Source organism: Lygodium microphyllum, chromosome 7 (assembly GCF_053477565.2).
Source record: "Lygodium microphyllum isolate KBCC chromosome 7, Lygodium_microphyllum_v1.1.10, whole genome shotgun sequence".
Taxonomy (NCBI): domain Eukaryota; kingdom Viridiplantae; phylum Streptophyta; class Polypodiopsida; order Schizaeales; family Lygodiaceae; genus Lygodium; species Lygodium microphyllum.
Window position 1 is genome coordinate 42,708,246 of NC_141141.1, and position 72,089 is coordinate 42,780,334.

Below are 72,089 nucleotides of genomic sequence, written 5' to 3' on the forward strand. Positions count from 1 at the left end.
AGAGCCTTTGCAACAGTTTTGTAGTTCACATTAAGCAAAGTTAATGGTATGCATTGAGCAATGGCCAGGTGATTAGTCAATTTGGGAGTGGTTGATGGCCACATCGGAAGATAGTCTTCCTTTCTAAATAGATTGGCAAAGCCATAGATATGTTTATTGCAAACATCCCATGCATGGTAGAAGAATTCTATAAGAACACCATGAAGGGTGAGGTAGTTTACCAATCTTTAGTTTTTGGATTGCAAACCTCCACATAGAAAGGTCTTGATATCATGTTGGCCACCCCAAGGGAGACCTTCCCAACACACAATGCCAAGAGCTGATCAATTAGCCCATTATAGCCATCATTTTCAATTAGTTGTTACCCTACTATGGCCAATAGATGTGAAGGCCTCCAAGATAGAGAAGTTGTCCCCACAAATTTAGCTTTTAGTTGTATTTTAATACTCTTAACTTGATGGATGAAGTGATAGCATTAATGCAATTCACTATTCTTACGAATGGGTCCTTATGCTTCTTGTTGGTATCCTACCACATAGCCCTAATCTAATTTATGTATTCTTTTTTTGTAATAAGAAAAGAAGTATTGAGTTTCAAGGGGGAATGACAAGTAGCAATGTACCACCCTTCCCATGCCTACATGTAACCTCGTAGAACTAGCACACGGCCATATCATTAGGTCAATTACTATTGTTTAGCTGAATCTTTTGCAAAGCTAATGCATTTGATTTCATGTGTTTTAGAAGTGCCATGCATGATGCCTTCCTAACAATAAAATATAACTCCCATTTATGTTCCTTGAGATGAGGGAGGACCTTGTAGTGGCATTGGTAGTAGAGATTAGTACCATCAATGTAATCTTCATCTCCATCCAACGCAACAAAAACATTCCTGTCAAAACAAGCAAGAGGTGTACCATTTTAATGAGGGATAGCTTCTTCTTCCCCTTTACTTCTCCATCGTTGTTTCTATTGGGCAATGGGATATTTTCTTTGCCCCCAACCGCCCTGAAACCTTCCCTTTGTCCCTACACTTCATTTCCCCCCTTTGTCAACATTTTTGAACTCACCTTCTAATTCTTTATCTTCTCTCTGACATGTGGACTATTCTTCTTCTTGGCTTGTTGCGGTTACACCATCACTTTAGATGATTTCTTGGCTTCATTAGAGGTAGGTGCCTCCTCTTTTTGATTTTGCATGTTGTTGTGGGCAATCTTTGGTGGTGTAATGACCTAATTCACAATAGTGATAGCATGCATTTGGGAAGAAGGTGAACTTAACTTCAATAGTGATCTTGAGTCCTTGTGGGTCGAACATTTCCAAGAAATCAAGGATGCCCTTGTGCTAGTCCCACAAAATACAAGCCTTGATCCAACCAAGGTAAGAAAAAAACCCTTGCCAATACAATGGAATTGTTGAAGCATTGCCCTTGTTGAGTAGGTTGAGAGGAACTAGCAACCAAATTCATTCTCTAATGGGATCTTTCCTATGAAGAAGAAGAAGAAGACCCCAATGGTACTAAAGTCTACATATCTCTGCTCAAGCTTGTGCAAAGAGAAGGTGGCATGTACTCTGAATAGCTTATGTTGGTCTTGAATCTAAGGTCGCGGGATGTGGACGGACGCAGGGTGGAAAAAGAGGCGTCCGCTGCCCTACGTGTCAAAAGAGCATTGGGCCTGCTTTTTGTGGGTGGTGGACACTTCTGGGCGGGGGATCTTCCCCGTCTCCGAAATTCGGGCGCGCCCGATCTACAAGACGACAACACTCTCTCCAAAAAGTGGCTTGTGAGACTGACAGGTATTGAACCCCCACCAACCCCCTCTCACCTCACATTCATTACCAATGGGCCAACCTCCTTTTCATGATGTACTTGGGCACAGTTTAGTGTGTAAACATAGTAGTGGACAGTTTGCACCTCCTGTTCGTCCATAGCCCGATGTATAACCGGCCTAACTCTTCCTCCTCTTTGAAAATGCCTTAAGCTTGCCTCGCACCTCCTTCTCAATGTCTTCCATATTAATTGGATCATTCTTGGCAGCAGCAACATAGTCCAACTCCATAGCCTCTCCATTCCTACTCACCTTCGTGGCACTACCTTGCAATTGGCCATCTTCGTTCAATTGCTTGGAGGAGAAGGTTTGTGTGGGAAGAGGCTAGCCATGTGGCAGCTCTCCCCTGAATGTATCAATAAATGCCTTAAATGCTAATAAAAGGTCTCAATGCTCTTTGTCAGAATGTTTTATTGTCACTCTCACTCGATAACCCCAACTAGTTGGGTGCTTGAAGGGTTTAACGTGAAGTGCCCACTTAAGCGGTTATGTAAATATTATTCTATTAAACACCTTACAAAGATATGGCTAGGGTTTAAAGCTGAAGTGGGCCCTCATGCAGCTATGTAAGTATTACTTTAGTTTTGTTTATTAAAAAATCGTGCCTATTATTAAAAGAAAAATACAAAGCCTACTTTCTAATAATTTCGAGGTTTTCTTTCTTTCAAATTTAACAATTGTCTTGACACTCAACCAGAGTATTTCATGAACGGTCCTTCGATTCTTGGAGGACCCTTGCGGCCTTGCCTATCTTCTGTATTCGACAGGTTTAAACCCTAAGCTCGTCTGCGCCAGGACTTTGCCTGCCCTTTCGCAGTGGAGAGACGAAATGGTGGGGGTTGCTGCGCTTTCATAACTTTCTCTGAGTTTGCGATTACGCTCTTCATGTTCTAATCGTTCGCCTGCTGCTCCCGTTTGTTTGTTTGTTTCTCCTTTTGCAGACGAAACGAACCAGAAAGGCAGGAATCGTCGGCAAATATGGTGAGTTAAGAAGAATGTTTGCGTCTCATTAGCTCAAATTCTCTCTGGTTTAGGGTTTTATGATGGTAGGGACTGGTTGTCTGTGGCAGGCACTCGCTACGGTGCCAGCTTGAGGAAGCAAATCAAGAAGATGGAGGTCAGCCAGCATGCCAAGTACTTCTGTGAGTTTTGCGGGAAGGCAAGTTTTCTCGGCTGCTGTTGTTGTTCTGTTTTTCTGTATCTCTTTTTTCAATGCTCAAAATTTGTCATTTAGTATTAGTTTAAATCTTGTCATTTAGCATCAGTTCTAAACAATTCCTTGGGCCTGCCATTGAGGGCAGAGTGGGCTAAGGAATGGAAATACATAGGGCCATTATACACACATCCGGACAGAGTGTGTGTGCAGAGCAGACACGGTGGAAAATGATTTTACCGGATCTTTTCTGGCAAAGCTCAAACTTTCTCCTCCAAATTCTGTCGGATGGTGATAAATGGACTCAAGATGCATTGATTATAGATGAAGCTGAAAGTGATCTTACCTGTGGCTGCTTTACTGAAGCATGTGCCAGTTATGTAGTGCCACTGATTTTGTATTTCAACCAATTTTGTGGTTTGAGTGTTTTGGCTGGAGTTGTGGGAATTCTTTGGTTTCTTGGAGCTTTGGCTAGGATTGTTGCCATTGGGAATGATCTCCAATGCTCCGACAATCTCGTGGTTGATGCCACAAGCCAAGAGTTCTTAGCCAAGTTCTTTGAGCTGCTGATGAAGAAGCTGAAAAATGCAATCATTGCAGACAAAGATGAAAGTAGTCTTCCCTGTGGCTGTTTTACTGTAGCATGTGCCAGTTCTTAAGTGCCTTATAGTTTCTATTTCAACAAAGTTTCATGGTTGAACAGTTTGGCTAGAGCTGTCAGACTCCTTTAGTTTGTTGAAGCATCGGCTATGAATGTTGCCAATGGGAATGATCTTCATTGCTTTAACAAGCTTGTGGTGACACCACAAGGCAAGGGTTTGTAGGTTGGTGAATATTAGGGTGGAGTTTAACAGTTGCATGGTTGGTCAATGGTGAATATTAGGGTGGAGTTTCTCAGTCGCATGGTTGGTCAATATTGGGGTGGGTTTTAAGTTAAAAAACACACACACGCACACACACGTGCGTTCGTGTGCAACACACACACACTCTCTTACATTGCAGCTGGTTTTTGGGAGTGTTTCTAGGGCATCTTTACATGCGAACCTTGGTCTGGGTGGTAATGGAGGGACTTATGGCCTAGGGGTTTCCCCTAGTGGTTTTTGGGGTTGGCCACTTGGCCATTTTTCACCCAATAATTTCATGTCTTTTAATGGCTTTCTTACGAATACCTTGTGCATGTGATATGGCTTTAACTTTTTTCTATGCTGTAGCATCAACTTCTAACACAGTTCCACTCTTGCTTATGCCAGTATGCAGTGAAAAGGAAAGCTGTTGGGATTTGGTCTTGTAAAGATTGCAAGAAGATCAAGGCTGGTGGTGCATATACTCTGAAGTATGTTTTTTCTTCCAGAAAAAGCTCATCCGTATTTTCTGTCTTCCTTCCAGTATGCCTTTGATATTGGAATCTTGCAAGAAAAGTCTGAAAACCAATGTCAACTTCTCAGTGTAATTGCCTTTTGTGCTGTAAGGATCTTTGCTTCATTCAAATTGCCTTTTTCTAATCGTGTGTCTGCATGCCTGTGTCAGTGTAGGATTAAATTCTGGTTCAGAATTCATGGTTGCATTGGGAAATGGTTTGATGAACTTGTTCAGGATCACATGTGCGTATGTCAAGTATTATTTTAAGCATTAGTGTACTCATCATAGACTTGGTGAGAGTTAGTGAGTGTGTCGAAGCGGAGACCAATATATAACAGAGTCAGGATAACAATGCTGCTTTAGAAGAAGGCTAGAAAACAATTGAGGATCAATATGGTCACAGTTCACTTTACTAATTTTGTGCTGTATTAGAGCTTTCGGAATTTTTGCAATGTTCCTTGATAAAGCTCTTTTGCACTTGGTCCTGAAAGTTTACTAAAAATCTCTCTTATCTTTTTCTGGTTGGTCATTGATGCAGTACTGCCAGTGCAGTTACAGTTCGAAGTACAATAAGGCGTCTACGTGAGCAAACTGAAGGTTGAGTGTAAAAGTTAAATCATTGTAAAAGAGAGTGATGGTGCAAAGGCCATCTGAATGTATTAGTTACATGCAAGGAAGTCTTGACTCAAGGCTATTCCTGCTTGAGAAGATTTAATCAGGAGGCACCATTTTTGAAGAATTTTTGTACATGATATGTCTTCATTCTTACTAACAAGCAAAGAAATGGAAATAGGCAATGTCTCTTCCTTTTTATTAGATTATGAGAAATCGTTCATAGTAGGTCCAAGGTGAGAAGACTATTTGTTGGGGGAGTTGCAAATAGATATGTTTTCAGTACGCATTATGAAGTAAATGTTATCTATGTCTCTTCCACTTTCCCTCTGGTATGGATTTTGGTGCTAGGAAAACTCTTCCCCAACATTTACTCTTGTTGGACACATGCATATATCAGTGCTAGGATTACATTTGTTACCATGACAACTTTAAAAGAAAAAAACTTCAGTGCGGCGTAATGCTGAGCTTCTTTGATAGGGCGTTAGTAAAATGACACAGTACTAGTGCTTACTTCGGGGCATGGAGATTTATGGGCTAAGAAAGGGCATTTAGTCAAGAGGTAATTCATGGCCTAATCGTCTAATTGAAGAGATTCGTGCATTTCTTGGTAATACTGAGCTGCTTCGTACAGATCTTCAGTGCAGTCTAATGATGAGCTGCTTTGTGCAGATAGGGTTTCAGAAAAATAGCACAGGATTAGTGCTTACTTTAGGTGATGGAGATTCATGGGCCAATAAAGGGCTTTATATTGAAGATGCGATTCATGGGCAAATGTCTAGTGGAAAAGATTCACACATTTCTTTTTTTTTTCTCCAGTAAAGAATACATTTCTATCTTTAGCTTTATTCAGTACGTTTAGGTCTTCATAACCTGTTCTAGTTTTGTAGATGACATTTCAGCCTTGGGCTTGGAATAGAAAGGTCTCTTAGCTAGGGGTGTTGTGGGAGCATTCCTTGGAATGTATGCCTCTTGAGAGCCATGATGTTTGTGTTTTCCTTGATACTTTTGTACAGCCAGCTTACTTCTTGTTCCAGCAGTGATCAGTGACAAATAGATTTGGTTTACTAAGTTGGGAACCATTGGTAATTAGTTCTGGTTTACAGCCAGTTTCAATAATGGTATTTTCTTAACTCTCGCATTGATGAGCTTGCATTTCTTAGTGGGCTCAAAGTTCTCCATGTGATTTGTCTTGAGTCATAGGCATTGTTTTGCTTCCCCTTCTTTTGGAGAATTAACTGGAAGCATGACGGAGCAAGTCAGGTCCTGAATTGCTAAGAATCTGTAATTAAAGACCCTTGTATGTCAACATGCAAATGCAACAGACTGCTGGGGTCTTGTGAGGGTTTTAATGGCAACTTCTTTAGCTGGGACTCTTGGGTGTATGTTATGCATTACACATTTTTATCTCGTAGGATCTCTTTCTTTCAGGAATCATGACCAAGATTGATTAGTTTGAGTCTGTTTTCCTCTTGGCTCCTTATTTCTTGTTGGGTAAGGAGGTGGGTTTTGATTGGGTCAACTTGCCAATTCTTTGAACGCACAGGGAGATGGGTGCTTGAGCCAAAGATTTTGGTGATTATGCTCTCATCCAACCTGTTACTTTCACCAATTCCCAGCTCTCAATCTATTTGAAGCAAATTCCAAGTTAAAACAAAAGGAATTAAAAAAAAACCATCAACTCTCTACTTTCACCTCACTTTCAGTTGTCCCTCTCTATCAACATTAAACTCTCATGAGAGGACTCCAGCTCTATAAGAAGAATTGCACACAATGGTAAAAACTCTCATTACACAATGAGAGTTTGTATATCTATAATAAATTGTAAGGTCACACCCTTAAGGCCCTAGAAAGACATTGGTTTGTGCCTCTAGGAAAAATAAAGTTTGTGGGCTCAAGTGGCCATGGATTATCTAAAACTAAGGTTTACACAAGTAATGGGTAGACTTAAAAGGATTAAGCTATGTGACAGTTCTCACGTTGTAATAGTTGGAGTTGGCTTTGTTTATCAAAAAATTTGTGGTTCTAGTATGGTGTGGACTTGCTCAATTTCATTTATGCCTTTATGCTAATACTTTCTAGATTCTTGGGGAATGGGCATATTAATGAAGTAAGATATGGTGTGCCATGTGGCACATTATGCATAACTTTGTTGGCCTGGTGTTCCCTAAGTTTGATTATTAGAGAGGTCTAATTAGTAGCAATAGTGAGAGACAAGGGGAAGTGGGAGTGGAGTGTTAGTGAAGTAAATCCAGCTCTTAGCGCACACATAGAGTGTGCATGTGTGTGCTCATATATGCACATATATTAGGGCCTTATCCAAGCTTAACATATGCATGTAAGTATGAGCAAATAAGCAAATAGATTTGGGGTCTTGTTGAGGATACCTCTCACTTGTGTTGATTTGCACATGTACATCTCTATACCCCTTCAAATGTAATGCTTGCAGTTGAGGTATTGATGCATTTTTTCTTGCTTGATCGTTATTGCAGCTTGCATGCATTCTTGGGGTAGGAGTGATGTAGGTGAAGTGAAGGTGACAAAGGACAATAGAGTAGCCTAAGTAAGAAAGAGATTGCTGTTGATTGTGGATGTCCTTAAAGCAATAGCTAGTTTCATTCAGTCCGATATGTTGGGATTGAGTTGAGAGCTAGAGAAAGATTGTTGGAGAGTATGGATGTCTCTTGAGCAATAGTTGATTTTGTATAGTTCTATATGTTGGGATTGCATCACTTATATATGTTTTGAAAGAAAATTTATTTGATTTGGTCAAATATATATAACAAAGTAAATTGATAAATTGGGGTAAGGGTAGGTGGAGTATATGTTTAAAGAGTGACATATCTGGTTGAAGCTAGGATGAAACATCAATATCTGGTCAAGAGTTGAGGCATTACCACATGTATTTTAGCTTGAATTTGTTATGTGCACCACTTATGTACTAAGTGTGTGTACCATTAAGGCTTTGTATACTATTACATATTACAAGGCTTGGGATCACATAGCCCTTTATGGATCATCAATTGGTCATTCGACTTATGCTCTTGTGTGCTAATACTAATGATATAACAAGCTTGACAACAATGCTATACAATGCATCTTCACTGGGTATAGCATTGAAAAAAAGTTACAAACTCTTATCATCCACAAACTACAAGGATCAAGTGAGTTGAGATGGATTGTTTGTGAAAGATGTTGTGGAACCATTACTTTCATATGAGAGATAGACAAATAGAGTTGACAAGGCATTTGTGATACTTTTTAAACTTTGTTTATTAACAATGGGCAACAATACATAAGTAACTTTAATGCTTATTTGGAGACAAGTAATCATCCTATGTAGGCCCCAAGCTAGCATATGTATTTAGCCTAATGAAAATGTAGTTGTGCTTGATATAGGTAACAAAGAGAGTGCACTTATCAAAGAGTCAAGAAGTATGCCAATATTGCTAGTCTAAACTTTAGATGACCCAAAAGTTAGTTGTTGTTTTGCCTAGTGACACTCATTTTGGCTCTTAGCATGCATATTAGACTTGTAATGCACTTGTGATGCTTCCAATATGTGTGAGAATGAAGCTGAGCCTTGTGATGTTTATATTGGTTGTGGATACATGCCTTGGTTAGTTCAGTGGCTTACACTGTTATGACCTTGAAGACTCTATTGGGTTTTATGCTCCTAGCTTATGCTTCATGTATCTTGGATGTGCGGATGGTCATGTACTTGATGTTTTGAGCCTACATTGCTCATTTGGCATTTGGTTTTGTTTCAATGGGAGTTACTTGTGCTATTGGGTACTTTGCATTTAAGCAAAGCTTTGGTTTTTATGTAGTTGAGCTTACTTTAGTGAGATCATGGGACTCTGTTGAGTTATGCCTATGCTCTTCAGATGCTACTTGGATGCAGTTGTTGCCTAGTGGGTTGATTTGATTCATGCTTTGAGTGGACACCTATCTCTATGAAGTTGTTGTCAAGGTTGTTATTATTGATGTATTCATCTTGCTTGGCTATGTATTGAGCTTCTTTACACTTGTTCAATTAGTCATGTATCTGGTAGCTCTATTTCGTGCTCTTTGAGACCTATTACATGCATGATACTTATGCCTATTGGATATATCTCTCTTTGACACATTGATTTTGACAGTTCTCGATACTGGTCACATGTTCAATGACTAATAATAGTTGGTATATATCCCACTTCTTGCAAGATATACATGGTAGTTGCAAATTGGATTTTATTGGTGGATTGCTTACACTTGGCTTTGGGTTTTACTGCTACCATTATTTTGAGCTGCTTGTAATTGTAGGTTTATGCATAATTTATGAGGGAAGATGCATTGACTTGATCTTTATTCTTTGGTAATTAGTGGATAGCCCTACTCTTTGTAGTTTTTTAAGCTTGTTACACATTCTCTTAGCTATGTTTTTGTACTATCTTGTTGTTATTTACAACAGGTCGTTTGCCTTGGATTGTGCTTTCATTTCTTGCATTATGATTGGTGGATAAAATGATAGTGCTATCTTCAATATTAAAAAGTTAGATGGCACCATTGTAGCTATTGGAAGGCACAAATTTGGTATGTTTTAGTGTAGAAATTGTAGATTAAGCCATTGAGACATGAGGGTGTAAAGCTCAAACGCTTTGATGTAGAGGATTGGGATGAATTGGATGGGTTATGTAAATCTACAATCATTTTGTCACTCTCAAAGCAGGTCTACTATAGTGTTGTCTTTGATGGGCATACTGCTTTTGGTAGTTATGGGATAAGATTCATAATGTCTATGATAAGCATAGTCCTACTTCTCAGATGTATTGGTTGAAGCAACTTATGGACCTTCATATGGAGGGCACTTTCATGTTTGTCCACTTAAATGAGTTCATTCTATTTTTAGTCACTTGTCTCCGCAAGGGATTGAATTTAAAGATAATCTTCCTCGCTTGTTCATATTGGTTACATTGCATAAGTCATGGGACACATTTCGTACTATTATGTGTGCAAATATGCTTGTTGATGGGCTGAAATTGTAGGATTGTAGAGGGTGTACTCTTGAATGAAGAGGTTATTTGAAAGATGTAGATGCTTTCTATGCCTCTCATGCTTTGAAAATTAGAGGTAATAATTATAGGAGCGGTGATGATAGCCGTGGAAGAGACTCTCAATAGTCTCATTCTTAGTCACATGGATAGTCTCACAGGAAGTCTCGTGGCCGTAAGTCTCCATTGACTTGTCACTATTGTGGGGAGTAGGGTCATATTCGGCCACAATGGCATAAAATGTGTGATGAGATAAGCAAAAGGAAAAGGGAAAGGGTAAAGTGTAGGAAAAGAATGATGATCATAGCCTTGTCCCTAGTAAGTCCAGCATCAAGATTGAAGAAATTAATGATGTGTAGACTAATTCTGATGATGACTATATACTTGCAGCTTCTTCTCTTGATTTTTCACAATTGACTAATGCCTCGTTCACCTATGCTCAATGTCGGCTAATTGATTTGGGGGCTTCATTTCATGTCAACGGTCATCGAGAGTGGTTCCACTCCTACTGCAGCATGACAAGATTTGTCATATTGGGCAATGAATTGGCATTATTGGTATTGGAGATGTCCAATTGTAGTTTCCTTTAGGGAATATGTTTACTTTGCATGTTGTATGCCATGTTTTGGCTTTGACTAAAAGCTTACTTTCGGTTGGATAGTGGGATGATGTAGGTTATGTTCCATCTTTTAGTGATTCCTCATGGAAGCTTACCCATGGGAATCTTATTATGGCACGAGGTGCCAAGTCTGGTACTCTTTATCCCTTACTTCTATTTGGGTCTATCGACTATGTTTTGACAATAGTTGTAGTACCACAAGTATCATTATGGCATTGTCGCCTTGGGTACATGCCACTAAAGGGAATGAAAATGCTTACTCATTTGTAGTGTATTTCGCCCCTTGAGTAGAAGTGTTTTGATTCTTGTGATCATTGTCTTATGGCAGGTAGACTCATAATTCGCATAAGAAGTTTGACATTACATGCATGTGTGAGCCCTTGGCTCTTGTTCATTCTAATGTTTGTGGACCTATGCCCTGTAAGTCTTTGGGTGGCATGAAGTATTTCATTACTTTCATTGGTGATTACTGGCATAAGGTTTGAGCATACCCCATCAAGTAGAAATCAAAAGTCTTGGCTACATTTTAGCGTTGGCTTGCTGTTGTTGAGAACTACTTTGGGTATAGGCTAAAATGCCTACAATGTGAGAATGGGGAAGAGTATGCATCTAAAGCCTTTGAGAAGCTTTGTGACAAGAGGGGTGTTAAGCGTCAATTAATTACCCCATACACCCCACCCTAGAATGGTATGGCTGAGTGCATGATTAGGACGTTTCAGAAGCAAGTTCATAGTATACTTAGTTGGGCAGTAACATGTTTAGACTGAGGCTATTACCATAGATGTACACTTGATTAATCACTCTCCATGCACTTCTCTTGACTATCATGTTGCAGAGGAGGTATGGTTTGGAAAGCCTCCATCATATGATCAGTTGTGTGCCTTTGGTTGTGAAGCCTTTTGCCATGTTCCCAAGGAGAAGTGCAATAAGCTGGATCCTAAGTCTATGAAATGCATCTTTCTTGGTTATGAGGATGTAGGTAAGATGGGCTATTATCCATGGGATTTTCAGGCTCGAAAGATCATTTGTAGTCATTATATTATTCTCCATGAGGAGAAAATGCATAAGTACCCTGAGCAGGTGGTTGAGGTACATAGGGTGATATTTTAGGAGAAGCCTTTTGTTACTGTACAACCAACTAGAAAACTTGTAGCAGTTGATACTCTAGTGGCCCACGATCATGATGTTAGATAGGAGGTACAAACTCCATAGCTTGTTTTGCAGTGATCTACTAGAGATATATGTTAGATTGATTAATTGGTGTCCTCTATGGATTATGTTATGGTGATAGATGCTGGTGAGTCTCTTATCTATTATGACGCCATGCATAGAGGTGATAGTCACTCTTGGAAGAGGGCCATGCAGTTAGAGTATGACTCACTGTAGAAAAACCGTACGTGGGATTTGGTTCCTTTTCCTAGTGGAAAACATGCTTTGCCATGTAAGTGGGTGTATAAGTTGAAAAGTACCCATGGATATCCCAAGTCACCCTATAAGACTTGATTGGTTACTAAGGGTTTTAAGCAAGAGTATGGTGTTGACTTTGATAGAGTATTCTCTCTTGTATTCAAGATAACTATCCTATACTTGGTATTGGTTTTGGTTGCGTAGCTAGATCTGGACCTATATCAGATGAATGCCAAGATGACATTCTTACATGGGACTTGCATGACTCAATTTATATGCAACAGCTTAAGGGATTTGAGAAAAAAGGTAGGAAACACCTAGTGTGCAAGTCGAGAAAGAGCCTTTGTGGCCTTAAGTAGACACCTAGGGAATGGTACCACAAGTTTGATGCTTTCATGTACTCATACGGATATTGTTAACCCTCAAACGAATGAAGTTGGAAAATCTAGAAAAGCTAAATAAGAAGACAAAGACAGAGGCTAAGGCAAAGAGAAATGGAAGACAAAGACGCACAAGGAGAAGAGTCCTAAATAAGGGAGAAAGGCGCACAAGGAAAAGCGCAAGTCAAAACTTTTGTAAAAGAGTGCAAGCACATCATGGTTTAATTCAAGGAGCGCCGCGGGCTCTCACCCGTGCAATTTGTAAATGTAGATGGGCCGTGGAAAGGAAGCTAGGAAGATAGAAGGACAATGGGAAAAAGGGCCTAGGCTACGGCCGGCCATGTAAAAAGGGGATGACCGCCCAAAAGGGATTTAGGGTTTTGTATATAAAGTTGAAAAGTGAGTGAGAAGCTCATTCTTGTGTGTGGCCAAAAGTAGCTCTCCTCTTTTTCTTCTTCTTCTTGTTCTTGCTTGCTTGAGCTTGTGCTTGAGAGAGGGAGTGTGAGAGTGTGAGTGTGTGAGGGTAAGGGACCGAGGAGGAGAAGCTCTCCATCTTCTCCTCTCTTCTTCTCTTCTCTTCTCTTCTCTTGTCTTACTCGCGGCAATGGAGCTTGGAGCTTGGAGCGGGAGGATTGAGCTTGCTTGAAGCTTGCACTTGGATCGTGGAGCTACCGGAGTGCGCGGGAGAGGAGGTAACTTGAACGGCACGGAGGTAAGCTCACTACACCCGTAGATATGGATGGCGCGTCGGTTATGTGAGAGGTAGCCATTAGTGCTCGGCTTGGAATGCTTGAAACAATAAGCGGTCCGTGGGTCTTGGCGGTTGAGGGAAAGCTCCCACATTTTGGTTCCGTTGCCGGGACCTACGGATTCAAGCCTTGAGCGCTTGCGCGCTTCAAATCGGGCATCAAAGTAAGGGTTTCCCCGAACCGGTGCTTGAGATAGGTAGGAAGCGAGGGGGTTGAAGATGGTATTCGATCTCCTTGGCAAGTAGGTTTGTTGTTTTTCTTGAGATTTATGTTGTGAGATGGAGTAGTGTAGGTATTTACTTTGTGATTTGGATGCATTAGAGTAGGAGAAAACAAAGAAAAACAAAGAAAATAAGCATTAGGGTTACTGTTGTAAAACAGGGTAGAAACATGGCAAGAATCGTGCAAAAGTGGTAAAGAACTTGCTTGTGATGCCTGAGGTCGGTAAGTGAGTTATTGGGGGTGCCAATACCATACCTGGAAGAGGGTTTAAGGGCCAGAAGTGGCAAGAAAGGCCACATTGTGCATTGCAAGGTTTCAGGAGAGCAGGAGAGAAGAGGAAAGATTGGCGAGGAAATCCACTTCGATCTTGGCATCAAGGAGATCGTCGGATAGCCCAGGTAATTCTACATCTTCCCCTACAGTAGTAGGACCGATCTGGAGTTGCACGGCAAGGGGGAAGACCCCCAACGCCCTGCGCATCGAATCTCGTGAGTTGCGGCAAAAACACGCGCGGCGTTCGGCGCGTCTGAGTCACGTCGACTCTGGTCCGAGGCCCAGACTCGGCCCTCGGACCACCCGGCCCACTCGGCGGCCTCGACTGTTCGAGTCGAACCATCCGAGACTCAAATTCGGCCGTCGGCCACGTCCCACCTGATTCGGCCCTCGGCCCGGTCGACTCGGCCCAAAAACTCATTTGGCCCGTCCGAGCGACCCACTCGGCCCGGCCGACTCGACCCTTGGATATCCAGATTCGGACTGGCCGAATTTGACATTCGGACCAATCACATTCGGCCCTTCCAACTCAGCCCTCGGCCCTTTCAAGTGACCCACTCAGACCTTGCAATTCGGACTTGTTAGGCCGAATTTAGATTTTCTCAAATTTTAACTTGAAGACAGTGAAATTAACCGAGAAACCATACAGAGCCGAAACCATATTATAGATCGATCACTGGGCTCAAACTTAGAGCAAGTAGTTCAAAATTTGGCTATAAACGGTCCTCCAAATTACGCATGGTGTTTACCGTAACGGCCTTGCAGGCCGGAGGGGACTGCCGCCCCCCCGCCGCGCGGACCCCCGTAGAGGGGGCTCTGCCCCCTTCGCACCTCCCTTGAGTAGGTTGGAGAGAAAATGCGCACCATGACAGGTCCTCCAAATTGGACCCTAGTATAGCAATGGCTCTACACGAGCATGGATTCTCCCTTGCAAAAGAGCAACCAAAAGACCGTGCCCGAATAGAGACAAACAGAGACCCTAGAACCTCAATGGGATCAAGGGCAAAAAGGCCACACCACGAGAACACAAAGACATTTTGTTCATACCATGTCTAGTCAAAGCGGAATGCAATATCAGCAAGCTGCAAATGCTGAGATGATTAGACATGACACTCTGGACGAGAGATGTACCTTGAGCAACACTGCACAGACAACCCAAGACAGTGGTGGAGAATCCACGTCTGGACATGCGAGTGGGGACTCAAGGGCATCTGTCAGAAGGCTTAAATTTACAAGCTAAGACCCGGAAGATGAGGACATAGTACCACCTGCTTATCTTAGGGTCAAACTCACCGCGAAAAGAGAGCATACTATCGATGCTCTGATTGATGAAGGAGCAGATTTCAATATCTTGACCTATGAATCATGGACCCTACTGGGCCAACTGGAGCTCACACCGACTAGTGCAACTCTTAGCCCTTATGGGGGACACCCACAAGCACTCATGGGAAAGTGCAAAATCCTGGCAACAATTGAAACTGAAAGCTTGCCTATCCTATTTCATGTTCCTCCAAATAGTGCTAGTTGCGGGAAAGAAACCCTCCTTGGAAGACCCTTCAAAAGGGCGACCAAATGTGAGGCTGACTATGTAGCATAGAGGATACACCTGACACTACCGGGTGTGAGGATAGTCACAACCTTTAGCAAGGGTGACCTCATCAAACCTCAAGGGAAAGGCAAGGAAGGTGCTGATGTAATAGTCAAGCCTACTAACGAGAGCAAGGACTTGTTGGAAAACTGATACAAGCACAGGTCGAACAACGAGAACCAGTGAGTGAGGCCATGCTTGAAACAAGAAGGTTAAGAAATAATGCCAAGGACGGGCTTTGGACTTACAAATATCGTAGAAGGCACCAAAAGAAGCCCAAGCCTTATCGACGCAGGCATCGATGGAGGGTTAGCACAACGCCCCGATGGATATCCAAAGCGTTGCTATGTACTCAAGGGTAGTACGCAGGTAACCAATGGATTTGGGTACCAAAATCCCCTGCTAAACCACCTCTATCAGCTGAAGGCCAGAGTGCATCAAAAGCAATGAAACATAGGAGGAAATCTAAGAGAAACTCTAGGTCTTGAGGCAAGAAAGCAAACACGATTGTTCGAAAGAAAGAGCCTCAACCTAGCATGCTTAATAAGCAGATGCCATATGTAGCCATTGAGCGTGCACAAAAGCCATTAGTGCCCAAAGAGCCTTTGATTCCCCAAGGGGAGAACAAGCATCATAGGCACAACATTGCTCAAGGCAAGGCTGATCGCTCAACAAAGCAAATGGCACAATCGTCTAATAGCCTCAAGCAAATCATTCAGCCAGTGCCAAGTCCACCTAAGAGTCCTAGATCTCCTACTTCCTCTTTTTCCACACAGACACAGGAAGCACAACAGCGGTTGTCAAGGGAAACTTCTCAATTCCAATCTCTATCTCCATCATGCTCGATCTACACAGATGAGTGCTCAAAGGGCAACAAAAGACACGGTCACTTCCGATCGCCCTAGGGACTTGACACCGCAATCCACCAAGGGTAGCCAGTCCACTAAGCTAGCTGCTACTACTTCCAAATAGGGATCACATCAGTCACAGCCCATGGGTGTGGCAATGCCCCGTGTGGAACGTGTCCTTAGTAGTTTACCTCTGGAGGAGGCGTCGCAACCAACTTCCTCAAAAACTCCAACACTTTCAAAGTGCCTAAAGCCTAGGCTGGAGGAGTTAAACACAAAGGAGTTGGCTGAAGAGCTAGACTCCCTCAAAAGGGAGACAGTTGTACCCACGCAACCTGGCAAGGCTATTCCACAGGCCACAACTAGGTCCCATGAGGGCACATCAGCGGCAATCGATCTAGCCCAAGGTCCTAAGCCGTTAGATGCACCTGCACTGACCAAGAAAAAGAGGAGAAAACAACGAAAACAACAACAGTTGCAAGTGGTTGTGGACCCCAAGAGCATTGAGACGAAGGGCGTTGGAGAGCTAATGAATAAAGCATCGAGTCTATCCACCAATGAACCCACTGATGCCTCTCCTAATAGCGGTGAAACCTTAGACACATCTGTGTGCTCTGAAAAACCAAAGCAACCGTTGCCATCAACAGTTGCTTGCAACACTCTATCCATTGACAATGGAACTCACATTGACCAATCAAGAGTGGATACAACGTCGTCACAACAAGGTGACAAATCTATACCAGTCACATCTGAGAAGAACCATGACAAAAGAACAGCAAAACCTTAGGAGAAACGTAAGAACCCCAAGAGCATAAGAAATCCTAGCGTTGACCAATCTTGCTCATCTAGGCCTGAGCCCCCAGCCATGCTGAAGCCTAAGGAAGCTCTTAGAACTTTGCATGAGATAGCAACCGAGCAAGCCCTCGTTGAACATAGAAGTGTCACAGAATGCTTAACTGAGTTGGATGCTAAGCTCAAAGTGGTCGCACATGTCTACGTCCTTGCGGACATGGGCACAATCCCCAAGGAGCAGCTTGGAGATTACTTGACCTTTCCTCTATCGTGGGAAGAACAAGAACATCTTAACGGGCACTACGATAGGCTCCTGCATGAATGTATGCGACTCATGCTTGACGAGGAGGCTGATGAACTGCGCTTAACCGTCACATTCAATGAAATGCTCTGCTGACCGAATCTCGTAGACCAAATGGCGATTGGCCAAATGGCGGTCTCAAAGAGACTCAACCTATGTGGCACCAACTTCCCTTTGAGTGCTGACTGACATTCGGGGTATGGACTTAGCTGGAACTAGGCTATAGGGCCCTTTAATTGATAAGGTTCTCACTGAGGAGGAGTTACATATTGCCAGTATACTCGGTCAAGGTTCCATGCTACTCAACGTGGCAAAATACCTATCAGTATTAAGTAAGCTACCGCAAATACTAGATGCGTGTGCCACGCTTCGGTACAACCCCGAGTTCTACACTTGGTTCTTATCCTCGTGAAGTGACATGAATTCCCAAATATGTATATAAATAAACACTGCTTTTTGTGTCACCTTGTATAAACAATATCAACACACATACGCAATGATATTCAAGTGCAGGGACAAGAGTTGGGTCTGACAGGCTAAGCTCCTTAAGTCCTCCTCTCATCACGCATTTAAAAGCCGTGTGACCATCCCCACCTCCAAGTAAAGGGCATGCAACCCACATTACCGCTAGAGGAATCCTTGACCAACAACTTTGATGGTGTAGACAAGGTATAGTCCCTTTCAATACACCTACTTCCCTTCTTGGTCTATCCTTTCGAGGATGTGCCCTGTCCCACTCCACGACAACCAGTCCACGCGACTTAGCATAAACTAATAACTGCTAATGACTGGAGGCAACGCGAACATCAGCATGGGGGCCATTCCTCTACAACAAACACCGCACGCCTCACCCCTCCCCTTCTTGTCATATGCGCTTCATAAACCACACTGAAATCCCTTCCATGCAAACAATTGTATCCTATATCCAGGTCTAACCCTTGCATTGCGTCTTGCTGGGTTCCTTTTTTGGCGGACGCATGGAGAATCATGGAGATCTGGCTTGCAAAGATGCTCTTCGCAAGAGACGGGAGCATGTGGCACGCGCCCCTCCACCGGAGCGCTATGTGCCCACCATCAAGAGGTATGCCAAGAAGCGAGGCCCTAAGGGACACTGTCCAGGGCGAAGGCCAAAGAATCCTCGAGTTAAGAAAGTCGAGACTCAAAACGCGCAATAGGTGGCAACATGAGTGGCACGAACCCCCATCTCACGCTCGGGCCCCAGATGCTCAAGGGCAGAAAGGGCAACTCGGGAAAGGGAAGAATTCAATGAATTGTTTAAAGACATTATGGAAACGGTAGCGGCCTGGGACTACACCATTCATGTCTCGGCCGACATGTTCCCTACCCAACCCCACAGGAGTCCCACGCCAGCAGATCCCCAATCACCCGGCCACCCAGACTCACCCCGCCTCGTACAAATAGAGTAGCTCCATGTTGTACAAAGGGCTTATCAACTGCTACCTGGCCATACCTTTTTGTCTTTAAATGGTTAAGGGTTGACGTGGTCCCGAATTGTATGAACTTTTCATATCTACGTTTAATATATTTCACCTCTTTAGCAAAAGATATAGCTAATCAAGCGGCGCAGGTGATAAATATCTAAGTCAACACCATAAAATCCAAATAAGTGATGTCTCCTTGCGTTGCACTGGTTTATTATAGTTGCGGCATATACCATGCATGTGTCAGAGTGCAGCGGTGCGGAAGCGTAGGACTGAGAGAGAGAGAACGCAGAGAGAGAAGGGAGAGAAAGAGACAGTGGACGATGAAGATATGCTGTATATAGAATGCTGAATACAAAGATATACACGGGCGCAGTGTGCTGGACTACGTGTCTCCACCTCGACGATGCGACCTGCTGTCCACCTCGAAGTCTACTGCAGTCTGCACTGTCTGCTGTCTGAAATCTGTGAAGAGAGACAGAAATCTGCACCGCACCGGTCTGTAATCTGCGACAGAGAAGAGTCGGGAGATGTATGAGACTGCTGGAGACGTCAGGTATAAATAGCCAACATCTGCCCAAAAAAATAGGACAGGTTGGCTGCATTAAATGCAGCCGACTGGGCTACAGGCAGTCGGACTGCCACGTGGCAGTCCGACTGCACAGTCCAATTGTGCAGCCCAGATCCTGCCTGCCTGGCAATGATCTCTAACACCCCCTCTCAAAGCCTGGGCAGGGCAGAAGCCTGAGGGATCTGGAATGTCTCCGAAGTAGAGCCTGAGGAAGCGCCTTCGTAAACAAATCCGCAAGATTATCCTCCGTCTTGCAATACTCCACAGTGATGGTCTCATCCAAAAGCTTTTCTCGGATGAAGTGGTACTGGATCTCAATGTGCTTCGTCCGGGCATGAAAAACAGGATTCCTCGCCAAGGCAATGCAACTTTCATTGTCACATCGCAGCAATGTAGAATGAGTCTAGGGACACCCAAGCTCCTCCAACAATCTCCGAAGCCACACAATCTCGCATGTGGTGGAAGACGCGGCCCGATACTCTGCCTCAGTAGACGAAAGGGCTACCATGGGCTGCTTCTTGCTACTCCATGAAATAACACCTGCACCCAAAGTAAAGCAGTAACCTGTTGTAGACCGCCTGTGGTCCACGTCACCGGCCCAATCCGAGTCGCTCCAACCTGCAAGTACAAGATCTGACCCATCTGTCCCTGCGGGGTAATGAATCCCCAAATCAGACGTCCCCCTTAGATACCGAAGTATCCTCTGAGCAGCCTGCCAATGCACCGTCTTAGGTTCGCTCATGAACCCTACCAAGAGCCCAACAGCAAAACATAGATCAACCCTGGTGTTGAGAAGCCAAATCAAGGACCCGATCAACTGTCGATAGCGGGACGCATCTGCCAAAGGAGAAGCTGAATGGGAAGTGGCCTTCCAGTTCGGATCCATAGGAGTAGAGAGGGCCCGACAATCTTCCATCTCAAAAGACACCAAGAGCTCCTGTACATATCTCTGTTGGGAGAGAAAGATCCCCCTCTGAGACTGATAAATCTCATGGCCTAAAAAGAAATGGAGTAGCCCCAAATCCGTCATCTCGAACGTCCGATGTAAAGCTGACTTTGTCTCCTGGACCTGCTATGCATCATCACCTGTGACAATCAAATCATCAACATATAATACAAACAGCACACAACCATCCTCAGAAGTGTGAACATACAGCTGCGGATCGGCCTTGGACCACCGATATCCCAACTGAGACTGGAGGAACGAATCAATCTTCTCGTTCCAAGCTCACAGGGCCTGCTTGAGGCCATACAGGGCCTTCTTCAACCTGTAGACTTTCCCATATGAAGAACCAAAGCCAGGAGGCTGCTCAACGTAGATCTCCTCCTTCAAATCACCATTCAGGAAGGCCGACTTCACATCCAACTGATAAACAGGCCATCTCCTATGGCCAGCCAAAGCAAGAACAGCTCTAATGGTTGCCATACGAGCTGTGGGGGCAAAGGTGTCATGACAGTCAATCCCTGGGCGCTGGGCAAAACCCTTAGCAACAAGGCGAGCCTTGTGCTTATCCAAAGTACCATCACTGAGATATTTGGTCTTGAAGACCCACTTGACTCCAATCACCTTCTTCTTCGGGGGGCGTGGCACAAGTGACCAAGTGCCATTCCTCTCAATAGCCTCCAACTCAGCTTCCATAGCTTTCTTCCATGGGACGGACTGTAAAGCCTCCTTTACGGAGGTGGGCTCTCCATCCTGCATAACACGGGACATCAAACAATAATTGGAGCAAACAAGCTCCGAAGAATGCGCCTGGTGCCTCTGTGACCGCCGCGGACCATCCTGCGGTCCCCACTCCTCAAGAACCCCCTCGATCCCTGAATCACGGAGTGTGTCACGGGTCCAGCGAGGAGGATGCCGAACCTCCCCTCGTCGTTCTCCATCAGCAGAAGACTCTGGAATATCCACCGGTGGTAACTCCGCAGAGGTGTCCGGTGGAACAGTAGACTCTATGTCAGAAACAGAATCATAATCAAAAGGCACGGGCTCCAGTGGAACTGTAGAAGGAGCCCAACTCTCCCCTGGATCTCCAAGAACGGGGTGCTCCTCACCCGTTGAAGAAGCCGGAACCTCCACAAATCGCACATCACGGCTAGTGTACACATCCCGCTTGACGGGATCATACAGTCGGTAGCCTTGGGACTGGGAGCTGTAGCCAACAAATACCTGTTTTCGGGAAGCCGCTTCAAATTTATCATGGTGAGCCTTGGGAATGTGAACATAGGCATCACACCCAAAGACTTGAAAGTAAGAAACATCTAGCTTCGTCCCAAAATAAGCCTCAAATGGAGTCATTCCTTCCACGGCCGAAGTAGGGGATCGATTAAGAATGTGGACTGCAGTAGCCACAGCCTCGGCCCACAGAACCTGAGGGGTCTGTCGGTGCTCCATCATGGTGCGCGCCATCTCGATCACACTGCAGTTCTTCCGTTCTAGAATACCATTTTCTTGAGGAGTATTGGTATTGGCAAACTCCTGGTGAATTCCTCTATCTGCACAAAACCGAGCAAATTCATTAGACACAAATTCACCTCCCTTGTCGGATCGCAAGGTCTTCAACTTCCGGCCTGATCGGTTCTCCTCAAAGAGAAGCCAATCCTTGAAGTGCGAGAAAGCTTCTGACTTTAGTGCCAAAAAATAGGCCCATGTCATCTTGCTATAATCATCCACGATCAGCATGAAGTACGAGCTCCCACGCAGGGACTCATTCCGCATAGGGCCACATAGATCCGTAGATACTAACTCCATCGGTAAAGTAGACCGCCGCGAAGCGGTGCGGGGAATGGCGTCTCTATGCTGCTTCCCCCGTATGCAGGAGACACATGGCTGCTGGCTCACCACTATATCCGGCAACCCTCGAACAAGCTGTCCACGTGACGCCCTCCAAAGATAGTCATAGTTCAGGTGACCAAACCGAGCATGCCATAACTCAGACTGTGACTGTGAGGTAAGAAGAAGAGTAGAGAGGGTAGTGGAAGACTTCAGTTTGTAAATGCGGTTCTCCTCATATCCAGATGATAGAACCTTCCTCGATTCACGATCAAGGACTCGCACTGTAGAACTATCAAACTCCACCAAAAGACCAAGGGAGCAAATCTTATGGACTGAAAGGAGATGGTACCCTAATCCTGGTACATGCAGAACCTCTGAGGTATGGGTGCCACCTCGTCCATCCGGAATAAGCTGTATCTTACCCCGACCTGCAACAGAAACTGAAGAGCTGTCTCCAATGAGAACCTGCCCACGCGAAGGTCGCAGCTGGGCAACACCATCTGATGAAGGAGTCATGTGCCGTGAGGCACCACTATCAACAATCCACTCTCGAGCTTGGGGAGCCGTCATCGCAGCATCAGAAGCATTCGGTGAAGCGTCCTCAATGACAACTAGATGTAGAAATGCAGCTGATGAGGGTGCAGCCACTGCTCCAGAATCCTTGGTTTCCTTCTTCTTGGTGTCCTTCGAGTCGTTGTCAGGGCAATCCTTCTTCCAATGGCCAGTCTTTCCACAAATATGACATGTGGAGTCTTTGTCCTTGTCCTTCTCCTTGTCCTTCTTGGACTTGTTATTCCCCTTCTTCTTCTTTTGGTCCTTCCCCTTCTTCTGAGAGGCTTGACCTGTCAACGCCTCCGACTTGGAAGCATTCTGTCCCTTTAACTGTTCCTCTTGGTCCAAGACCATAGAAACCAACTCTTCCCAGCGAAGAGTAGACTCTCGCCCCAAAGCAATAAGGGCAGAGTAAAATGTACCGAATCGTGGCGGCAACTGGGACAATAGTGTGATCGCCATGTCTTCGGAGGAAATCGACTTCCCCGCATTTTGAACCTGCATCTATAGCTGCCTTAGCTTGTTAATGTGTTCCCTTAGCGAAGAAGACTTATTGACGGACAAGGTCCGCATCTATACCTCCAAAGAAACCCTCTTCATCAAGGTCATCCGATTGTACATTTGATCAATCTCCAGCCATATCTCACGAGCCACCGTCAAGTGCTCGATGTGAGCGATCACGGCTGTAGTGCATGATAGAAAGAGAAAGGATCGAATCCTGGCATTCAGTTTGTCCCAATGAGACTGGGCCCTGGCCAACTCCGCACGAGCATCGGAAGAGAGTTTGGACTCATCTCTTACTGAAGGCCGGTCAATATCCTCCTGTACCAACTCCGCCAAATCATAGGACTCAAGGATGGCCAACATCATAACGCGCCAAATGCGGTAGTTGTCGCCGTCAAGCTTTTGATCTGTAGGAAGAGCCGGTAAGACAGGCACCTTCCGGTCCATAATCGCCTGGAACTCCAAGTCCATCTCTGAAGACATCTTCACTTGCAATGCCTTCTCAAATGCAAAAGCAGCCCCCTCTGATTGGGTAAACTCAGCCTGCTAAGGCTCTTCCGCGTCCCGAAGCTTCTTCACCCGCCGGAGGCGATGAAAAAGCAAAACCTACACTTTTAGGTTGAAAACTCAAACTTCCTCCGCGTCAAACAGCAGTAAACAGCAGCAAATCCACCACATGTACTCCTTTCCTGTGCGCCCACACTCGTTTCAGCCTTGTTCCAAGGCGCAGCCCTCCTGTCTGCCCTTAAACACAAAAAACGCAAATTTGTGTCGCGATGGAAACTCCCCTTCAGGTTGATTCTGCGCTCAGTCAGCCCTCAAACACTGCTCTGATACCATGTCAGAGTGCAGCGGTGCGGAAGCGTAGGACTGAGAGAGAGAGAACGCAGAGAGAGAAGGGAGAGAAAGAGACAGTGGACGATGAAGATCTGCTGTATATAGAATGCTGAATACAAAGATATACACGGGCGCAATGTGCTGGACTGCGTGTCTCCACCTCGACGATACGACCTGCTGTCCACCTCAAAGTCTGCTGCAGTCTGCACTATCTACTGTCTGAAATCTGTGAACAGAGACAGAAATCTGCACGGCACCGGTCTGTAATCTGTGACAGAGAAGAGTCGGGAGATGTATGAGACTGCTGGAGACGTCAGGTATAAATAGCCGATATCTGCCCAAAAAAATAGGACAGGTCGACTGCATTAAATGTAGCCGACTGGGCTGCAGGCAATCGGACTGCCACGTGGCAGTCCGACTGCACAGTCCGACTGTGCAGCCCAGATCCTGCCTACCTGACAATGATCTCTAACAGCATGTACTCTCACGAAGTGACAAGTTGATGTAGAATGACACAGGTCAATGTCTAGAAGCGTTTAACATCCAAGTCACCACAAGACCACCAACCCCACAAAGAACCATTATGGAGGAAGTGACAGAAATACTAAGAAACAAAAGCCATGACGGAAACGCCACTAAATGAGAACCCAAGGACACCTCTGTGGAAAAAGCACATATTGTGACTGAGCATGGCCAAAGCATAATCGTCGATTACCTTCTTCTTCTTGGCCAAACTCTATGTTCGGGCAGGAGCCACGCTCTCAATAAGGGCGAACGTCTCTTCATCATCCAGGATCCAATTCGCAAGATGCTCTGCCCTCGTCCATGCATAGCTCACTCCAAGTGCTACCTCAATTGTTCGATATCTCACATGTTAAAAGAGGTTTGCAAAATCTCAAGTGTTTCTCTTCACCTCAACAATAGTTCCTCTAGCATCAAGGCTGGTGACACAATCATCTCTGTAATATCAATTCTTCATAGCCTTTGAATCCCAACATTTCTCAATCCAAATGAAAGGATAACAGCCTCAATGTATGGCATTGATTGTATTCATTTTTTCCACAAAAAAAAAAGGAAAAAAGGAAAAAAAAAACACACACAATCACACCATTGCACCTAGGGGTCCTCAAATTAGGTACGTCTAGTGACCTTGGTCGGCTGGCTCTGCCCCTAATCCCCTAGCTCTTTGTACATCCCCCACAATTGTTTAGGGCACATTAAGGGCAGGACATACCTAGGGAGCTTGCCTCGCCTATAGTTAGACATGTCACCCTGAACCACTTGCACAATTCTTTTGCACTCATCTCAATGCCATTACAATCCACAGTGGTAAGCAAGGCATGAAAAACAATGGGAAAGTACACCATACCTTTCAAGCACTATAGGTAGTCACTAGCTACCAAGAGCTAGACATCAAGGAGCTCAATTATGCTACATGGCCTTGACAAGACTATAATGATGTCTCAAGCAATCTTCAAGTGTACTTTTCCCGTCTTCATCGACAAATTTTTTCATCAACTTAGCCCCTTGCTACACTAACCCATTGCTATACAAGGAACCAGGTCGACAGTCTTCTAACTACGTAATATCTAAGTATGCACGAGCACTCACATAATATCAGCACCGAAGTATATACACAGTTTGGATCCTCAAGTGCAGGACAATACTCTCAGCTTGCTTAGAGTTCGACCTGTCTCCCAAACTAATTGCCCTCTGTCTTGTGCACAATAGATAAGACTAACACTACCCTTAGGAAGAGACCATAGGAGAGGTTTTCAATTGCAGGTGTTAAAGACTCCATCAAAAGTGTCATTCACTCCTCATCAACACCCAACTCTGAGCACCTATCCTTCACCATCCGACAAGCCCGCAAAGAATCATCATGTGCAGAATCCCTAACAAACCAACACTTTTGCTTGCCATCAATGCAATCCCCAACACAAAATAGCCCTACCGCCAACTCCAACAACCTTCCACCAACCACCTTGGCCACCAACAGGCCCCCAGGATCTTCTACCACACCACCACCAACACTCCTCCACGGAAACCACCGGCGTCCTTGTCACCCACGTCTTCGGTGCATGCTACAGCCTGCTACCTACGACGGTGAGTGCCATGGGACTTGCACTCGTCTAGGAGGGGGGTAATGTTAACCCTCAAATGAATGAAGGTGGAAAATCCGGAAAAGCTAAATAAGAAGACAAAGACAGAAGCCAAGGCAAAGAGAAATGGAAGACAAAGACGCACAAGGAGAAGAGTCCTAAATAAGGGAGAAAGGTGCACAAGGAAAAGCGCAAGTCAAAACTTTTGTAAAAGAGCACAAGCGCATCATGGTTTAATTCAAGGAGCGCCGGGCTCTCACCCGTGCAATTTGTAAATGTAGATGGGCGGTGGAAAGGAAGCTAGGAGATAGAAGGACAATGGGAAAAAGGGCCTAGGCTACGGCCGGCCATGTAAAAAGGGAAAAAGGGGATGACTGCCCAAAAGGGATTTAGGGTTTTGTATATAAAGTTGAAAAGTGAATGAGAAGCTCATTCTTGTGTGTGGCTAAAAGTAGCTCTCCTCTTTTTCTTCTTCTTCTTCTTCTTGCTTGCTTGAGCTTGTGCTTGAGAGAGGGAGTGTGAGAGTGTGAGGGAGTGAGTGTGTGAGGGTGAGGGACCGAGGAGGAGAAGCTCTCCATCTTCTCCTCTCTTCTTCTCTTCTCTTCTCTTCTCTTTTCTTGCTCGCGGCAATGGAGCTTGGAGCTTGGAGCAGGAGGATTGAGCTTGCTTGAAGCTTGCACTTGGATCGTGGAGCTACCGGAGTGCGCAGGAGAGGAGGTAACTCGAACGGCATGGAGGTAAGCTCACTATACCCGTAGATATGGATGGCATGTCGGTTATGTGAGAGGTAGCCATTAGTGCTTGGCTTGGAACACTTGAAACAATAAGCGGTCTGTGGGTCTTGGCGGTTGAGTGAAAGCTCCCACATATATACTCATAGTGATATGGATCCGTGTTTATACACGAACAAGGCCTCAATATAGCAACCTTATGATTTTGGTACTTTACGTGGATGATATGTTGATTGCTAGAAGCACTTATAATGAACTTGATGCTTTGAAAGGCCAACTCAAGAGAAAAGCTTTGAGATGAAGGACATGGGATAAGCCTCACATATTCTTGGGATGCATATCTCATGCGATCGCTCTAAGAGGCTTCTTTATTTGTTAGAGAAGGAGTACATCGAAAAGGTCCTTGAGTGTTTTAATATGCAATATGTTAAGCTTGTTGGCTATCCTTTACCTTCTCATGTTTAGGTTAGTCAAGTCAATTATTCGAAATATGATGAGTAGAAGGCCGAGATGGTTAAGTTCCCTTATGCATCCACAGTGGAAAATTTGATGTATGCCATGATAGCCACTCATCTTGATATAGCATTTGCAGTGGGAGTTGTGGTATGCTAATATGGCTACACTTGGAAAAGGCGGCATTGGGATATCGTGAAAGGTATCACAAGATACCTTAAGGGTATTGCACATATGTGCATATTTTATGGTGGCCAAGATACAAGAGTCATGGGATACATTGCCTCTATTTATGTAGAACATGAAGATGATAGGAAGTTTACCTCTGGCTATGTCTTCACCCTTGTAGGAGGTGCTGTTTCTTGGATGTTGAGGGTGCAAAAATGGATGGCCCTATCCACTACAAAGGAAGAGTATTGCAACCACTGAGGCTTGTAAGGAGGCTCTTTGGTTAGGCCGTTTGATTGTAGACCTTGGTATTATTGATGTGGTCCCTATATTGCATTTGGATTCTATGAATGCTATTCAGTTGGCCAAGAATTTGGTATTTCATGTGAAGACAAAGCACATTAAGGTGCATTACCACTTTATCTAAGAGGTCATTGAGGACAAGTTCATTGAGCTTGTCAAGATCTCAATTGACCAAAATGTTATAGATCTGCTCACTAAAAGTCTCTTAATGGAGTGTTTTGCCTTCCTTAGGAAATTGATGGATGTTGGATGAGATGACATATTTCCTCATCCTATTGTACTTTATGTAAATTTGTACTTTGTCACTTTTTCTTGTTCTCTCCTCACTAGGAGCACATTCACCTTTAAGTTGGAGGTTGTTGGGGGGGAAAGGCGTCTGTGCCTAACTGCTTGCGTATTCATTATATTAATAGCATTGTTAGAGAATGGCATTCCTTAGACAAGTAGTTTCATTTTTGAGCAATTTTTTGCTATCACAATTGGCACAACATGTGGTAAACTAACTGTATAGGTGACATCAACAGGCAACGCAGGTGCCACATGGCACAACAGGTGCAATCAGTCAAGTGCAAGAGTAGTTAATCTATTGGGTAGTTGGTTGCATTTAATGCAGCCGACCTACATTATTTATGGCATTTTTTGTGGTCTATTTATTTGCCCAACCTCCATACACTATGATAGTTTTGATCTCAGGCTTCTAGACCGCTAATCGTGGAGATTGTCCTTAGAGTTCACCGAGTATGAGATCTTCGAGGTGGAGACATACGCAAACATACATTCTATGCCCATGTACATATCTACATCCTTATACAACTCTCTTCATCGCAGATTTTTTGCATTCCACTATCTCTCTCTCTCTCTCTCTCTCTCTCTCTCTCTGTTCACTCTTTGTCTTGGTCACATGCTTTTGCATTGCTTCACTTTGACATGGACCTACTTGAAGAGGAGATTTCAACGCGACACAATGCTGCATTTTCAATGTTCAAGGGCGAGTAGGAGGGTTGCACATAAGAACAAGGCTTAGATGAGCGTGGGCATGCGAGAAAGGAGTAGATTTGTTGAAGCCTCCCTACTAATTTTTGCTATTTGAGAAGGAAGAAGATTGCGTTTTGGGCCTTCAATTGTGCAGATTTTACCTTTTAATCACCTCTGATAGGTGAAGGAGTGGCGAGAGTTCACATAGTCAGAGGGGACTACTTTTTGTGTTTTTTGTGCAAGCATTTTAGATAAATATGTCTTCCAAGGTCAAGACAGAGTTTCAGATGATCATGGATTGGAAAGTGCGTGTGTTATAGGCTCTTTGATTAGATCAAAAGCTTGATGGTAAAAGTTATCACATCTAACATGTTACGCTGCTAACCATTTTGGAGTCCTATGATTTGGCGGAGCTTGTTATACAGAGGTTATCCATTGTCCTTCATGAGATGAGACCAGACTCTCTTCAAGTGATAAGTTGGATTTGGTAAAGGCTCAGGCACATTGGGACAAACTAAACGCTTGCATCCACTCATTTTTATTTCTCTCATGCACTACAACTATGATCTCTCATATAGAGCAACATTTGACGCTGGCGTGGTAGATATGGATGGAGCTTGATTAGATGTATAATTGCATGACTTTCATGAAATGAGTTTCTTTGGAAGTGCAGATGAGGACCATGAGTGTCAACAAGTCATCTCCTATGCTAGAGCATATTAACAAGTTGAGGCAGCTTGAGATATATGTACAAAATGTAGGGAAGGTGACCACTTTTGAAGACATGGCGATAATTCTCCTTTCATAGTTACCACCCCATTTCAGTGGTTTTTATTCTACCTTGATTGCCTTAGGGTGGTCGGAGACTCTTCATTGGGAGGAGTTGGTTCCTATGGTCTTGGACCAAGAGAAGGAGTTGAAAGGGACCGATGCTTCTAAATCTGAGGCCTTGGCAGGTCATTCCTTTGAGAAAAAGGGGAAGGACCAAAAGAAGAAGGATGACAAATTAAAGAAGGACAAGGAAAATGAATCCATTTGTCACATATGTGGCGAGATATGTCACGAGAAGAATGATTGCCCTGATAAGGAGAAGAAGGAAAAAGAGAAGAAAAAGAAATCCTCAAAGGATTTTGGAGCGGTGGCAGTTTCCTCATTAGCTGCTTTCCTCCGCTTGGAGGTGGTTGAGGCATAGACCCTAAAGGCCTCTAATGCTACGTTGATAGCCCCATACACTTGGGAGTGGATTGTTGATAGTGGTGCCTCACATCACATGACTCCTTCTTTAGCAAGTGTTGCTCATTTGTGACATTTGAATGAAAAAATTCTCATTGGTGATAGTTCTTCTATCCCTATTTAGGGACGGGGTAACATGCATCTTATTCTAGATGGGCAAGGTGGTGCCCATACTTTCGAGGTGCTTTATGTACCGAACTTGGGATACCATCTACTTTTGATGCACAAGATTTGTGTTCTTAGCCTCTTGGTCAAGTTTTATGTGGATTCTTGATCATGGATCGAGACAAGTCCTTGCTTCAGATTATGAGGAGAATGGAATCGATATGTTGTGGTCTTCTTCAACCTTGCTTTCTCTTCTTCTTACCTCTCAAACATAGTCTGAGCTTTGGTATGCTTGATTTGGTCACCTCAACTATGATTACCTTCAGAAGGCATCTAAATGATAGCTTGTTTGAGGTTTCTGGATATTGTGGTGAGCCAATAGCCTTGTGTATCTTGCATCTATGGGAAGCAAACTTGTGATGCTATTCCAGTAGTAAGGCTTCAAGGCGGTCTTCAACACCCTTGGAGCTTATTTCTTCTGATCTTTGTGGATGGATGAGGATGGAGTCCCTTAGAGGGAGCTTGTATTTCATGCTAATTGTGGATGATTACAACAAGATGACATGGGCTTATTTCTTGAAGCTGAAGTTGAAGGCTTTCTCCAACTTCATGGGTTGGTTTCTCTTTGAGGAGAATTGATTGAGCAAAAAATTGAACACTTTACAATCAGATAAGAATAGAGAATTTGTTTCTAATGAGCTTTCTTGTTTTTGTGCAGGATTGTGGTATCCACTAGGAGTTTGCCAACAAAAACACACATCCTATTTTTGGAGATCTCGATGAACCAATGTGATGACTGTCTCTCTGGAGCCTATGCCTCTTAAGGATTCTTCTTCCGGATGAGCAGCTTAGTTCTTAGCCCCATTGGCCTCACCAATTCAGACCTAGTAGTCAGTGGACCTTCCAGAAACCCCAACAAATGGCGAGTGATGAGGAGAGATTCGGCCTCCTCATCGTTGGGCACGTGACACTCTTCATGATGCAGGGATTGAGGGGATCCTTGAGGAGTGGTTGTAGGATGGTTTATGACATTCTCGAAGAACCATACACACCACACCGAGCTTGTATACACTAATTATTGTTTGATGACTCGTGCCATGCAGGATCAGGAGCCCATCTCCATGGATGAGGCTTTATAATGTGATCATTGGGCGGGGAGCAATGAGCAGGAGCTGGAGTCGTTTGAGAGGAATGGCACTTGGTGCCTTGTGCTGAGATTGTGCCTAAGCCTTATCATAAGAAAATCATTAGAGTCAAATGGGCCTTCAAGACCAAGTATTGCTATGATGGCATGTTGAACAAGCACAAGGTCTGCCTTGTTGTTGCTAAAGGTTTTGCACAGTGCCCAAGCATTGATTTTCATGATACTTTTTCCACTACAGCTTAGATGGCTACTGTTTGTGCTGTTCTTGCCTTGACTAGCCATAGGAGTTGGCCAATCTATTAGCTGGATGTGAAGTTTGTCTTCTTGAATGGGGAGTTGAAGGAGGAGATCTATGTTGAGCATCCTCTAGGCTTCAGTTCTTCTGATGGTAAGGTGTACAGGTTGAGGAAGGCTCTCTATGGCCTTAAGCAAGCTCCTCGTGCTTGGAATGAGAAGATTGATTTGTTCCTCTAAGAGACATTGGGGTATTGGTGTTCTACAATTGACCCCCAAATTTATGTTCACACCTCAAGTGGAGGTCATGTGTTGTTTGTCCTTTATGTGGATGACTTGATTGTGACAGATAATGATGCCTAGATGGTCGAGTAGAAGAAGGCAACACTTTATGAGAAGTTTGAGATGATGGATATGGGATTTCTTCATTTGTTACTAGGTCATGAGATCTATCAGACTTTGAGGGGGATCTTTATTTCCTAGTAGTGGTATGTGATGGAGCTCTTGACTACATGTGAGATGGAGAGATGGAAGTTTGTTACAACTCCTATGGACATGACTTGGAATGCTACAGCTCATTCCAATTCTCCTTTGGTGGATGCTACCCATTATAGGTAGTTGGTTGGCTCCTTGATCTAGCTTCTCAATACTCATGTTGACTTATATTATGCTATAGGTGTGTTGGCCGGGTTTATGAGTGAATGTAAGATGGTGCATTGGTAGGCTGCTCAGAGGATTTTGTGGTTTCTACGAGGAATCCCTAATCTTGGGATCTATTATTTAGCAGGTATAGGTGATGTAGACTTGGTCGTTATCGGATGGAGTGATTCAAATTGGGTTGGTGATGTGGGTCATTAGAGGTCCATGACAGGTTATTGCTTTACCTTGGATGTTGATGCTATTTCCTAGAGTGGCAAGAAGCAACTCATGGTTGTGCTATCTTCTTTAATTGAGGTGGAGTATCGGGTGGCGTCTTGTACTACATATGAGATAGTGTGGCTTTACAGGCTCTTGGAGGAGCTTGGCTGCTCACAGAAAGGTCCTACTATTCTTAAGTGTGACAATGAGAGTTGCATTGCCTGAAACCCCGTGTTCCATGCTCGGATGAAGCACAATGATATCCAGTACCATTTCATTTGCAAGAAGATTGTGGATGAGACTATTACCCTGGTCTACTGCAAGATAGAGGACAATCTTGTCGACTTGTTTATGAAGGCATTTTCTTAGCCTTTACTTTGACAGTAGTCCAGATCTCTTAGCCTTTTTCCCTATCTAGGATCTAAGAGGGGGTGTTAGAGAGATTGGCATTTCTTGGATAGGCAATTTCATTTTTGAGCAGTTTTCTATAGTCGCAGCCGTAGGGCCTAACCATATAGATGATGTCAACAGGTGGCAGGCAATGCAGGTGCCACATGGCATAGTAGGTGCAGTCGATCAAGTGCATGTGTAGTTAGTCTGCTAGGTAGTCGGTTGCATTTAATGCACTCGACCCACATTATTTATGGCATTTTTTGTGGGCTATTTATTTGGCCTAGCCTTGACACACTTTGATAATTTTGATCTTAGGTTTCCATATTGTTGATTGTGGAGATTGCCCTTGAGGTTCATTGAGTGTGAGATCTTTGAGGTGGAGACATACATAAACATACAATTTGCAGCCATGTACATATCTGCATCCTTATACAACATTATTCACTGCAGATTTTTTGCATTCCACTGTCTCTTTCTCTCTCTCTCTCTCTCTCTCTCTCTCTCTCTCTCTTCTCTCTCTATTCACTCTGTCTTGGTCACATGCTTTCATACTGCTTCACTTTGATAAGTACTTGCACACCCATATAGTGCAAGTGGTACGTACCCATCACTGTCACTTCATTCTATATTCTTTCAGTGAGATTTGAATAAGGGAAGGTCGATTACACATTGTGACTATTGGAGTTTCCACATCCCATGTCTCTTGCTCTTGCTCTCTTTTTTTTTCACCATAGCTCTTACTTTCACTCGTATGCTTTCACTTAGGGCTTCTCCTTTCAAGGTTGTCTTCCACCCTTGGGCTTCCATGCCCAAATGATATAGCTAGTGTCTTCCAAATGCTATGGATAATTTTTTTTCTCACTAATATTTGTTTCAAAAATTCCTATAAACCTCCACATCACTTGCATTCTTTCTCTTTGAAATTGATGCCCAATATTGTATCTTAACTCTCAAGTAGTTTGCTGACTCTTTGTTTTGATCAATACCCGTTGCTATCACTCCTAGCCATACTAGTCTACATTGCAAGGTTATACAAGGACAAAGTCACCCATTGCCACATTGACTGTTGTGGGTCCTCAGTAGGTTTGTTGCGCATTGGACCACAATAGTTCCCTTTATTTTCATCAATTCCTCCTCCTTGAATGTCTTTGGTTTGAAGATTTGGAGTCATAACATGTGTAAACCCTAGTCAGTATTATAGTTCTCCATTGAAAGTTTAAGTTGAAGTTAGATAGTCCTTAGAGTTCTCCATCAATGAGTAGATATGACGTTAGACTAATGTAAATATACATTTTAATTGAATAATCATAAGAGAGATCTCAATGTAATGTATAATTCCTCAAAGTAATATCTAATAGAATTTTATTTTATCTGATAAAAAAATATGTCAAAAGAGGGGAGAGTGGTAATACCCCTCAAATCGAACAAGAAGTTCCACCTAGTGGAGAAATTGAGTGCCATGATAGTGATGCTAGATTTAATGAAGAAGAGGTGGGGGAGGTGGAACATAATGGTGAACTTGTTGCACAAGCATCTCCAAAACCTTCAATTGATTTAAGAAGAGAGACGAAGAACATGCCTCTAAAGAGAGTTGGTGGAGAGGGTATTGAGAACAAGTAAAAAGGTAGTGAAGAGCTTCAACAACAAACTTGTGCGACCAAAAAGATACAAGAAGAAATTGGCACATGGACAAAAAAAGCTGCATATGAGACAATAAAAGAAGATGAAATAGCTCAAGGAGAAGGGAGTAAGTGGTGGAAGGCTCTAAGGAAAATGATGGTACATCTTTTTCAAATATAATCCGTTTTTTCAATATCATCCCTTTTTTATATGATTTTGTTTGCCAAATACAAAAATACTAAGTAAGATTTGTGTTTGTAGCTGTAGCTCCTATTGAGAATCAAGGGTTGAGTGTGCAAAGATTAGATCAATGTGTTGAAGAGTTATGTTGAGACACAGAAAAAAGTAGGCCTTTAGGAAGCTTATATTCTTATGAGAGAGATAGAGATAGACTAGTTTTTCAACCATCACCACTTAATTAGAGAAATGAAATCAAATTTAGGAGACATTATTATAGTTGTATATGGGAGAATGAGAAGAAAATTAATTGTGATACTTTTGCTAATGTGAATTTGTATTAGTATATAAAAAATTTTGGGAATATTTACAAGTATGCCTAAAGCCATAAACCCTTTAAACCTTTCCAAGTAGCTTAAAGGCTACTTTGCAAAACTGATACTTCTTTTTTAATACACTAAAATTAGCCAAACAATCAAACTTATGATGCTTTTAGATGTTTAATGATTGTGCATTTGGGGAAGTGGAACCTAAGGTTTGAACTCACACACCCATACAAACCACTAGCCTATGACCCCATAACTTGTGATACTTTTAATTGCGAAAATTTTTAAGAATATAAAAATTAAAGTATTATCACTCTTGTATATCATATGCACAAAATATTCCTCATGCAATCATCATGAAGAAACATGCACTTATTCTCGATCTTAATGGAGTTTTACTTAGGAAAGAAGATAAGAGGCATCCATGCACAGATTATGCTCAAATTGACATTAGTTGCACCAAATTTGTGGTTCACCCATGGTATTTTGAATTTTTGGATGAAATTTGTTAGCACTTTTGTGTTAGCATTTGGTCAACCGTGCTACATAAGAATGTTTTCGCTTATGTGAAATACATGCACATAAATAGTATCCTTTCTTCATGGTGTGGGGACAGGAAGATTCCTACATTCATAACCCTCGAAAAGTATATAGCCTAATGGAAGAATGGTAATGGTTTACCTCCTAGTTTCTATGAGAAGAGCTTAATGACAATTTAGATGAAGTGGAAAGCTCATATTGTGTGTCTTCACACTTAGCAGTGTATGGTAATAAGTTGTATTATGTTCAAGCAAGAGAGGGAGGAAAAAAAAAGATTCAATAAGCAAGGATCCACCAATGTTAGCATCCATGTTTGGTGTGCCACTACTATCTATAGAATAATGTCTAAGCCTATTGAAATTGATCCACAAAACAAAGAAGTTGTGTGATCAACATGCTATTGTCTATGCTACTTGCTTGAAATATGATGGTGGTCATTTCATAAGTGGAGTTGTAGAGCAAAAAGCATACATATCAAAGCTACAAAAGGCTTATTTGAGCTTGTGGGTAGGACAATGTCTAGTTTTAGCAAAAAATGGATAATAATATGATCCAATTCCATTATAATATAGAGTATTTATTGTTGTAGCTCAAGGAAAACCATAATTGAGGGCTAAACATGCATCTTGAATCTTCATGGGATCTTTACAAATATCAATAACTTATGCATCTATAGAATTTTCGAGCCAATTTGTAATGAGAAGAAGGACATATAGTTGTTTTTGGCAAAAACAATGTGCAGTGATCTTGCTCAATCACTTACACAGAGCAGGACTTGGTGTTGTTAATGATACTCATTTTAATTGCTATCTTGGTGTTTCTAAACACCACACACTTTTGAGATCCCCTCAATTCCTACATTCTTAGTGAAACCCCTCAAGGTTTTGGAGGTTTTGATATGTCTCCAATATTACAAAGGAGCACTAGTCATCTAAAGTTGTTTTTCCATATCAAACGACAATATTATAGAGCTAGATTAAAGTTGAAGGCCATGTTCTAATGGTGCCACGATTTTACCTCTCTCTCTCTCTCTCTCTACATACATACATACATACATACATACATACATACATACATACATACATACATACATACATACATACATACATACATACATACATACATACATACATACATACATACATACATACATACATACATACATACATACATACATACATACATACATACATACATACATACATACATACATACATACATACATACATACATACATACATACATACATCATGTGTGTGTGCGCGTGCGCGCGCATGTGTGCGTGACCATGCCCATAAGTCTTATATTCATAGAGTTTGTATGGCATAACATTTGATAGATCAAATTAAACAAAAATAATATTATTTCACGTTCATTAAAAAAAGGGACTTAAATGATTTCCAATATTTTTCTAAAAATGGCTTACACTATCTAAGATTACATTATTGAATGGTGATAGATAAATGAGAAAGTGTATGCACAATAGCCTTATGATTTTATTCAAAGGGGACAAGAAAACAATGTGTGTAGGTTACAGAACACATTGAATGGCTTGAAGCAAGTTCCTTGTGCTTAATATGAGAAAAGAAAGGTTTACTTGGAAGCACATGGTTTTAACAATAGTCTTGAGAGTACCCTCTATGTGAAGAGGATGATGCATTATTTATGGTTCTTATGCCTTGATGACTTGTTGCTCAATAGGCCAATGAGAGATATTGCAAAGTTTAAGGCTAAATTGAACTAATCCTGTGAGATGTCAAACTTTGGCTTCTTACACCATTATGCCATCATCACCTAGACATTCAATTCCTGTAGTGCGATGATGAGGGTACTACTGCTTTGTTACACACAAGTATGTTGAGGCATTGTTGGATAGTTTCTAACTAGAGGACTCTGGACCTATTGTTAACACATATCGAGACATGCTTATACCTTAGCATTCGTGATACCAGGGATTATCTTGATACTTCTCTTTATTAGCATGTTTCGAGATGCCTCATAATGCATGCATTACTATGTGAAATAGTATCACAAATGAGTAGATTTATGCATTATTCAATGGTCAAGAATTTGCAAACAAATAAGAGTATGTTTCACAACTTTAGTAGGACCATGAACCTTGGGTTCTTTTAATCTAAGGGGGGATAGTTGCCACCAACTTGCATGATTTTTTCCAATTTAGATTAGGTGGGAGAAGTTTGGAGCTTTTCACAAGCTTTGGGCTTGCTTCCCTTTATCAATTAATTGTACTTCCATAGATCTAGATAATTCCTACATGTAATGCCAACTCATTTTTCACCTCATGACTTTGGAGAAATTAATTACCATAGTTTGGTAAGATGTGTGTGAAATGCTTGGGAATGTTAGGGCATTTTTTGTATCTTTAAGAGGTTTTTCCTTTTGTGCATATATATAGCCCAACTAAAGCTATTTTGTCTTTGTACTTAGCACACATAGTGATACCCATATTCTTGGTTTTAAATGTTTGGGTACATCTATGTAACCTTAATTCTGAATCCAACACAGTGATTGGTATGCTTCATTGAAGATCAACTTCATAGGGATAAGCATGTTTTAGTTACTAATAAGCAAAGAACTTTGTAGTTGTTCACAAGATACCTATTCAACATTCTACATGCAGACAACCAAGTCTTCAATAATTTTTATGCATAAGAAATTAATCCATTCTATTGAGTTCAAGACAAGTATATCATGGAAATATGTCCCTTTTTGGGATTACAATTTAAATTGGATACAAATATTTGATGAGAGAGAGAGAGAGAGAGAGAGAGAGAGAGAGAGAGAGAGAGAGAGAGAGAGAGAGAGAGAGAGAGAGAGAGAGAGAGAGAGAGAGAGAGAGAGAGAGAGAGAGAGAGAGAGAGAGAGAGAGAGAGAGAGAGAGAGAGCTTCACATGTCCATGGTAGCATGTCACCATGTTAAGGGATAAATTAAAAAATCAAATGTTTTGTTGCAAGGGGCATGTATAAGAATGAATATAATCTTGTGAAGGCTATAATTCTTGAAATCCATTTGTTGGCCATTTCAAGTTAGAAGTTTGCATGTAGAATCATCAAGTAGAGCCCATGTGTGAAAGTGAGAATGATGACGAAAGCCTCCATAAATTTCTACATCACAAAGAATTCACTTAGAAAGGAAAGGGCCTCACAACAAAAAAGAAAGCAAATATTGTATTTAGTAGAGATGAACTTTCAAAAGGCTTGAAATTCAATGTGCAAAGTTGAAAATTATCTTATGCTCACCAATGTTGTGCCTGTGTGGCCAATGTCTATCTCTTTGCATGCCAACCTACAACACATTGCATTGTTTCTTCTCCATAAGTACGATATATGAAAAACAAGATGGAAATATGTGGATCACACTTATACATGATATAGAGGTATTCATACAGGTATAGATGCATCACACTTACACATGATATAGAGGCATTCATATAGGTATAGATGCATCCAAAGTTATTGTAAAAAATTTTAGTGCATCAATATATTTAAAACATTAATGACTAGGCACTTATATTCTAATTTTTAATGTATAATAAATATTTTATGTTGGAAGACACTAACTTAGATACTATTAGCATATATATATATTTTTCAAAATCTTATATTTCCTCTATTCATATAAATATAGATTTTTAAATTTTATACCTTTCTTAGCCTATTTTTAAACACAAACGTGCATGTACTCACACATAAGTTACTTGCATGCATGCATACATAACTTATTTGCATGGATACACAGACACACATATAGATACATGCAATTGAACCAACCAAAGCTACACCATAGTATTATCTTTCAATGTGACTCACATAAAAGAACAGCAAGCTGGGATGTAAAAAGAGTGACTATTGTCCAAAAGAAAGGAATCTCATGCAGTATATTACAAAAGCAACCTTGCATCATAACATTAGATATCTGAATAGTCCCTTATGTTTAGGTGCTCTATGTCAAATCTCTCTCTCTCTCTCTCTCTCTCTCTCTCTCTCTCTCTCTCTCTCTCTCTCTCTCTCTCTCAAATATGTAATCTACCTATAAGGGTTGGGTTGCACATCCTAAGTGATCATGCTTGTACCTAGGTAAATGCTATCCAACTTGTCATGAAAAGGAAAATCTATGAAAGAGAGGTACACATGCTTCTTGGTTACTATAATTGGTCCTATAGTTCTAAGCTATTCTCATTTATGCTCTCTCCAAAGCAACTACAATGGTTGGATCTTGATATTGGAGAGATGTGAAAAGGTTAACATGATATCTTCAAAAGTATTTAGGCTTAGAGTTTCCTACCCTTGAACCATTTGACAAAAGGATATGTAATCTAAAAGTGTAAAGTACACACAAATACATATATAAATAAATATACACAATAATATACAAAGCATTGTGTAATACACACTATTACACATGCATACTAATATAATGTAAACTATTTAACAAAGCAAGCACTTGCATACATATATACATGGATAGAGTTATACTTTTAAGGTGCTTGCACGTTGGATAAAGAATAAAGTACACATATATACATGGATATAGTTATACTTTTAAGGTGTTTGCAAGTTGGATAATAAATAAAGTACACATATAAACACATCCATATAGTGTAATCTAGAGAGAGAGAGAGAGAGAGAGAGAGAGAGAGAGAGAGAGAGAGAGAGAGAGAGAGAGAGAGAGAGAGAGAGAGAGAGAGAGGTTTTAACATGGTTATAGGGGCTTCTCATGGACCCTTTTCAAAACAAAATAGCCATAGTTCCCTCATGTAGGTGATGGAAGGGATGTTCAAGGTTAGATGGATCTTCAATATAGCTTGTAAACATCGTCTATATGTATTGGTTGATTGGTCTAAGGTTGTGAAAGGCTTGGACATTTGCAAATTTTACCAAGAAAATTCACAAAAAGGAGTGATACTTTTGGATCCATCCTTTTTTGTTATCATCTTGTGCCCCATGGAAAGGGTTTGTGGGAAGCCCCTCTTAGAAGAATTCCAAGACCTTTTAAATGAAGGTTGGTGGGCTGAAATTGAAAAGTTGAGATGCACAATGATTTGTTCCATTGAGGATGAGAAACTCAAGGTTTGAGCTTGGGCACTCACGATACTCAACCCACATTCAAACTACTACTAGGTTACGTAATGTGTGTGTGTGTATATATATCTCTCTATACATATACTAGGCGCTCCGTGCCTAGACTTGCCCGCCGGTGGGCGCGATTTTCGCGGTGAGGGCGGGTGCTGGACGCGTGACACCCGCCCCCGCGTTTCTTTGTGGGGAGGTTGGGGGCCTCCCCTTAACTAATAGTTTATATATATATATATATATATATAGAGAGAGAGAGAGAGAGAGAGAGAGAGAGAGAGGGGGGGGGGGGGGAGCGTTACCCGAAAGCGAGGAGCAAGAGCAACCAAGCTATGAAGGCGGAGGAGACGCTGGCCGCATGATGGGCGTGCGACGCTTCGGAGTAGGTGGTGGAGGAGGATGACGTCATGAGCCTGGCCAGGTGGACCCCAGCAAAGATGGACGCCATCCCCACCGCCCCAGCTATCAGCGTAAACACCGTGAAGTTGCCCGTCGCCGGATTCCCATAAATAGCTGCCAATCAATACATACATACATACATACATACCCATACAACAATCATCGCCATTACCATCATCAAATATCTAGCAGGCAATCAAAATGACTTGGCAACGAGGATGTCGATCAGACGCCATGCACGTATACGATAATAATAATAATAATAATAATCTAAATGACAGGATGGTCGGTCACACATGCAATTACGGTAAGTGAGAAGAAGTTTTAGACACGATGTATTCAGAGGCAAGCGTATATAGACCCAGTCACTCTGAAATAAGGATATGATGAGATGCGACGATCAATTATATACGCAGTCACTCTGAAATAAGGGTATGATGAGATGCGACGATCAATATGTGAAGAAGAAGAAGAAGAAGGTTACTTACTGATGCCATCCATCGTGCTATCCAGAGCCCATCCTGCAATCCCAAGCACAATCGCATACAGCGCAAAGTTGAGCAGAAGAAGAGGGGGTATCAGTGCCCTATCCAGGAACCCAGAATATCGAGCCATCTTCTCTCCCTTTAATTAATATACAAACAGATATGATCAAACCAAAGGCTCGCGGATTTGTTTATGGATTGTCGGAGCTTATTGTGATCTGCCTCGCCACCTAGAGTCGCCTGTGCAGGCCGCAGCTATATTGCATCTTGGGGGAGGTGGGCTCTTTATCTGCCTGACGCCTCGAGAGAGGTGGCGTTTGTTGAGTATGATCTTGGAAAAGCTGCTGAGGCATCTCTCTCTACCTTTCATCGTACTTTGCTTCCCAATTCATCATTGCTCTGTCCAAGGAGTCCTCCTTGGCATGATTGAGCCTCCTCCTTTAGAACCTTGTCCCCATCGGAAGCGACAGGGTTCTGGAAAATTTTTTTGAGGAAGAGGAAGTAAATCCTCTTCATCATCATCTAAGAAGGAAATATCCCCCATTGAGATGATATTTTATACATATATTTAACAAATATAACTATATATTTTTGAGAAATTTGAAGAGGATTTATTTCCTTTTTCCAAAGAATTGAGAAGGATTTTTGTCAATGTGAACAAGTTCTAGGTTGAAGCGAACCCGTCTTTTCCCGAGCCCTGGGAAGCGATATTGCCACAAGCGTGCTATATGTTTACATCTTGGGTTGCTAGAAGATTCTCATCATGTTTTACATACTTTATCTCACATATCTAAGGAGAGCGATGGGTACAAACCAACCCTAGGGAAAGCCAAAAGCATAAGACTATCTAGAATGCAACATGCTAGAGTGCGCTCAGTGCTTGAAATGTTGTCACATTTCCACAAATTGCATATCGTTGAAAGCTTGTCATGATTTTACATTCTTTATATGACATATCTCTTGAGAATGATAGGCATAAGGGAATCCAAAAGCGTAATTATCAGACTATGTCGGAGCATGGGAGGAGGTTTTACATGTCCTGAAAGCTCCATGGCCATTAACCAACATAGTAAGGCTTCATGGCCTATTTTATTCCAATAGTAAACTCTTTCTATAATGTCCTTTGAATACCTTGAATATTGAGTCATAATAGATGTTGATGTTGCATCAACTTGGTTTAATGCTTTTCTTCAAAGTTAGCTAAATAAAATTTTGAAGTTGTTAGTAAAACATACTGGCCAACATCTTGCTTCAATTTCGAAGCGGTGTTGCTTCCTTTTCCTCCATGTGCTAAACAAAAAAAGTATTTTGTATGTTTTGTAGCTTTACTTGGATGTAAATCAACTTAACAACTATGCTCTTTCCAAGTATTATTTCAAAAGAACAACTTATCCTAGGCTTCATTTGCACACATTGTAGTTGTATTTAATATTAGGGAGACTGATACTACTTGAGAAAATATTTCACAAGCCCAAAAAGATGTAGTGTACCATCACTTATGAAAAGAAACAAACTTGTATAATTACGTTTTCTAATTTAATGCATGATCTTTTAGAGGCTACATGAGATTGGAATTCGGTTTTTTTTTAAACACATCCTTTTATCATTTCAGATTATTTGAGCATGTGAGCTTTCATTATTACATTCTTAAAGTCCATGTTTCAAAGAATCATTACTTCTACTACAACGTAGTAGAACTTTAAGACGTTACACTCAAGGGATCATGTAATGAAGACAGCTCCTTTACTTGACTTTTTTCTACCATCTCAAAATAGCTTTGAATTAAAAAGTATACTTTCCTTTTCTTCTTCAACCACACCAATGTAGACTTTTTTGATATTCTACTCAAAAATTATAGTGATACAATGGTCACTTACCCCAACTCCTCTTATAGTTGAACTTTTGAACTTGGGAATCTTTGTTTCCTTTTCATATGTATTGTTTTATAGTTGCCCTAATAAGGACATGTGCCTTAGATTCATTTGTGTCTCCTACATGAGAAAGGGTGCTCATGTTTACTAACTAGAAACCATGATCCTTACTCCATTCATGTCTAATACATGAGCATAGCTTATAAGGGCATCTAAATAGAAACCATTCACATTTGGTTGGATACTCAATTTTGTTTCATTTGTTGAAGCACTACTTAAAATAAAATTGCAAACTAAGTGATTACATATTTTTCTTTAATGAATGTAGACTTCTAGAGGTTTCATACAAATATTATCCTAGTAGATAGGTCTAGTGATTTGACTCAAAATTTTAACTCTTGAAATAATTAGTAAACTTATTTTGTTATACTCTTTTTATGTTAAGGAATGCTTTGGAATGAAATCTCTTAAGGATCATAAAAAGGAGTTACATGTTGTGTGGTAGCATAACCTAAAAGGACTCAGGGTGAAAAGTCACTACAATAAACGAGGTTCATCTTGATGTAGATTTTGACTGCCTTGGAAAACATTTTGCATAGTTGGTATTCGTTTTGGAATAGACATCGAAATATGTGTTGGAATGTTCATTGATTATACACCGACGCAGACATCTCAATGTTTAAATCAACATGGTTAAAGTATATATTGATGGCCATTCTTCTTACCTCTATTTCTATACATCTCTAGTTCTTTTACTTGCTTTTATTGTCCACACCCATACTCACAGATACATAAAAGCAATGAAAAATATGGTCACAAGGTTTTCATGTGTTTTTCTTCATCTTTTTTAGAGAGAGAGAGAGAGAGAGAGAGAGAGAGAGAGAGAGAGAGAGAGAGAGAGAGAGAGAGTCATGTCCAATTTCTTATTAAAATCCCCTTCTCAAATATAAATAGTGAAGGTATAATTGAGAAGGGGCTTGATGTATTGATGTAAGCATATTGATTGCCTTTGTGTCAATGTATGAGATATTGAAGCAAGGTTGCTTACATGTGCAAGGTACCCAAAAAAGGCCCCGTTCCCCCCCCCCCCCCCCCCCCCCCCCCCAAAATTGAATTTCCAAGGCTCTTAAGCCCCATTTACACTTTAAACATTAAAATAACTAGTTCAAGGTTACATGTTCACACTAGTCTACAAGTGTTTTTTGGCCAAACAGAGGGAGAAATGAGCTTTGATTCACAATTTGATTAGACGATTGACTTTGTGGCATTGAAATCTATCAATCTGGCCTCTATTGTGTACTTTCTGACTCCTGGATCTAGTAGTTGCTTCATAATGCCAAACCTTGTAGCCATTAAATGGGGGGTCAAATGGACTCTGATTGACGAGCGGACTGTTGCGTTGGAGTCACGATGTTGAAATGTATCTAGGAAAGCCCTAGCTCCTTGATTCACAACTGTTTCATTTTCCACGAAAAATTGCTCTTTTATGCTTCTGGGGTTTTTTGTGCATCAAATCGGCTCTCAGTTTTTAGTGACCATAGGATAGGGTGACTCAACCCTCAAATCCACGAACTGAATTGCACATACAGAAACCATAAAGAGCATCAAGTTGGTAGAAAGAAAATTCACAACAAAATACAAACACAACTCTCACCCTACCCCTTGACAAAATCAAAGCATGAAACCTACGAGGGATAGGCTAAACATTATAAGCTTAGACGACCACATGAATTTTCTTATCCCAGTCACACTTACCCTTAGATACAATCTTGGATAAAATCCCTACAAGCCATTTATTGGTACTCTCTACTTGTCCATTTTCTTGGGAACTATATGGGGTAGTTTTATTATGTTTAATTTTCAAAGGTTTAGTCAAGGCTTCTATGACCTTATTCAAAAAGTGTCCTATGATCGGACACTAGTTCTTTAGGTGGACCAAAACGACAGACAACTCGTTTCATAATGAAACTAGCTATTTCCTTGGCATTGTCCTTTATTATAGCTTGAGCTTTAGACCATTTTGTAAAATAGTCTATCACCACAATGCTATAACGCTTTCATGTAGTAGACGAAGGATGCACATGTCCAACCAAACAATGCTCCACTTCTCAAAGGGTAAAGTCACAAGAATAGGATTAAGCAACTGGTTACAATTTTCCATAACATCGTGTCTATGATAGATCACAATGCTTAACATATACAAAAGTATCGGCCACCAATAGCTAGCATGTAAAGGTTTTTAGGCGGTGATCATCTTGCAAAATGGCCTCCACATGCTGGCACTCCTCTAGAATAAAGGGTATCTCATCAGAAACCACACGATGATGATAGATCTCATCCATACCTTTCCTATAGAAGACACTAGCTATTATTGAAAAGTGAAGTGCTTGTTGCTTAATCTTTCTCTTCTCAAATTTAGAAAGAGTTTCTATCGGATTGCCAATTGATAGATAATGTGTGATAGATGCATACCATGATAGAATAGAGGCTACATCTATTTTGCATAAGTCCTCCTAGTCACTAATATTAGCCCATTTTTCTTTAAGCTTACCAAAATCAACTAAACACTTTATGATACTGTGCAACTTTGGTGGCTTGCTCCTAATCTCATAATCAAACTCCTACAAAGAAATCAACCACTTGGCTAGGCGATCAAGGGGTTGAAGCTTGTTTAGTAATAAGCATAATCCCTTTGCCTTGGTGAAGAACATCACCTTCTCATAAAGAATATAATGTCTGAACTTCTTGGTGGCAAACACCATAGCCAAGCAAACCTTCTCCAAATAGCTGCAATGAAGCTTTGAAATTCCCAACTTTCGACTTGCGAATGCAATAGGATGATAAAGTAGTCCCTTCCAAATTTGGGATAGGTAATAACTAATACTACACTTTGTCGTAGGCGTAAATATATATAAAACCTCACTCCTTTTTGGAGCTTTTAAAATTGGCACTTTGGATAGTTCCATTTTAACATCTTCAAATTCCACTTTGCATGCTTTAGTCCATTCAAAAATATGGTTGTGAGATAAATGATTTTTTAAGGGTAATGATTGTTCAGCCCCCAATACATTAATTAATTGATGATAGTATTCCACATATGAAATGAAACTATGAACTTTCCTAGGGAAAGTGGGTGGGCTTAGGGCCACAATAACAACCACCTTTTCAAGATTAGTGGCAATACCAACTACACTCACAAGATGACTCAGTAGCAAACCATAAGGCCCCCCCGCACACACACTTTTGAGGATTCAGTGCTATACAATACTCATGACATCGCAAAGCATGCACATAGAACAATCAACTGTCTATGACGGGCCATGGTAGCTACCTTCAAATCATCTATGAAAACCTTTAGCTCTTCAAGGGATATATCGGAAAATGTCTTGTCCGCCATTCTTTGTCAAGACCGAGGATCATCACATAATGAAAAAGCCATCATGTGGTATGCAAAAGTACCAAAAATTATAATGAACTTTATCTTTATCTTATCCTCTTTAGCTATGGCCATCTGATTATAACTTGCAAAATAGTTCATGAAAGAGTATATCTCTTGCCTTGCCAACTAATCTACAATCTGATGGATAAAGGGTAGAGGATGATAGTCCTTCACCGTTTGCTTGTTCAATTCCTTAAAATTGACACAAAAGTGGATTTGATTGTTCTTTTTCTTTCTTATTACAACTTGTGAACATCGTTCTGTATGCTCAATAGGAAAGATTAGACCAGCCTTCCTTAACCACATCAATTCCTCAAAAAGATGTTCGCTTAGCTCAAAAGGTATATGTCTAACATTTTGCCTCATTAGCTTACTACCTTCTTTCAATGGCATCGTTTGCATGGCAACATAGGGGAGAATCCCCTTCAGATAATCATAAATCCATGCAAATATATTCCTAAACTCTTGTAGGAGTGCCACATTATCCCCAAACTCATCAGATAACATAGTGTTGAGTTTAATGGGGTGGGGATAATTGGGAGTCACAAGATCCAACTCTATCACATTAGCATCATGAATCCTATCCATTGCCTCTATTGGCTCATTCAAACACACTTGGTAAACTTCCTTAGTGGTAGAACCCTCTTCAGAATCACTGGAACTTGAGATTCTAACAACTGAAGTTCCCTTGAGTGCCTCCCATTTTGTAGTGGGAGGAAATGCCCTTTCATCCAATAGGCACTCAAGGTATGCATCCAAAATTATTCTTTTTAACCCATGCCCAAAAATCAATCAACCAACTGGGATATCCACCAAATAATTGGAATGTAATATCCATGGATATCCAAGCAATAATTGATAGCTTGGCCTCCTAGAAAATTGGATAACACAGAAGTTAAGGATGCACTTAATATTAGCAAGTGTCACATGTACTTGTGTTACCATTCCTTCTAGTTGTCTTAGGTTTCATTAGGCATCTTTAAAATTGTCATGACATCCTTTTGGATAGGTATACCTAGTCTCTCTAATAAATCCATACTCATAATGCTTATGGATAAGCCATGGTCCACCACTGCATTGTCTATCAAGATTCCATCAACATATGCCTACACCCTAGGGTAGTGCTTCTCTACATGATTCCACCATTCACTACCCACTCAATGGACACCAAAAGGTTGTACAACATAACTTGTTTATAGGATTTTCTTGAACTCCTTGCAAACTTTTGGTGACAATTGGATTGGTTGTAGTAGATTTACAACTCATTTGACTTCACATAGCCTGTTTGCTAGGTCAAACTCACCGAACTTGGCTACTATTCTCTTCTCTTTCCACACCAGTCACTCTTTTGGCTTCTTGATAATCTTAGTACCCTTATTTTATTTTGATTTATGTTAAAAAAAAAATCACAGGCTCCTCTAAAACACCATCATTTTTAAGAGGACTTGCTTGGGCATCCAACATGTTAACCCCAATACAAGACAGAAAAAGAAAGCAAAAGAAAATTCAAGGAATTTAAAAAATGCAGAACATAGTGGAAAAGGTGGATCGATAGAAGGATAATAGGAGAACAGGCCAAAAGTGCAATGGTAACCTTAAAAGTCGAGGCAAAGGTAAAGGAATATCGTAAAATATAAAGGCGCCCCCAAATTTTTGTAAAAGAGTGCTAGGCTCCCCCCTGTGTAAGTTGTAAAGAGTAGATGGGCATAGGTGTGGGCATAATGTAAATAGAAGGGAATAGGAAAAGAGGATCTTGGCAAGATGGCCGATTATGCAAAAAAAAGGGATGGGTGTCCAAGGGGATAAGGACATGTATAAAAGCCAAAAAGTGAATAGAGAAGCTCATTCATTAACTTTGCTTATACTAGGGTCATCTTTTTGAGCGTCTTTTAGTTTTTGACCCCTTACTACCCTAACATTGTTAAGAGATAAACTCTTACTCATTGGCAGAGTTTCAATCAGACTTGCCCAATTGGGCATTTCCTTGAGTGTGGCTTTACCCCTTTGCAAAATTTGCTTAGGGCCCTCTCCTTTAGTATTCTTGTTATTAGCACGACGGTTCATAGACCCAAGTTGTTGACTATCTTGCGGGAGAGAACTAACCCTACTCCAACAGGTAGTGGCTAAGTGACTAGACTTCCCACATATATCACATTTGACATTAGGACAATTACGAGGGAAATGCTACCCACCACACCACTTACCTACACAAATGAATCATGATGGGTCCCTATCATCGAGCGTCCTAGTACCCATCAAATTTTGCTAATGTTTTAAGAAATTAACATCAATGGTGATTTGGTGGTATTGCGCAGTGATCATATCCATATAAATTTTCATCATATCTTATACTTTCTCTATAATGTTTGATGCAAAGGACTCATAACTAGTGGCTTTAGGAGCTACCCTCTCACTAAGTTAATTGTGAGTACAACTTGCACGAGAGGGAGCCAAGCTCTTATTATACCATTTCATACAATGGTTTCTTTAAAAACATGACAATTTGTTTGCAAAAATTTGTGGGCCTTTAGGGTCTCTTCTTTCCTTAATGTCTTTTGCTTTCATGTGGTTAATAGGGTTGGCTTGCAAGCCATGGGTGGAAATTACAAACAAGGAACTCACCTTGTATGAGGATGACATAGGTGGGATTTCTCAATATGAGATTGAGAATTGCCCATGGTGGTTAGATATGCCCCCACCTACTATGTTGCAATGTGAGAGGAAAAAATTTGATGAGATAAGGCTTGGAGATATTGGTCATTCTTGCTTGCATAGGGTGAGAATTATATTACATTTGAAATTTTTATAATTGAAATTTCCATATATATATTTGAATAATCTTGTTTCTTGTTTCCCTTTAGGCGATCTTAAGGTTTGTAACTAAAAGATGTTATGCTATATCCTTCTTAGAAAATTGTCAAGGTGCACATGTACCAAACTCCTTTTGATAATACTTTTGATAATATTCTTATTTGAGAAAATCATATTCTTTCCAATGGTTTGATACTTGTTGGTATATTGATTTCAACAATTTTCTAAAGTTGTGATATTACTTGACTCAACATCATGGTATAGCAAAAAGACCAAATTATCGTGGAGATTATTCTCACATAAAATGTAACTTTTGTAGGGTATGCAATTGGCCTAGTTAGCCTCTTATTCTTACTTTTACTATGTATAAGCTTCACAAAAAGAAACTATAAACAAACTTACTCTAAGCAAAAACTCTACTCAACATGTGCAAATTGTATTCATTTGAAGTAATCCAAAGTTACCATAAAATATGGAGCTTGAGAAAGCACCCTTTTTTTTCTTGACTTTATGTAAACTATATATCATATAAAGCCTTTAATACCTTTCCATCATACAACATATATAGCGTGCTTCCTTTTCTTAGAGTGTAATGTAAGATGTTCTTTGTGACTCATTCCTAATTGAAATGGTTGAATATAAAAACAACTCAAATGTTTAAAACCCAACTTATTATTTCCAAAATTTGTGTTTAGTTTGTGAGATGCTCATGAGTTATGTTTATTTCTTTGGTGATTGCTTAAGAGAAGTTTGTATTAATATAGTTTTATGTTGTTAATATCAACTTTGTCACACTTAAAGATGTCCATAACTCTATACATGCATATTTGAGTAAATACATATCTTGTCTTTTCTTGTTAAGGAGTTCATTGATTTCTTATCTCATGATTACTAAACCTTTAGAGTAAATCTTAAATGGTTATTCCTTTTGTCATGTGATTATGCGATGTGCTTTTCTTTGGGGTGATGGCCCCTTTCAAGGAATGGTTATTATTGATATATTATCTTTATCACATCCCATGTTAATGTGTCAATACATAATCATATTATGTTTGATTGTGATCAACCCAATACCCTTGGCAAGTTCCTAAGTTAAAGATTCAAACAACAATGGCCATTTGCACACATTTTAGGTGAAAAGTCAAATTCCCTTCACCTTTCAAGCTTGGTCACACATATTTCAACTAGTGAAAGTGGTATGATTTGAAGCTTGATTACAAATTTTACTTCAATATAAGTATCACCTTTTCCTATGGCTACAATAAAGGCCTTGGAAAGGACTTGATGCATCTTTTTTTAACCCACCTTTTTCATATGTTTTTGGGAACTCCATGGTCATATCTTTTACCTCTTTCATGAAGTTATGATAAACTAATCACAATGTTGGTGTTAGGTGGTGCATGAAACACATGATGCCTTGATTAATGCTTCACAATCTTTCTCATTCATTAAAAGTGAAACAATAAACCTTCTCCTTTGATGAGAATGTTGCAAGAAAATGCACATTTTGTTAATTAAAAAAGTGTAAGGCTAGCAACAATGCAAACTATCTTTTGTGAGTGTGCATGCTTGCTCATTCTAATGGGTGGACTAGTGGTGAAGGAATGTGAAGGAGATACCAACAATTGTTTATTTAACTATCGTCATTCTCTTTCTACTAATGCAAGTATAAATACTACCAATGCTAGTATAAATACCACAGATAGTACTAATGGAGAATACAAAAATGAAATGCAAAGAGAAGTGCCTGGATTCTTTGTGTTTGGAGACTCTACTGTGGACAACGGCAATAACAACCAACTATGGACGATTGCACGTGCAGATTACCTCCCTTTTGGGAGAGACTTTGACACACACCAAGCAACAGGAAGGTTCACAAATGGAAGGTTAAGCATTGACCACTTAGGTAAGCACATATGTTTATTGAAGGCTTCTTCTTCACAATCTTGAAGCATTTAACAATTTTCCCTAAAAATATACACTAAACTTTTCAAAGTTAATGCAAAGCCTTTTTCATCTTTGTGGAGATTTAAACATGTTTGTTACTAGTCCTTGTAGTGTGGATAGTTCCATTTATCTTATATTACGAAAGATGATTTAAATAGTTCTTCTCAAATGACTTTTCTCTCAAAAAGTATTTGAAGTTTCACTTTAACAAAATAAATCTCGCATATCTTACCAAAAAAAGATATTGCATGTGAATGGAAATCTCTAAATGATCAGGTTGTAATGAGACTTTCAAAATTCTCTATTTACTTGATCAAGTTGTCTCTTTTAAGGATTTCATTGATAGGAATAAATGAAACATAGAACCATTCACTTATGGCTCAATTAGTCCATATGCTTAAGTTTCTTTCAAACTAATTCAAGCTTTGTCTATTTTTCTTTAGTATTCTCGTGGTAGGTATGCCACTTTGAAAAGATTCCAAGAAAGAGGGATAGCATGAACTTGCACTTCTTGAAAGATTCCAAGGAAGAGGGATAACATGAACTTGCAATCTTGGTGCATGTCTAGAAGTATGTCTATTAGATGTATATCAAGACTAGTACCACATAAGCTTGCATAGCTTGATGATTGCATGGACATACATGAATATAATCCTTAGTATCAAATAAGTAGAGAAAGTTCTCATTTTTATGAGTGTTTTGATGTCTTGCTTATTAGTTCATCTATAATAAATGAGTTGTTGATAAGTAGAAAATCAATTTAAGAATTATTGTTGATTTTTTATTTCTTAAAGCATATGAGGAAATAGATACCCAATCTTGGATTTGTTAATTGGTTCAAATTGGAAAGTTGAGGTTGATATGCATACCTCAGGAACAATGAAATGTATGAAACACACTATGCCATAAAGTTTTTTCATTCTACAACGACATGGATCCTCTACTCTTGAAGTTGTCTCTATGCAAGTTAGAGAGTATGATTTACAAAGTATTGTCCAAATTAATGTCCTGAACTAGAAGTGTACATGCATATGAAAATATGCTAAATCAAATTTGCTTGTAGTTTTCATATTAATTGAACTCATTGGAAACTTTTTTTTACATTATTGCCATTGGATTTGTTCAGCTTCCTTCCTAAATGTCTCATTAACTCCTCCTTACCTTGCAAATACAAACAAAATCCTCAAAGAAGGAGCAAATTTTGCATCAGCTGGAAGTGGTATCCTCAACTCAACAGGCAATATCTTTGTAAGTTTAATAGCTCTAACAAGACATGATATGAATGTTTTGCTACTCAATATCAATTTTTAAATATTTTGTTTAATTAAAGGATGTTTCACTTACTTTCAAGTCCTAGTTGTACAATTGTTTCCAAAAAGTGCAATTTCTAATATCTTATTTCGAGTTGAAATAGGGGCAACACATCTCTTTAGAAGATCAAGTGGCTTACTTTGAAGAAGTAAAAGATTGCTTGTGCAAAAGTCTAGGTGTCTCAACTGCAAGTGATATCATTTCAAAGTCCATCTACTACATCTCCACTGGAACGAATGATTATTTGAAAAATTACATTTCATTAAACTCCTATTATGCAAGTCAATACAATCAAAATCAGTTTCAAGCTCTACTACTTGAGAACTTGTCTCGCATTATTCAAGTGAGCTCTCTCTCTCTCTCTCTCTCTCTCTCTCTCTCTCTCTCTCTCTCCACACATATGTATGTATGTATGTATGTATGTATGTATGTATGTATGTATACATGTATGTATGTATGTATGTATCTATGTATGCATGTATGTGTGTGTGTGTGCATGTGTGTGTGTGGGGTCACAAGTCCCCTAATTTCATGTTGGTTTATGAAATTATATGTATGTGCACGTGTGTACATGTGTGTGTGCATGTGTGTGTGGTCACAAGTCCCCTAATTTCATGCTCGTTTCAGAAATTATACAATCTAGGTGCACGCAAGATAGTGGTAGCATCTCTTTCCCCCATGGGTTGCATCCCTTCTCAGCTGGAAAAGTTTCAAAGTGTTAATGGACTCCCGGTAAAATCCCTCAACTTGATTGCCCAAAATTTCAATAGCGGCCTTCTTGTCATGTTGCTAGGCTTGCAACAAAGACTACACGGATCAACAATGGTCTACAACAATGTGTATGATTTGTTGCATGACATCATAGCAAACCCTAAATTCTACGGTAATCTAAGATCCATTGTTGAGGTTTTAGGGCTTGTAATTCTCTACTTTATTAGGCATTTATTCCTTAATGAATTATAAAGATGAGAAGATTATTCCAAAAGCCAATAACTAAACTTTTGCATTGGATCAATTCATAGGCTTTAAAACATCAAATAGTTCGTGTTGTGGAATGGGAAGTTATGGAGGAGCAACAGCTTGCTTGCCTGACTTTCGTGGATGCAACAATGCTTCTGAGTATGTCTTTTGGGATCGATTTCATCCTACCTCAACCACATATTTCCTTCTAGCTAAGACATTTTGGGAAGGAGGTCCACATTATAGTTTTCCCATAAACATCAAACAATTAGCCTCTAAATAATGCAACTTTCTTTAATTATTCTTTTCCATCATCATAATTTAAGATAGGGTTACTATAATTGTGAAAGTAATTTTGAGATATAATTTCTTGATGAGATTGAAATTATTCCAAGATAAAATTCATGATAAAATTCATACAATTGTTGTGAAGAAAGAAATACAATTTTTATAGCCATAATTATGTGGTGCATTGTGATTTCCTTATAGTCATAGTGATGGCATCTTCATATAAAATATGTCATACAAAAGAGGTATGATATTTTTGTGTCACAATTATATGCTATTAGAACATTAATGGTGCCTAATCATCTGATGATTATGTGTGACACTAGTAGTAATTGCATTGATGAGATACCTCATATTTAAATACATATTGTTATCAAATACTTATTATAACTTTAGTACCCTACACTTATTAACATGAATATTATCAAAGAGATTATGTCTCAAAGCAAAAGTCACATTGACAATAGGAGCTTGTTCACAAATGTCACATTTAAATTATTAGTTTCCATGCAAAAATGAAGGAGGAGTGCTCCTCCTCGAGGAGATCTTGATGGATTTGGGAGCAACAAATCCATAAATTTTTAAATAAATTAGCTTGTTTGTGAAAACATAAGCATCATGATTTACTAAATCGTTCATGGAAATTTTGAAAGCTTAGTAGAGAGGTCTTTTTGTTGAGACATTTGCAATCACACCTAATGTAGCCTCTTTGTATGAGGCAGTCTGGGCTTAGGACATGCAGGCTGCAATAATCCCATATGAACAGAGAGGGAAGATTTCTACCCATCCAACAACTATAAAGCATTGCACTTGACTACCACTTTTCATGTAGAATGAATACAATGTCATGATGCTTTGTACTTTTAGTTAAGTGTCTTGTCATTGTCAGTCATACACAAGATTGTGTTTATGAGTCCAAGTCTCAATCTTGGAACCTAATTCACTTGTGCAACAAACAATGTCTTTGTCTCTATCATCATGAGTTCATTCTTCTTCTTCCATCCACCATAGCTCACTGCCATGCCCTAGATCCCGCTCATTTCGACATGGTATCAAAGCCCAGTCGGGCATAGCATTGCTTCTTCAGCCTCTCTTGATTCCTCTCAACCTCTATCCAGCTCACATCTAGCTCAGTGTCAGTGTATGACTTCTTTTCTCAACTTCATCTTCAGCCAAGCTTGTGGCAGCCATAGCCAAACAACACATAGCTCTGATTGAGCCCCTGGATCTCACACTACAAGCCATTTCAGCTCATGATTCCTTTCGGAGAAACATTCCTCTACTCCTGGCAAAGCTCCCTGGTACATCACAGTCAAACATTCGTGATCAATCAAGCAAGCATTGTGTGAATTTGAGCTCGCTGCCTATTCTGCGCCATCATCAGGTCGTACTGCTGTCTCTGTGTGCACAGACCATGATCTCCCCTGCAACCATAGGGCACTTCAAGGATGTCTCATAAGCTCTCTCCCCACTAAGTATTGGCTGGAATTGCTGCGCTGATCGTCTGCACAAGCTGGTTTAACAGTCGTCTATCAGAACCCTAAATAGGGACTCCATAGCCTTTGAGCTTCAAATCTTTTTTCTCACTCCTCTCACTCCATTGAAATTTTGTCACTCTGATGTGAGTTCCCAACTAAGTTTCAAGCAAGGATTCAAGTGTTTTACCCGCAAGATTTGTCCATCACACCAGCAAGGAGGGGACTCAAGCAATTGGTTCATCAAGCAAAGCAACAACAAGCATCAAGAATCATCATCTTCAAACCATAGTATCTCTTGATACTAATTTAGTGCTTCTTGGCACTTTTGCTCTTTAACACATTCAAGAATCAACTCACTACTGATTTATCTCTGATTTGAAGCTAATACTCAATGACCAAAATGAAGTTTTTCATATGGACACATGCTATCAAGGGTGACACAACTACTCTTATTACTCACTTGTACCATGTAGAAGATGTTACTCTTCCTATAGGAAGACATGGAGCTGCCTATATCCAAATGCCATCAGTGCATCCATTTGAAGACCTTGAAGACATGAAAGTGCAAAAGTTTGAAGACATTTTCATTGTCTCAAAGATTGTACCTTTGCTTGAGGGGGACCATAAAGACAAGAACCAAATGACTAATGCAAGCAAAGTCCATGAAAATGATGACCATGAAGGAAAAATCAAAGAGAAAAAGAATAAGAAGAAGAAGCAGAAAAATCATGAAGACTCTAAAGCGGCAAGCAAAGTGAACAGCAAGTACATGATAAAAAAGGGCAAGCTGGACTCCGACAATAAAACCTACAATGAATTGAATATCTATGTCAAAAGTAATGCTGAAAACTACAAGGGCTTGCCCCAATTTTTAACTGACTTCTTTAGCCTTGTAATGTCTAGCCCAAATTTCTTTATCATAAGCTTGTAAAACTCCTCATGTAGCCTTGTACTAAAGCCTCTGTAAGGCCCCTATTACATCCTCTAGATGACCATCATGTTTGTGGTACCCACACTTAGCCTTTTCTGCGACAGCCTCTGGTGTTTTGCCATGTTTATGGTGTGCCCACACTTTGCAGGTGTTACTTTCACTAAAGCCTCTACACACTTTGTACTTTCTGGTTGTGATTGAGGAGGGGTGCTGAGATATTTGCAATCACACCTAATGTAGCCTCTTTGTATGAGGCAGTCTGGGCTTAGGACATGCAGGCTGCAGTAATCCCATATGCACAGAGAGGGAAGATTGCTACCCATCCAACAACTATAAAGCATTGTACTTGACTACCACTTTTCATGTAGAATGAATACAATGTCATGATGCTTTGTACTTTCAGTTAAGTGTCTTGTCATTGTCAGTCATACACAAGATTGTGTTTATGAGTCCAAGTCTCAATCTTGGAACCTAATTCACTTGTGTAACAAACAGTGTCTTTGTCTCTATCATCATGAGTTCATTCTTCTTCTTCCATCCACCATAGCTCACTGCCATGCCCTAGATCCCGCTCATTTCGACACTTTTGAATGGGACAAGTTCAAGTTCAATATCTTGAAGAAGCAACTATCTCTTTTGAATGGGACAAGTTCAAGCTTAATAGAGAGGTCTTTTGAACTAGATAAGTTCAATGTCTTGAAGAAGAAACTCTCTCTCTTGAATGGGACAAGTTCAAGCTTAGTTCTTTTGAATGGGACATGAAGCAACCATCTTTCTTCAATGCCTTGAAGAAACAACTCTCTCTCTTTAAGGAAGCACTCATCTTCTCATTAATTAGTGAGGAGATCTCAAATGGTCTGTAATGTAATGGGGTTTTAAAAAATATACATATTACTTCTTTATGTGTGCTTTTCTAACAAATATATTCCAATATTGCAATGCTTGTGCTTCAAATATCTAGGATGCATTGACAAGAGACTAATATGAGACTTGTGATTTTTAAAAATTACACAAAGCATGCCTTTGATTGATATCTACATGATTTGTTTGAGAAACACTCTCTTCCTAATGCATGAAGGTAGTGCATCCCATCTTAGTTGCTAAGTTTTGAAAAAAGAAAAAAAAGAGAGAAAAGCCATTTGATTAAGGTTGGGAGGGAAGGCAAAGTTCAAAACTAATAAGGGGAGCAAAAGGCAACCAAAAAATGGCTAATTGTAGGTCTCCCCCCCTCTAATGATTTGATTGGGACCCTCCATAATGAATCAATAACAACAATCTACTCCAATAATCATGCTATAAGTGAAAATGAATTAATATCTTTCTCTTCTCTATAATCGGCTCAAACTCCCTACTTCCACCAAGGAGACCATGAGCTTAGCAAGCCCCTACTTATGAGCATAAGAAGACCCCTTGTTTATGAGTAACAAGTTGCTCCTCAACTTAAGTAACCCATGTGCTTGCATATGTCAGATACTTAGGCCAAATCCAAGTGTTTTACCTTATCCATCCACTATTGGCGACTAAAATGCTTCCAACTTGGACTATGGTAGCCCCCAAATTGAGCCTTAATGGCTCCCTAGTCCGAAACATCTATTTGACTTAAATGGAGAGCTTGATAGTGAGATTAGTTATCTCTTTCCAATCCAAAAAAAAGGTTAGAATGTCATAATGAAGCTTGGATCCTTGATCTCATGACAAAGCTTGGATATTTTGATTCTCTAAGGGGAAGATAATATAATATGCGTAACTTCATCTCCTTTAGCAATGTACATAAAATGATGTCCCATATCAACCTTCAGCATACTCTTGAATAATAATGGCCATAAAGATAAGAGAATAATAATTGACAAGGTTAATAATATCTCTATTAGAAAATTTAGTTAAGAAATTAGAAATATTGCCAATTAGTTAATGGGGTTGTGATTGTTAGCCATATTTGCTTCTATTTATATTAGTTAGGTAGTAATATTAAGGAGTAACTAGAGTAAACTAGTAGTTGTCTCACAAACAAAGGACCAATTTCAATATAAAAGGTTTACATATATAAGCTAATAACTTTATATATGTTTGTATATAAAAGGTTTTTCTTATCTAATTAGTCAATGAGCCATCATCACTCTCCACCACGTTCCTTGTCATCATCCATTACATCGATTTGATCATCTCTCTCCTCCTTGCAAACTTGGTGTTACCTCTTCATCCAAGATTCCTCCCCATGTTGGCTTTTTACATGGTCACTATTCTCTATAGGGCCCTCTTCTAATAACAGTTCATCAGGGCCCTCCTTCCCTCCATGTTGTGTAGTGGTCATCCCAATGGCTATATAACCATAAGGATGAGATATAGAGTCTATATAGCCACCCTTTTTTTTCACCATGTCGAGAGTAGGTTGTGGTTAGGCAAGTAGCATTGAGAATGAGAGTGAAAGATGCTCTATTAGAGTCGCATCTGCTGCCTCCTCAAGCCCCTCAATGCATAGCACATGGCCTTCTTGGAAATTCAAATGAGGACGAAAGGCTAGTCAATATTAGAGGTATTAAGATTAGTGAGTTGAGTAGAGGGGGAAGGGATATTAGCAAAGAGAGGGAGAGATATGGGTTCTAGAGCCAATATTCAGTTTGTGCATTGTTAGTTAGTAGAAAGTGAGATGTTAGTATGAGGTTCATTCTCTATAAATCTCCTAATGACCATGTGCACTAGTAACCTGAGGGCACTAGTGTACCCCGCTAGCACACATAACCTAGTGCATGCTTAGTTTGTAGCTAATCCCCACCATTGAACACATCTTCATGCACTTTCTTTATCATAAATTAGGAAATATAAACATGCTTACAAAATTTGCATAGTAGAGTCCTCAAAAATTAGAATGCATAGAGTAGTACATGCAATTTAGGAGTTATTTCACTCACATATGCACTACATTCTTACATTATTCTAATCTCCTTAGGCTAATCTATAGATGCACCTTTTCCATATCATGTTACCCGTAGGATGAAATACAAACATCTAACCCAATCATGCACATGACAATGAAGAACACTTGACACTTTTTTATCAAAAGATTGCATTGAATCACCCTCAAACCAACTTACACTTTAGTTTTGAATTAAAATTAGTTGGTTAGATTACTTATCAACAAAAAATGAAAATGAAGCTCAATTGAACATTGTACATCCAATTACTTAAATCATGATGAAATTTGGTTACAAAATGATGAAAACATGGGGTAAACATTAACCATATTAGGAGGATAAGGCCATTCCGAGGGAACCCTAGGACCTACATCCACAATGTGAGTGCATGCATAGTGGACAAGAGCTTCTAACTTGTATCGCTAGTAGAGACCCCAGTCCTGCATGATCTCTTGACTTTTAAAAACACCCCTATGATGATATCATCCACCATGCCATTTTCTTAGTCAATCTAGAAACCAAGGGGATATTACAAAGCATAATGGAGAGAAGCAAAAGCTAAGGTAATGTCTTGGATCACTTCCAAAGGCCACAATCAATAGGCTCCAATAGGATACTAAATTGAATATCTCCACTATGACTCTTGATGCCATGGAAATAAAACTTTGAGAGCTGCAAGACCAAGGGAAAGACACCCTATATTGGATCCTAGATATCAACAATGACATTAGGTATTAGCTTGCAATCGTGCAAGAAAAAATGGATGGTATTTATAGGATGTTATTGAATGCAAAAGTAACATGCTCATCATAGTATTCCCTCTTGAATCTTGTGCAATGACACATGTTTGACCGTTTTGATATGATGCAAGTAGGAATCCACATTGAATAGACCATTCTAACTAGACTCGAGAAACATGCCAGGCATTAGAGACTAAGCAAAAATCCTTACTGGCAATATGACTTTAAAAAAATACTACAACACTAAATGACTAAGCAAGAATAGGCCTTCGGACTCTACTTAAGAGATAAGGGGTGTGACATGCCCACTTTGGGATATCCTTAGCGGCATGATTTAGTGGTCCATTGAGATATTTTCCTAGGTGATGCTACTCCATATACTTTTGAGTAACATAAGGTTTGTTGCCTAGACTCTCTCGAGTCCATTTCGCAATGAAAAATCTTGATAATTCCCACAAGAATAGACCTACATTTTGGGTTTAAAGTAAACTAAGGTCACTTACCAGATTAACTAGCATTGGTCTTTGAGTATCTGCTTGTGCTAGATCACTAGAATCGAAATCATCTCATATCACACTTGGTTCAAGTAGAGTGAGAAATGAGGGGGAGTATGGGCACATTGACCTCTTTGCCCCCGTAGGGCAAAGCCTCACTCTATTCCCCCTAAAACGATATGAAGTTAGAGTGCCATTTGATTCTATGTGGTCAATGTTCCCTATATTATAATGCATCAAAATGTGGAGAAGCCCTTGGCTTACCAAGACCACCCTCCCTTAGGTAGATTCATTAGGAATCTCGCCCTCCTGCTTCCCCTGTTGGATAGTTTTAGTTAACTACTTATTTAATATAATTATGTTGTACAAATAAAATTAGCTTCCTTAGTTAGCCTTTTTAGTCATAGTATTCATTCACATAACTTAAGTCACAATACACAAATAATGAAAATAATTTAGAGAATCTTATATAAGCGTTCACCTTTCGCCCATATGAAAGAATTACATGAAGGCCTTTATTTTACCAAGATTTTGCCTTTAACTAACAACAAGGCCCTTAGTAAGTCTATCTTGAGTCATGCAAAATTTTGGGTAGTTCCTAGGAGCATAAGAGTTTATTGGCCAGAGCTCCTATGGCACCCTCAACTGCTCCTACCCAAGGATCCCCTACACAGAGTGACTTTCACCATCATGGCTAGTCCAAACTCTTTGAGATGGTAAAAGAAAATCCCTCTTGGTGAAGGATTTCCCAACTAGCTTTGGGAGAGATCTAGCATGCTTTTCTTTTATCCTATTGTCAATTAGGTACATAATGGTTTTGACGAGTTTAATCAAACTTTCTAAGTGCATCAACTAAACTTGTATACACCATTGCAAACATGAGTAATTCTTTTCAAACAATATTTTTACACAAATAGGAAGGTACTCAAAGTAGGATTTAACCTACTAGCAATTCTTTCCAACTTAGTTTGTCCCCTTCTTGGATTTTCCTTAGGTTATTCTTGATAATATCAATTTTAATTAATATTTTTAATCTTTTTATTATTAAATTTTCTAACTTATTTTGATATTTTATCGTAATCTTTCTCAATCTAAAACTTTGTTGAAGGTTGGTCAATTTACCTTTTAATGAGTCTTGACTATTGAACTAGACTTCTGTAAGTTAGGGTGGTTAAGACTTATCTTAACTTGTGAAAGATAAGTTGGAAACCTTGGAATCTTGAATTTATATTGGAAGCTATGTAAGCTAACAAGGTGAATATTTTCCCTTAGGAAATTTAAGCATCTAATTTCTCGAAAGAGGAGCATGTTGGCTTTTTGGTTGGTACTTGAACTAGGAATCCTACCTCACTTTGTTATGCTAGCATTAGGAAAAAAATGAACTCACAAATGGGCCTTTTAGCCCCCCCTCTCTCCTCCTTAAAACAAGAAAAAGAGGAGAGAAGAATAGTAAAATAATCATATTCTCTCTCCACTTTTGCAATCTCATTTTGCCTTTTTTTATTATTTATAGAGATATACTCAAATTCATTCTCTCTCCTCATTCAAGAAGTCTTTTTCAACCAAATTTAATAATAAAAAAGGAGTTAGTTACGGGAGTGTGGTGCTTTGTTTTCAATGCAAAATGATTAGTAGATACGAGGTAATTGATTTTTTAATTGAGAACAAGGAAAATGAAAATTTGGAAGTTCCTTTTAAGATATTTTGGGGATTTTTTATATTCTAGCTTTTGGTCAAAAAACAAACCAACTGGTCAAATTTCGTATTTTTTGGAAATGTTTTTGGAGGTAAAATAGAAATATCTAAAATACAAAAAGTCTTGGACATCCCTACCCTTTGAGCTATTTTCCCCTATATCTATACTCTCTCATGGCTCTATTGTGACCTCTTCTCTGTGTTTATGCAACCTTCATTAACAGAGTGAATTACTTACACCCTCCTTTCCCTTGGCACCTTTGTGTGCCTCTCTGTGCATCTCCACTCTACCTCTTGTGACAACCAAGTAGGCTCCCCATTTCTATTAATAGTAAAATGAATACAGGAAAGAAGGAGCTGCATATTGAGGTAGAGATTGAATACACTCCATTATTCAAAAGAACCTAGCGTACCGGTATCAATCCTTAGGTTTTGCAGAGTTATAGGCAAATGGGATTGAAACATGTCGAATTGTGGGTTGATGGGGGAATCTACCCAATTGACCCCTTAAACAATAGACCTCCAAATTTCTCAGGAATCACAAATTTGTTGAAGTATGTGTGCGAGGGTGAAAATGGGTTGCTTGATTACACTAGGCGGCTCAATGATCATGCATTTAAAGTATTTACAACTTGCCAAAAAAAATTGTCATGATGTGATCACTGCACATCAACTTCATATACAATAGCTCATAGGATAAGTGGTATAGCTGAATGACACTATAATTCAACAAAAAAATCAAATTATTTCAATGTAGGACACTATCCATGACATTGGTATCTCATATGAGGAGGAAAAGGCACAATTGGATGACTTGAGAAAGATCAACAGCAAGCTAACACATGAGTGTAAACGAAAGAAGAAGCCAATCAATGAGTTAATTGTGAATAGCGACTAGTGGAAGTGGCGTATCAAAGCATGTAAGGTAGCTCAGAAAGAGAACCTAGGTGAGGGTGAGGTTGGATCGTGTATTAGTAGATTTTTGAAGGCAAGTGCATTGGAAAATGCTTTGAGCAATCCTAAGTTTAAGGTTGCGAAGGAAAAGGTGATTGAGTGCACATTAAAAGATGTGTCAGATGAGTTCTCAGCTTGTGGATGCACAATCTATTTGTGACAAGGCCGATATTAGCACAACGAATTACTCAAAGATATTCAAAGGTGTGAAGGTTGGGTTTGATCGTGTGTTGAAGAGAAATAAAATCGTGCCTCTTCCTCAACCTTCAAAGTTAATAGAGGCCCGACGGCAACTTAATACAAAGGTTTTGGAGCTGATAGGAGATCCCATGCATGTTCAATGCGTGGAAACAATAAAGGTTGGGACCAAAAATGCATATGTGAAGTTCATTGAACTCAATAATTACTATTTAGATTTGTACAAGGTGCAGTCGGCAATGGTAATGTACTACAATATTTCTATTGAGAAATCTAATGGTAAATTGTAGTTTGTTATAAAATTAGATGAAAGTGAGGTCGTCAAAGGAGTAAATCTTGAAAGAGTTAGTGTAACTCTGATGAATAGAGCTTTACAATTTGATAAGAATAACCCAGGGAACTTTAGTGTTCAATCCGAGCGCCATGTATGGTGGCTCGCTGCATTTGAAGCTCCTAAGGAAACATTTAAGGTGCTGCAGCTATTCTTTATGCACACAAGCATTCCAAGCATCATCGATTGTCAAGAACATGGTGAGATGCTCTCACTTGAAGGGTATGGTCAATACTTGGTTGAATGGCATCTTGCAGGAGACTTAAAAACTTTAAAATGCATGTGTGAAATGCCAATGGTGCAAATACAAAGAATCCATGCCTATATTGCTTGATAGAGAGGGTGGAAGGAAAGGATGGAAAGAAGAACTAGCAAAGGGTGACAAGTGTTGCACCGACGTGTAATAGAGAAGATCCCACTTGGAAGCCCATCTTCAACATTCCATTGGATCGTATTCACATTTGTTCATTGCATGCTTTTGTCAGAATCATGGAGAAACTTGTATATGAATACATTTGTTTTGCTTATAGGATGCAACCAGAAAAAGAAGCCATTGCAACGTGTAGGAATGTGAAGTGAGTGCTATCAGAAATTGGGCTACACAAGCATCAAGTGATAATTAAAAAGATAAGAAGAGATCAAGAAAATCTGGTAACTTGCCAAAAAAGCCTTGCTTTGGAGAAGCAAAGACCATGAAGCTTCTCTCAGCACCCATCAATGAGGAAGGGAATGCCATGGTTCGTAGGTCGTAGGACTATGATGGGTGGAAAAAGTTACATTTTGTAGTTTGTGATCAAAGTAATGGAGGAAAAACAAGGTTGGACAAAGCTAAGATTTGGATAAGTCTTAAGAAATTGGCTCCCTTACTTCGCAAGATGGTGTTTAACAATGAAGATAAGAAAGAATTTATCAATGCTATGCATAGCTTCTACAAAAACATGGTGGAAGAATGGGGCAAGAACTCTATCACACATTACATGGTGTGTACTAAGTTAATATTTTAAAATTGTATGAATTGTATAAACTGTTGAGCATAGTTTTACTCATGTGTGATATGTGTCTTTGTAGCATATCCTTGAGGCACATGGGCCATACTTTGCAAAAAAGGGAAGCATCGAAAATTGGTCCACACAAGGGATGGAAAATTTGCATTGGATAGGGTGTGGTGCATACTAAAGAAAAACCAATCATGGTGGAGGGGTGAATGGTAGCAATCCAATGATCAATTGCTATCTTGGTGGTATAGGACTATAGTAGTGGATGAAGCTAAACTCTCGCAAAAGAGAGTAAATGAAAGTGCTGATGAATCAGCTGCTGCAGACATGATGGAATCCCATTGTGTCACTAAAAGAGTGCGTTATGAAGCCTCAAGTGCCAAATAAAACCATGACAAGTGGCTAGAAATAAGGCTTTTGACAAGGCAACAAATGGGTTCAAAGAGAGCTAAGATAGTAAGACGAACAATGTGTTCAGTGTGAATGCAATTCATAGTTTAAGAGAGAAAGAGAGAGTGTGCATCTATGTGAATGAGTCTTACAGTTCAGGGTTATATAAAAGAGGGATTCACTTTCTATCTTATTCATTGAGTTCTTATATCTCTTATGTAGGAAAGATGGCTAGGTCTAAGATAGTTGCAAATAAGCTTCCGCTTAGAGCCCCATATCGTGTTCAGCCCCTTGGAGCATCTACTAGCTCAGAGGCACCCTCTTCTTAACCTAACCCAGCTTCCTCAAGCTGCCCTCACAAGGGCCCTCCTCAACATCCGCACAAGAAACACAAATGGAAGCTAGGTACAATGGCCTTGAGAGAAATTAGGAGGTATCAATACTCTTTTGATCGCAAGACCTCTACTGCACAGAAAGCAGGAGGTGGTTTTTGGCGAAAGGTCAAGATAAATTTGATCACTTCATAAAAGAATGTCTTCATGCTCTACAATGTGCTGTAGAGTCCTTTTTAGTTGACTTGATGACTGATGCTCAACGTTGTGCAATACATGCAAAGCGCATCACTGTAACACCCAAGGACTTCCAACTTGTAAGAAATCTTCAAGCAATGAAGGATGCATTCATTCCAATGGAATGAACACAGTTTGTAATGTTATATTTTTTGGCATAGTGTTATCCTCATGCATTGGACATATGACTATGTTCCAATGCAAAACTATTGTATGCGCCCTTAAAAAATGAATTAAATTTTTACTATGGTCCTTCGCTCTTAACTTTGACTGTGCATCTTCATTGTATTTTCAATTCTTACTTACAGTTTTTGTTAACACTATCAATTTCAATAGGAAAAACATGCAAACATTTACTCTTTCTTGTTACAGACTTTACTCCTGATGCCTCTGTATAGCCTATATGGTGCAAAGTTTCTAAGGGCCAGTAGTCGCGATGTTGATTTCTCAATTATCAATCCATCCATAATTTTGGTGTGGGATAATTTTAACATACTAAACTGTATCGAAATGCGACGAAACTTCACACGCGCACTCATTAGGTAACCAAGAGCCCAATTTTTTTTTTTGAAAAAAAAAGCCTACAGACCCTTGGTCCGAAGAGAAAAGTTGCTCCAGATGCTAGACTTCGGACCAAGGGCTTTTTTGAAAAAAAAAAAGGGCTCTTGGCCACCTAACGAGTGCACATGTGAAGTTTCGTCACATTCCAATAAAAGGTTATGGATTTACGATTACATGATGGACAATGCATATGAAGCTACATTAACTTGGTTTTGGGGTTTAAATGGGTTAAAAGTTCATTCTTCTTCTCATTTTCACATCTTGCTTTCTTTGCTTCCTCCAATCTGACACCCCCAACCTCTGTCTCTTCTCTATCTTGCCCTACTCAAGCTTGCATGGCATGCACCAAGCAAGCATGTTGCCGTTTTGGCCCCGGCTAGACCTCACACCAAGGCCCATCACCTAGAGCACAAGGTGGAGCCTCCTTTAGTGTAGCAATAGGTGCTCCCCATAGAGCACAAGGACCACCATAGAAGAAGAGGAGATGGAAACTGGGCACTGTCGCCCTTCGGGAGATAAGGAGAATCCAACACGGATATGAGCTTCTCATCCCACAAAGTTCTTTTCATAAGGTTATTTGGGAAGTCATGCAAGAGTTGTAGTTGAAAGGGATGGGAAGATTTTGGGAGAGTGCGGGATGGCCCACCAGCAAGAAGGTAGATTGCTGTAACTATGGAGGCCCTACAAACAACTGCTCTGCAGAGGGGTTTCTATCAGCTCGTTTGATGATACACAACTTGCGGCCGTCCATGAAACAATAATAGATAAAGACATGAACTTTATCATTCGGTTTCAATACGGCAAGGGGACTCCTCCATAGGTTTTGAGATTAATGATACAAGGTTTTGTAATGAGTGCTATAGCACCATAGCATCTTGGAAGGCCAAAAAATTTTGTATACTCTGCCACATTAGAGTATTTATTTATATATACATAATATCTCATACAATGTGTACTGAATTCAAATAATTGAGTAAAGTTATTTTGTTTTGTTTCTTGAAATGCACGACTATTAATTTTTGTTTTGTTTAACTTTATTGAATTCAAATAATTGAGTAAAGTTTTTTTTTGTTTCTTGAAGCGCGCGACTATTAATTTTTGTTTAATGTACGAAAGCATCGAAAGTAGTAATATGTACGGATACAAGTTACGTTATTGCTTATGCACAATAGCAAGTGCAGTACTATGTGTTGAATTATGTTAACACATGCAAATACGTCATTTACGTACCATGGATTATCATCACACTTACACAATTGCAAGTGCAATACTACGCGTTGAATTATGTTAACGTATGTGAATGTGTCATTCACGCACCAGCATTATCGTCACACTTACATGAACCACACATTTATTCAATAGATATTTATTTATAGAGACAAAGTAAAATATCTTATATTCATCAAGAAAAATACATGCGATGTTGATAGTGATGGTAGATACAAAAAGCCGATAGCCAACAAGAACTCTCAATTGTTCCTTGGCTTTTTCATCAGTGGAGAGGAGGGGCCAGCTTTTGATGAAAATATAAGTTCCTTCTTTGTTTCAAAAATGATGCGCTCCCCCTTCAGCTCTTTCTTCAGGAGAAGCAAATCTGACACTTTAGCAAGGCCACCTAATGTAGCAAGCACACACATTCCTCCACCACGCATTTGGTCAAATAAGTAAAGAAGCTTTGACTGCTTGATTAACACCACCTTCTCCAAGCTTGAATTTTCATGATTATTTCTTGTCTTTGTGGTGAGCATTTCTTATGGAAGACCACCAAGTCTGCAACAAGGTTCCCAATATACTCCTTCAGAGCTGAATCCTTCCGTCGATTCACATGCTAAGCTCCTCCTTGCCTTGATGCAAACTCATCAATATACAGTATGTCCTGAATGACAAAGTCAAATCAAATAATATATTTGGCGACTAACCTAGAGTTATCAGAAAGTAACGAAACTTGACGGTAGGGTGCATTGGGTCCCCTGGAGCTAGAAAGTGGCCCTAGACGCTAGAATTTGGACAGGGCAGCTGCAAGCATCATTTTTGGCCAAGATTTTAGTGGTGGACTCGGGGGGACCTGACACACCCTATCATCAAATTTCGTTGCATAAAAATATATGGTAGTTAGAAATCTCACCTTCTCCAAATCATCTCGTATCTTCATTTCCTCATGTGTCAACGAGGCACCTCTTTGGGTAGAGGGATCTACAAACTCCTTGGTAGGAAGCTGGGGCCTTGGTCTAAACAGATCATGCTGTAGTGCTTCAAATTCGACATCCAGAGCAAGGTAATATTCTTCAACTGAGGTAATATGCTCATGTGCTACTATGATGGCACTCAATGTATCTAAGCTTGTGCCATCATATCTTCTAATCTTTGCCATCGTCGGATGCATATCCATGTAATCATAATCGATCAGGTCTTTCATCGAATCCTTAACTAGGATGGAAAACAACTATTCTTCCTTCATTTCCAAGTATTGCAGCACATCTGATAGAAGCAAGTATTGCACACCATCTACTTTAATGGGAGTCAAGGAGGCCAGGTTGGGTTTGCTGACTTATGGCTGATCTGAAGAAGATAGCACCATGAGAGCCAATCCTTGCTCTACCACCACCCGATGTTCTCTTCAACATTTATGAGCTCTTCAATCGGTTCTTCTCTCGTGTATGTGATAGCAACAACCTGTGGAGTTGTATCTTCATTGCTATCCTCCTCTAGGGGTGTATCCAATGCAAGAAGGTAAATTACCAATGCACAATCACACTCCACGAGATCCAAAGGTGCTGTACTTGGTGCACTTCCCATGGGAACAATGCATATTTTGTGCGAAGGATCCACATGGACCAAATACCTATTTACCACTTTTTGGTGATTCTTCCCTGCTTGAAATACCATGAACTGTTCCAGAGGCACCCAAGTCATGTCAAATCCCTTGATGGAGTATGTGCAAGTAGAAATGGTGCTCACGAAGTCTTCCAAAACCTGAAGGGGGGGATTTAGCGATGAAAGCACGTTTTCAAGGTTAAAGTTCTTAGAGAAAACCTAAAATATCTCGTCACCCTGGCTGGCAAAGATAGTCTCATGGATCCACTCATCAAAGTGTGCACGAGCATCCATCGTAGAAAGTAGGAGGGATGTTGTGGATATAAAGAGATGAAGAGAGAAAGTGTGAAATCAAACAATGAAACAAGAACTAAACTAGTTCTACCTTAAAAACCTTAAGTTTTAAACCATTAAGGGTTGTTCGCATACGATATTTAGTTATTGCTTTACTTATGCCTTTGTAAAGTTTACATGCATATGTAAATGTGTTGATGTGGAAAGTATATAACAAGTGTATGATTTTGCATAAACACCATAATTTTTAAATATTACAAGTTTGCAAGTGACAATATTCTATTGGCAAAAAAAATCTAAAAATTTATAGGTGTTGGATATTACAACTTGTGGTGTTGGGATTTTTAGGGAGACTCTACAATTTCTAAAATATATGGAGCCACACACTTTCCGTTGGTAAGAGTATTCTTAGCTCGGCTTTGAATTTTCCTACCATCTAGTTTAAAATAGAAGCTAACAGGTGGATTTTGCATTAACATTGTAATTTACCCTTGGGAAGTGCACTTGGGCAATCATCCCCCTTGGGCAATATGTACTTGGAGTCATAGAAAAAAACAAGGTCCTCTGCGAGTTTCTTAACTGTACGCCCCTCAAAGAGCAATCTACCAATTTCGAGGTGGTAACCCTTAAAAAAACTTATGAAACTCTCAACATTTTTCCATTCCCAACAATATGAAGGGTATACTTCTGTAAATACAAGACAAGTTGTTACATAGATATCATGAAATTTCTCATTCTCAATGAGTTGCAAATACTTACTATTTGGAATGTTTCGTTGAAAGGGCACAGTGGTTGGGCGCAATATGTATTTGTTTTTGTATGAATACATGTTGTATAAACGCCTCTATTACAATGTGAGAATCAACATTCCTTTTTCTAAGAGCTAAAATTTTACCCTTCTAGTGCTTTGATACATCTGCAATTGCATATGCTTTCACCCTGAAAGCTCCCTTCATACTTGGACGCATATGTACCCAAGACGAGCAATGATACGTATCAGTGATCCGATTCCCTTCTTCATCTTTTCTGTTACGTACTTCTATTGAGAGAATGCTTGTTCTTCTCTCAAGCATTATAAACTACGCATTAGATGTAAAGAAGTATGTATTGGCCTCTAAATAATAATAATTTTAAGTCAGTCTAGTAATCACCAATATGCCATACAAATCAACATGGCATTAAGAGATGTCTACACTTTTGTAAATAGACACAAACATCGATATCGAAACACATGTGGATATGTACATCAACACAAAGTATAGATTCAATTTCAAGGCATCACTTTAATCATATCATTTACATGAAATGTAATGAAAAGAATAACACAAGAATGCTTAGAGAATTTCGCTAAAATAGATCTTATTATAATGAATAGGAGTTTGATTTGACTCAATACATTGTATAAAACGTGGGTATTATAGAGTAGTTGTTACAAGGATAGTAGCCGCATGGCATGCAAATCTTAATAGGCACATTGGATTGATACCTGAGATATTCTAAGACTCAACATATTGTGTGTTATATGGATGATATGATACAAGAGTTTCATGGATCATTGCCAATTGGCATAGAGATCTGAATGGACACATAGGACCAATAAAGCTGAGGATTTTTGAACCATCGACTTCTAGTAGATCCATATCATCCAGCACAAAGGATTCGCTCACCACATCAAAATAGTCAATCAAGAATTATGTGCTTCACCTAAACCTTGTACAATGCCTGCATGTACAAAAAAAATACTTGCATGAATCCCTTTTAACAAAAATACTTTCATGAATCCCTTTTATAAAAAAATATCTAGATAACTGAATGAATATAATCAATACAAAACAGAGCCAATTTACATATAAGCTGATCTGCTGAAGATAAGATTAAATTGTTGCTGATAAAAACCTATTGCAAATGATGGACATAAGAAAACATCAATCCCATCAAACATAAAAGTCACTAATTAAATGAATAAATTTTGGCACCACAAAATATGACAGATTTACCTGTAAATTGAGCTACAGAACCTCTGCTCTACCTTGTGTTAAGTACTGCAACAACAATTGATCCTTAAGTTAGAACTAGTATCAAACCCTATTGCAAAGATAGTAGAAAATGGATAATGTAGAGAGGAAGAAAGAGAGAGTGTGTGAGTACACGGGAGAGAGAAAGAAATGAGCACCTATCTAATCTTGCCCAAATTGATCTTTGCAAAAGACAATAGCAAGAGTTAGTATTTACCGGAAGGTATATTGAAAGAACAGTAGAAAATAAGAAACACATAGAGAGAAAGAGAGAGGGAGATGTCAATATCTAGCCTTCCTATTGGCCAATCCAAAAGGCCCACATCTAGTAAACTATATTATTTTTAAGGACCCATTTGTGAGTTAATTTTTTTCCTAATGCAAAGTGAGTCGATTTGGATATCCTATGCTTCTAATGGTTATGTATGTGATTTAATAATTTCAACTTAACTAATAACAAGTGGGATTTTTTCTATCAAAGACGGTACTTCTACTTAATGAGTTTAATGATCGACTTTTAATTACCTTAATGCACTTTTTTCTATGTTCACATGATTTGTAAATACTAAGAAATAATAAAATTTTTATGCAATTACTTGATTTCTAATTCTTACAAAATTTATTATAGATTTTCCTAATGGATCTTTTTGAATCAAAAATTGATTTACTTGATGCACTTTACTTGTGTGCAGCTAAAAGTAAGAATTTATTCAATGCATTATTGTGATGTCATGTAGTTAGTTTGCCTTTCATAAATTGAGAATCTAAATAAATAATTTCTATTTTATTCTAACATTTATTTCTTATTGATATCTTATTTTGCCTATTTGTTAAACAATAGATTTATCATCAAATATTGAAATATATTTTATTTATGTTTCTAATCTTGAATATTAACTACGAAAGGA

The 72,089-nt window shown here is 40.0% G+C and overlaps 3 protein-coding genes across 9 annotated transcripts; 2 read left to right on the plus strand and 1 right to left on the minus strand.

Moving 5' to 3' along the window:
* Positions 1 to 2,501: 2,501 nt before the first annotated feature.
* LOC148033391 (large ribosomal subunit protein eL43z) lies at positions 2,502 to 5,079 on the plus strand. The gene is made up of 5 exons (XM_087681299.1): positions 2,502 to 2,660; positions 2,770 to 2,809; positions 2,899 to 2,987; positions 4,232 to 4,314; positions 4,879 to 5,079. The coding sequence occupies exons 1-5, from the start codon at positions 2,658 to 2,660 to the stop codon at positions 4,940 to 4,942; spliced, it is 279 nt and encodes a 92-aa protein (XP_087537425.1). The 5' UTR covers positions 2,502 to 2,657; the 3' UTR covers positions 4,943 to 5,079.
* Positions 5,080 to 38,112: 33,033 nt separating this feature from the next.
* LOC148033392 (membrane protein PM19L-like) lies at positions 38,113 to 41,480 on the minus strand. The gene is made up of 4 exons (XM_087681300.1): positions 41,187 to 41,480; positions 40,602 to 40,812; positions 38,467 to 38,512; positions 38,113 to 38,331 (listed from the first exon to the last, which is right to left on the minus strand). Exons 1-4 carry the CDS (start codon positions 41,311 to 41,313, stop codon positions 38,254 to 38,256), a joined length of 462 nt encoding a protein of 153 aa, XP_087537426.1. The 5' UTR covers positions 41,314 to 41,480; the 3' UTR covers positions 38,113 to 38,253.
* A 9,310-nt stretch (positions 41,481 to 50,790) lies between these two features.
* LOC148033393 (GDSL esterase/lipase 7-like) lies at positions 50,791 to 56,896 on the plus strand. Of its 7 annotated transcripts, none has more exons than XM_087682281.1 (6): positions 50,791 to 51,210; positions 52,378 to 52,499; positions 52,666 to 52,905; positions 53,190 to 53,294; positions 53,585 to 53,681; positions 55,762 to 56,896. In XM_087682281.1, exons 1-6 carry the CDS (start codon positions 50,844 to 50,846, stop codon positions 56,217 to 56,219), a joined length of 1,389 nt encoding a protein of 462 aa, XP_087538407.1. In that variant the 5' UTR covers positions 50,791 to 50,843; the 3' UTR covers positions 56,220 to 56,896. The 7 variants fall into 7 exon arrangements, with proteins under 7 accessions (XP_087538407.1, XP_087538409.1, XP_087538410.1 ...); XM_087682283.1 differs by having other exon boundaries at positions 55,765 to 56,896; XM_087682284.1 differs by having other exon boundaries at positions 52,432 to 52,499.
* Positions 56,897 to 72,089: the final 15,193 nt, after the last annotated feature.

Coding starts and splice junctions, on each gene's coding strand:
- LOC148033391 (XM_087681299.1), top strand. Junction 2,988..4,231: donor TCTGTGAGTTTTGCGGGAAG/GCAAGTTTTCTC, acceptor TGCTTATGCCAG/TATGCAGTGAAAAGGAAAGC. Junction 4,315..4,878: donor GGTGGTGCATATACTCTGAA/GTATGTTTTTTC, acceptor TCATTGATGCAG/TACTGCCAGTGCAGTTACAG.
- LOC148033392 (XM_087681300.1), bottom strand. CDS start 41,313: ATGGCTCGATATTCTGGGTTCCTGGATAGGGCACTGATACCCCCTCTT. Junction 40,813..41,186: donor TAGCACGATGGATGGCATCA/GTAAGTAACCTT, acceptor ATTGATTGGCAG/CTATTTATGGGAATCCGGCG. Junction 38,513..40,601: donor CTCTTGCTCCTCGCTTTCGG/GTAACGCTCCCC, acceptor AATGTGTTGTAG/GTTGGCATGCAAAGAGATAG.
- LOC148033393 (XM_087682281.1), top strand. CDS start 50,844: ATGCAAACTATCTTTTGTGAGTGTGCATGCTTGCTCATTCTAATGGGT. Junction 51,211..52,377: donor GTTAAGCATTGACCACTTAG/GTAAGCACATAT, acceptor GGATTTGTTCAG/CTTCCTTCCTAAATGTCTCA. Junction 52,906..53,189: donor ACTTGTCTCGCATTATTCAA/GTGAGCTCTCTC, acceptor TGCTCGTTTCAG/AAATTATACAATCTAGGTGC.